At 36.0% G+C, this 72,089-nt stretch overlaps 1 protein-coding gene and 1 long non-coding RNA gene across 2 annotated transcripts in view; both read left to right on the top strand.

Annotated features, from left to right (window-relative positions):
• Positions 1-107, top strand: part of LOC103091932 (uncharacterized) — an 11,278-nt gene extending 11,171 nt beyond the window's left edge. The window contains exon 3 of the long non-coding RNA XR_464698.3: positions 1-107. This exon is cut by the window's left edge and continues 1,622 nt beyond it. This is a non-coding gene — a long non-coding RNA (uncharacterized LOC103091932).
• Positions 108-26,388: 26,281 nt separating this feature from the next.
• LMAN1 (lectin, mannose binding 1) lies at positions 26,389-70,699 on the top strand. Its single transcript, XM_001373865.5, has 13 exons — positions 26,389-26,796; positions 32,491-32,645; positions 32,727-32,834; positions 42,035-42,096; positions 45,883-45,982; positions 54,509-54,632; positions 56,388-56,446; positions 56,678-56,810; positions 62,361-62,554; positions 62,650-62,720; positions 65,176-65,329; positions 66,971-67,092; positions 67,510-70,699. Exons 1-13 carry the CDS (start codon positions 26,541-26,543, stop codon positions 67,544-67,546), a joined length of 1,575 nt encoding a protein of 524 aa, XP_001373902.2. The 5' UTR covers positions 26,389-26,540; the 3' UTR covers positions 67,547-70,699.
• Positions 70,700-72,089: the final 1,390 nt, after the last annotated feature.

Here is a 72,089-nt window from a genome sequence, read left to right as displayed (position 1 = left end):
AATTTAAAGTATATAGTTGTTAGCATACTTTCTCCCCCCCCCCCTTAGAAAATGAGCTCTTAGAAGACAAAGATGGGTTTTGCTTTTCTTTGTATCCACAGTTTTCAGTAATGCCTGGCACAGAAAAAAATTACTAAATAAATACTTGTTGACTGACTCCTGGTCTTACATTTTTGGCATGTAAACTAAACTATCACATTCCAGTTGTGCCAGTCAAGTCATGGTTCTACTTGTAAATCCAGTTCTTTTTTTCTTTTCCTTTTTTTTTAAGTAAATAAATTGACAAGTTTTTATTGAGTTCTTGATACAAGTGTGGGGATGTGGGGGAATAACAGTTTAAAGTACCTGGCTTCTGGATATTTATAATCTAGTGGAGAGGGCCAAGTCTAATACAAATAAAATTATGTGTGGTTTTTATTTTTAATTTTTTCCATGGTTACATGAGTCTTCTTGTCTCCCTCCCCTCTTCTCTCCCCTTTCCCAGAACTGACAAGCAATTTCACTGGGTTATACATGTATTATCACTCAATACCTATTTCCATATTATTCATTTTTGTAACAGCAATCTTTTAAAACCAAAACCCCAAGTCATATAACCACAAAAACAAGTGATAAATCACATATTTTCTTCTGCATTTCTGCTCCCACATTTCTTTTTCTAGATATGGATAGCATGCTTTCTCATAAGTCTCTCAAAATTGTCTTGGATATAATTACGATTAAATACAGCTAGGCAGAGTATGCTTCTATGCTGAATGAGTCACAGACTGCAGGTGCTATAGAGGAGTTCTGGGATCCTGGAAATAATTGAGGTTGCAGAACTAAGAGTGGACTCCTTGGAAGCAGTACTGAAGCTGGGTCTTGGAGGATGAGAAGAAATTGGGGAAGCATGAGGTGGGGAAAGACTGAGATTCATATTTTCCCTCCTCAGAACAATTATACTCCTAGTTAGATTGTTATTTGCATTTCCCACTTATCTTGTATTGTCTTCAAAAAAGACACACGCCCCTGGACCTTGTTACTTGCTTTTATCCAAGCCCATATCAAAGTTTCTTGCAGTACTTCTCTGTGGAACTTTATCACTGCAGGATCCTTGGGGGTAGTGGGGTTTTGTGTGTGTGTGTGTGTGTGTGTGTGTGTGTGTGTGTGTGTGTGTGTGTGTGTTTAAGGACAACGTGGGGTGCTGGAGATTCTGCTACCCACCCCACCTTTGTCTCTTCCAAAGCTCCTTGTAGTTGCTTTCTTAGCCGTGTATGACTCCTGAGATTAAGGATTGGGGAAAACCAGAAGACTAAGGGGCAATTAGGTCATAGGACGAATTGAATCCAAAGTATACAAGGCTGGGGCACAATTCACGAAGGAAGACTGGCCTGACGAGCTCAAATGAAAGGTTAGCTATAGTGACTGGGATTTTGAGTCCTCCACAGTTGCGTCCATTGAACGCTGCCAGGGACAACTCTAACCCTTCTCCGATTGTTGTCCCCACCCCCCACTTGTTTTATGTTGCTGAATCATTAAATAGCAATATGATCATTCTTTCCATTCCCCTGGTTCTAACGCGGGTTTTGGAGCCGGTTCCCGTTCCCAGTTCATTAACTGGCTGACCCTAGCATTAGCACCCCCTCCACTGGGGGTTGCCTTGGAGACAAAGCTTCCTGTGCGTAATCCAAGATTATCTGGCTCTTTATCCTTCATGTGACCCTTAATTACTTGCTAAATTAGAATGGTTTTCTGAAAATCACAAGAGGAGGTTAATATGTTCTTCCAGAGCTGGTCAAGCTGAGATGACACTAAATTCACGGGGAATTCAAATTCCATGATCCCTGAAGGCGTCTCTTTCAGGAAGGAGATGAACTCTCCCGGTGGGAGGCAGTGCCCTTCCATAGAGCTGCTGTCACTCAACTTTCCCCGCCTGCTTTTCTAGCCACTGTCTAATCTGCTCTGGACAATTCGCTATGTCAATATCGGGCGGGTTAATTATGGGGCAGGGTCCTGCATCCATTTGTCTTTGGCAATTAATGTTATCTTTGAAATTAATTAGTTCTTCTGAGAATCAGTGCATGCTTTAATTATATAAATATACTTCCCCCCAGTGCTCTATATGCCAGTTTAGATCAGAGGGCACCCTCAGCAAATCTACCGATTGGGAACAACTAACTGAACATTATAATATTGAGGCTTCCCCACCTAATTTTATAGCCTAAAAGCCAAGGAGACTAGTGAGAGAAGAGGAGCCCCTGTCTCATAACTTTATTTGGAATAACAGAGAATGTGACATAATATTGCTCTTTTGGGGAATCCAGGAGATCATAGGATCATAGATTTAAAGCCAAAAGGGATCCTAGATGGATCTTGGCCATCCTTCTCATTTTTATAGATGAGGGACCTGAGCTCCAGAGTTTGTGATTTAATTATAGAATCAGAATAAATTAAAGGCCCTTTCCACCCAAGAAGTCATCCAACCCACTACCTTCATCATACAGATGAACAGAGCCCTAAAGAGGTTAACTGACTTGCCCAAAGTCCTACAAGATGACCTAGAAGATGCAGGATTCAAATCCAGTTCTAGGAAATGCAACATTCTTTCATTCAACCAAACTAAGAAAACTAGAGTGAAATTATATACTGTAGCTTCAGAAAGGACAAAACTTTCTTAATAAGGTAAATTAAGCAAAACTTTCACTGAAAAGACTGAGGACAGCAATAATATTGTTGGCAGCTTGGTGACACAATGGACAGAGTGCTAGGTCTAGAGTCAGGAAGATTCATCTTCTTGAGTTCAAATCTGACCTCACAAACGCCATATGACCCTGGGCAAGTCATTTCAACCAAGTTTGCCTCAATTTCCTCAGATGTAAGATGAGCTGAAGAAGGAAATGGCAAACTACTCCATATTTCTGACAAGAAAATCCCAAATGAGGTCATGAAGACTTGGAAATGATTGAAAACAACTGAATGACAATCAAAGTGGTAGAATCATAGCTTTAAAAGTCTGGAGGGACCAAAGAGATCATTTAGCCCCACTCCATCATTTTACAAATGAGGAAACCAAACTCCAATTTGATTAACTGACTTGCCCAAGATTGTTTTATATATATATTATATATTTACATATATATGTTTATACAAATATATATGTATATACAATATATATGTATATATGTATATACATATGTATATACAAATATATATACATAAATATATATACATATATGTATATATGTATATACAATATATATGTATATACAAATATATATACATAAATATATATACATATATGTATATATGTATATACAAATATATATATATACAGGTTGTTAAATGACAGGACCAGGAGTTGAACTGAGGCTTTTTCATACCCAAACAAATACCCTATGACACCATGCTGTTGGGACCTAAATTTTACCATTAATTAATTGCCTGAAGTCCTTCATTCAGTTATATTCAAAAGTTTGAAGGTAAGTTTCAAACCTAAAACCTTCATAAAAACCAGAATTCATAATTGAGAAAACTTTGTGTGGACTGAGTGGATTAATAAGGGTATGATCATCAAGAAAAAAAATGTGAGTATCTATAGTGTTTATAGCATTGAATAATTCTAAAAATCTATTAGCATATGAAAGTTTGAGGAGAATTTCTGCAAGTGAGAATTGAGTATATTAGTTTTAGTCACGCTTTATTTATGGTATTAACCAAGAGGAAATGATATTAGATATCAGTATGGATTTCCTCGTAGGGAAATTTGATATATAATATATTACCCAGGAAGTCTATGGAAATCCTTTTTCCGAAGATCTTTAAACATAGTTGTATCTTTTATCTGGCTAGAATGGTACTTACTCATCCTACAAGAAGGAGGAAGAGCAAACCACTGGCCTCCTACGTTTCCTTCAACAAATCTTTTTTACCTATTTGAGTCTCAATTTTCTGATTGGTAAAATGGAGACAATAATCACTTGCTTCAGGGTTGTTGTGAAGATAAAATAATATTGTAAAGCACTTTGCAAACATTAAAATGTAATATAAATGTGGCTGCTATGTCCCCAAATACAGAACTCTGATTGTATAGATTTAAGTATAGCCTATATGGTTTAATGAGAAAAGAGTTTGCAGGGCATGAATGAGATAAATGGATGAAGGAGTACAGTGCTTAGTTTGTGCTCAGCCCTGGGAATGCAAATATAAATACCAGACAGTCTCTGCCCTTAAGAAGCTTATATTCTAATTGTAGGGAGATGACATATGTAGGGGGGCAGATAGCAAAGCCCAGCAGGCAGGGCAATAAGGCAGATGGATCATGCAATCAGTATGTGTCAGAAATGGAATTTGAATTCACCTTCTTAACTCTAAGCTAGCTTTCTAACTGTTATACCATCCTACTAGGTTAGATTTAGACTAGGAATAGAGGAATGGTTGGTGCAATGTTAGGAAAACTATCAGCATAATAAATCATATTAATTTAAAAAACCCTAGGATTATGTTAATATGTACAGAAAAAGGCCTTTATCAAAACATATCAACCATTTATGTTCTTAAGAAAGTACTAAAATGGATCGAATGATAAAAATAATTAAAACAAGGGTTTTTGTTTAATATATAAATCTGTGATAAAGCAAGAGTATTCTGTACTCCACTATTATGTAGTACAATAAATGCTAATTATAAGAGGAAAAAGGAATTAAAGAAGAATAGGTTTAAAAAAGAAAAATTATCTTTATTTGCAGACGAGATGCTGATTTAGAGAATCCTTGAAAATCAATGGGGGGGGGGGGAAGGATTAAAGAAATAGCTTTAGGAAGGTAGCAGGATTCAAAACAAAGCCAGAGAAATGATCAGTCTTTCTGTGTAGTAATGTAAAGAAAATGACAGCAAATTGATACAAAAATAATAATAGTAGCCATTATATATCACTTTGAAGTTTACAAGGCACTTTATATATATTCTTTTAAATTTATCCTTACAATAACCCTGGGAAGTATGTTATTTTTATTCTCATTTTACAGGAGGAAACTGAGGCTGAGAGAGATTAAATGACTTGCCCATGGTCTCACAGCTTCTAAGTTGCTATCTTGAGGCAGTATTGGATCTCAGTCATCCTGATTCCAAAATCAACACTCTTAACTTGATCCCAAAGCCAAGAGATGAAATTTGACTTTCTCTTCTAGATAGAGAGGTCCAAAATGAGATGCAGTCTTTCAGATATGATTAATATATTGACTTACTTTGCTTTAGCTAATTTTTTTTATTATAAGGGAAAGTTGTATTAGAATTGACAATGTAAAAAAGGTATTAATAAAACGTTTTCTTTTTTTAAAAAAAAAGGAAGACATTTTAAGAACACAGGAAAGACTCTTAAAAATCATTATTTGTGCCAGGTAAACCTGTCAATTAACAAGTACCAATTCTGCAGAACCTCTATCAAATATGAAAGCAGCATAGTATCTCAGCAGGTAATGAGAACTGATCCCCCCAAAATAGAAACACTGTCCTCTTGGCCACAACCAAAGAATTTTTGAGAACTGAAAGGTTTTTTTTCCCAGGGTTTGGTGGCTACTCTACTAGTAATTATTTATTATTTTATTATTATTAAAATTTTATATTTTATAATTATCATTGTATTAGCATTTTTCCCCTTGTGTTTGTTGAAAGCTTGAATTTCTTTCTTTGAAAACAGCTCTGTATTACTTGTTTAGTCATGAACTCTTTCTTCAACATAGATCTGAAAAGTAGTTTATTCTTTGCTCCTTTGACTTGCTTATGATGTTATCTTTTATGTTTAACACATGTATCCATTTAAAGTTTATTTTAGCATATGGTATGAAATGTTGATCTAAAACTAATTTTTGCCAGAATGCTGACAAGTTTTCCTAGCAATTTTTATGAGGAGTCTTTACCCTAATAACACAGGTCCTTCAATATATTGAACCCTAGGTTGCCATGTTTATTTGCTTCTGAATGTTATATACCAATTCTGTTCCACTAATAGATCTATCTCGTAAATAGACTATTTTATTTTCTAGCCAAAACCAAACCACTTTGACAATTGCTCCACCACAACGTCTTTTGGTATTGATAGTTGTCCTTCCTTCACACTTTTTTCCCCCATAAGGCAGCTATAGTGCCAGACTTGAATCAGGAACATCTGAAATTGAATCCTGCTTCAGAGACTACTAGCTTTGTGACAAAGCCTTTGGTTATCTCAGTTTCCTCATCTATAAAATGAGGATAATAATAGAACCTATCTCCTAGAGTCATTGTGAGGAACAAACGAGATAACATATGTAAAGTGCTTTTCAAACCTCCGAGTACAATTATATGCCAACTATTATTACTACTATTAATAATAATATTAATGAGACTTTTTTACTTTTTGTTCCTCCATATGATTTTCCCCTAGGTCTATATAATGATCCTTTGGCACCAAATGAATTAATTTAGGTTGCATTGTCATTTTAATTTTTTAGTTCAACATACATATAAACAATGAATATTTCTCCAATTATTTATGTTTGTTTTTATTTCTACAAAGAGTATTATATGGTTGGATCAATGAAGTTCTTGGATGTAACTTGGTAAATACACTCCAAAATTCTTATACCCTTCAAAGTTGCTTTAAATGGAATTTCTCTTTCTAGCCCTTCTTGCTATTATTCATAATACATTAATGTTGACAATTTGTGTAGATTTTATTCTATGCCTTTGCTAAAATTATTAATTATCTCAATTAATTTTTGGTAGATTCATAGAGTTTTCTAAGTAAAGTATCACATATTCTTAAGTAATAACTTTATCTTTAGGCCTTTTTTGTCTCTGCCTCTTCCCTCAATTTCCCTTTGTTATTGCTATAACTAACTTTTCTTTTTAAGATTATTTTTTATTTTTAATCTAGAATAATGTTTATTTTTTAAAAACTTTATTAAATTACTTAATTTAGAATATTTTTCCATGGCTACAAGAATCATCTTCTTTCCTTCTCCTCCCTCTAACACCTCCCATAGCCAATGTGCAATTCCATGGGTTTTACATGTATCATTGATCAAGACCCATTTCCATATTATTGATAATTGCACTAGGATGCTCATTTAGAGTCTACATGCCCATTCATATTACTATCAACCCATACGAGTAAGTAGTTGTTTTTCTTCTGTGTTTCTACTCCCACAGTTCTTCCTTTGAATGTGGATCGTGTTCTTTCTCAAGAGTCCCTCCTAATAGCTTTGGATCCTTGCATTCCTGCTAGTAAAGAAGTCCATTATATTCGATTGTACCACAGTGTATCAGTCTCTGTGTACAATGTTCTCCTGGTTCTGCTCCTCTCACTCTGCATCACTTCCTGGAGGTCGTTCCAATCCCCATGGAATTCCTCCACTTTAGTATTCCTTTTAGCACAATAGTATTTCATCACCAACATATACCACACTTTCTTCAGTCATTCCCCAATAGATGGACACCTTTTCATTTTCCAATTTTTTGTTTTTGCCACCACAAAGAGCGCAGCTATGAATATTCTTGTACAAGTCTTTTTCCTTATTGTCTCTTTGGGGTACAAACCCAGCAGTGCTATGGCTGGATCAAAGGGCAGACAGTCTTTTATCGCCCTTTGGGCATAGTTCCAAATTGCCCTCCAGAATGGTTGGATCAATTCACAACTCCAACCAGCAATATATTAATGTCCCAATTTTGCCACATCCCCTCCAGCATTCATTACTTTCCTTTGCTAGGACTATTTAAATAGTAGTAGTGACAATGGTCAGCTTCTCTTATTCAGTCTCATGTAAGAAAGGCTCTAATGTTTTTCCATTACATATAACATTTTCATTTGGTATTAGAGAGTTATTATTTATGATATAAATGAAAGGTCCCTTATTCAATTTTCTTTAAATGTTTGATAAATTTCACCTATAAATTCACCTAGTCCTGGAGTTTTTTTCTTAAGGAATTAAGTTATGACATTTTCCATTTCTTTTTCTAAAATTGGATTATTTAAATACCCTATTGTTTTGTGCATTTAAATATGTTATATTCTTAGAAGTATTCATCCGTTCCCTCTGAGTGATCAGTTTTGCTAGTAAGTAGTTGGACAAAATAGTTGCTTATAATTTGTTTCATTTAAAAAAAAATTTTTTTTAACCCTTACTTTACATCTTAGAATTAATACTTTGTATTGGTTCCAAGGCAGAAGAGGGGTAAGGGCTAGGCAATGGGGGTTAAGTGACTTGCCCAAGGTCACACAGCTAGGAAGTGTCTGAGGCAAAATTTGAACCCAGGACCTCTCATCTCTAGACCTGTCTCTCAATCCAATGAGCTCATATCGTTTTCAATTACTATGAATTATCCTTTTTTCCGTTTTTAGATATGAACAATTTTGTTTCCCTCTTTCCTTTTAAAATCAAATTGGCTGGAGCTCTTTATGGTGGCAAAAAACAAACAAACCTGGAAAATAAGGGGCTGCCCTTTAATTGGGGAATGGCTGAACAAATTGTTGCATCTGTTGGTGATGGAATACCATTTCACTAAAAGGAAGAATGAACTGGAGGAATTCCATATGAACTGTAATGACCTCCAGGAATTGATGCAGAGTGAAAAGAGCAGAACCAGGGGAACATTATACACAGAGATTGATACACTGTGGTACAATATAATATAATGGACTTCTCTACTAGCAGCAATGCAATGACCCAGGACAATTCTGAGGGACTTGTTAGAAAGAGTGCTATTCACATCTACAGAAAGAACTGTGGGAGCAGAAACCCAGAAGAAAAACAATTGCTTCATCACATGGGTTGATGGGGATATAGACTCTAAACTATTACCTCAGTGCAATATGGAAATAGGTCTTGATCAATGACATATATAAAACCCGGGGGAATTTCAGGTTGGCTATGGGAGTGGGTGGGAGGAGAGGAATCATGTAACCATGGAAAAATATTCTAACTTAATTAATTATATAAAATTTAAATAAACAAATAGAAGAAATCGAATCAATTTGGCTGACTTTATTTTATTAGTGTTTTTAAAACTCCTAGTTTTATTAATCAACTTGTACTATTTTTTATCTTTGCTTTCAGTTTTTATAAATCTTTCCTTGTTGTAATTTATACTTTGTTGCTTAGTTGGAAGTATTTATTGTTCTTTGAGTTTGATTTTAGTTTCATGCTGTATTTGATGTTTCTCTTTTCTTGATGAAAATGTTTAGAGAAATAAATTTTCCCCTAAGAATTACATTAGCTTTATCCTATAAATTTAATTGTTTAATATAATTTCTCTGATAAAATTATGTCAATAATTCAACAAACATTTATTAAGTTTCTACTTCATACAATGCACTGTCATAAGCATTGAGGTTACATAGAAAGACAAAGGGCAATCCATGCTCTCAAAGAGTGCACAGACAACAAGAAAACAATATATAAACAAATATATACAGGATAAATGAGAAACAATCAATGGGGGGAAGGTTTCTTCTTTAATCTAGCAGTTCGTCAAAAGTGTTAATCTCTAATTGCTTTTTAATTCTTTTTTCAATGGTCCTTTATTGATTATAATTTTTATTGAGATCAGTAAATGGTGTGTTTAGTATTTTTGATTTTCTATATTTTTTAGTGCTATAATACATGTTATTTTTTGCAAAGGTGCCACTTACAGATGAATAGTATGTAAATTCCTTTCCATTCCTATACAATAATCACTAAAGAGCTATTATCTCTATTTTTTCAAAAGTTCTATTCAGGCCTTTAACTTTTTTCCTTGTTTCTCTTTTGGTTAGATTTACCTGAATATTAAAAACATACATTGAGGTCTTTTACTTTATAGTTTTACTACCTATTTCTCCTTCCTTTCTTTATAAGTATTTAGATGCTATGCTATTTGGTATGTACATATTGATTAAACATTGATATTAATTTATTATTTATGGTGCCTTTAAACATATGTAATTTCCCAGTGTATCTCTTTTCCTACCATGTTTATATTGTGCAACCTTATATGAAAACATGCCCCATTGGGGCCATTCCCCTTTGGTAAACTCACCTTACAGAGAGAGTAGCATATGGAAAAGGAAGATTTTATGTATTTTCTAGGTATTATAATGATCAAGTGCCTTTGTACACTAGGAGCCCGGTCTCAAAATCAATGGCAGTCTTTGTAAAATAGCTCCTAGTGTGATTCAAGGTCACTTGCAGAGATTCCTAGGTGTTCTTGCTAAAATAACTTACAAAACAAATCTTAATATAATTTAGTAACTAGTTGAGGTGGTGAACTATAACCCACAGCTGAAACATAAGGAATTTAAGTCTTACATCACTCTGGCTGTTTTTCATTCAAACTTTGTATCTTATCTAAATATTGGTCTCAGTCCTAAAAGAAATGCATGAGATCCTGACTTGTAAAATTAGCCCTTCATATGCAAGATTATTTGTATTTGAAAGCCAATGGTGTGCACAAACTATTTTGTTGCACCTGAAAATTGTGTGCTTCATTTAATGTTTTTTAAATGTACATACATCTTTATCTTTATCTAAATCTGATTTCAATTTGTTCCCCCATTAGGAGGATATTATAATCATATTTACATAATGAATGGATGTAGTTATATTGATCTCCTAAAAACTAAATACCCTATCAATTTTAAATGTATAACTCATTATAGAGTAGGTTAAGAAGCCCTCAGAAGACCATGTACTAGGACATAAAAACATTGTAAACAAGTGCAAAAGAGCAGAAATAATAAATGCAACCTTCTCAGATCACAATGCAATAAAAATAATAACTAGTAAGGTTACATGGAAAAGCAAATCAAAAATTAATTGGAAATTAAATAATATGATTCTCCAAAATCGGTTAGTTAAAGAACAAATTCTAGAAACAATTAACAATTTCATTGAAGAAAATGGCAATGATGAGACATCCTCTCAAAACGTATGGGATGCAGCCAAATCAATACTTAGGGAGAAATTTATATCCTTGAACTCATATATTAACAAATTAGGGAGGGCAGAGGTCAATGAATTTTGCATGCAAATTAAAAAAACCAGAAAGGGAACAAATTTAAAATCCTTAGATGTAAACTAAATTAGAGATCCTAAAAATCAAAGGAGAAATTAATAAAATTGAAAGTCAAAGAACTATTGATTTAATAAATAAGACTAGAAGCTGGTACTTTGAAAGAACAAATAAAATAGACAAAGTACTGGTCAATCTAATTAAAAAAAGAAAAGAAGAAAACCAAACTGACAGTATCCAAGATGAAAAGGAAGACGTCACCTCTAATGAAGAGTAAATTAAGGCAAACATTAAAAACTATTATGGCCAATTATGTGGCAATAAATATGGCAATATAGGTGATATGGATGACTATTTACAAAAATATGAATTGCCTAGACTAACAGAGGAAGAAATAGACTACCTAAACAACCCCATATCAAAAAAAGAAATTGAACAAGTCATCAAAGAACTCCCTTAGAAAAAATTCCCAGGACCAGATGGATTCAAAAATGAATTCTATCAAACATTCAAAGAACAACTAATACCAATATTATACAAACTATTTGGTAGAATAAGCAAAGAAGTTCTACCAAATTCCTTTTATGACACAAATATGGTACTGATTCCAAAGCCAGGCAGGTCAAAAACAGAGAAAGAAAACTACAGACCAATCTCCTTAATGAATATAGATGCAAAAATCTAAAATAGGATATTAGTAAAAAGACTCTAGCAAGGGTTATTCACTATGACCAGGTAGGATTCATACCAGGAATGCAAGGATGATTCAATATTAGGAAAACCATCCATATAATTGATCATATTAACAAGCAAACCGACAAAAATCACATGATTATCTCAATAGATGCAGAAAAAGCCTTTGACAAAATACAACACTCATTTCTATAGAAGGGCCTTTCCTAAAAGATAATAAACAGTATATATCTAAAACCATCAGCAAGCATCATCTGCAATGGGGATAAACTAGAAGCCTTCCCAATAATATCAGGAGTGAGACAAGGATGCCCATTATCACCTTTATTATTTAACATTGTACTAGAAACTAGAAGCTGTAGCAATTAGAGAAGAAAAAGAAATTGAGGGTATTAAAATAGGCAATGCGGAGACCAAGCTATCAGTCTTTGCAGATGATATGATGGTCTACTTAAAGCATCCTAGAGAATCAACCAAAAAGCTAGTCAAAATAATCAACAACTTTAGCAAAGTTGCAGGATACAAAATAAACCCGCATAAGTCATCAGCATTCCTACATTATTTCCAACACATCTCAGCAGCAAGAATTAGAAAGAGAAATCCTATTTAAAATCACCCTAGACAATATAAAATACTTGGGAATCTATCTGCTGAGACAAACACAACAACTATAGGAACACAACTACGAACACTCTCTACACAATTAAAACTAGATCCAAACAATTGGAAAAACATTAATTGCTCATGGGTAGGACAAGCTAATATAATAAAAATGACAATCCTACCCAAATTAATTTACTTATTTAGTGCCATACCCATTGGACTACCAAAAAACTTTTTTACTGAATTAGAAAAAACCATAACAAAGTTCATTTGGAAGAACAAAAGATCAAGGATATCCAGGGAAATCATGAAAAAAAATGCAAAGGAAGGAGGACTTGCAGTCCCAGATCTCAAACTATACTATAAAGCAGTGGCTATCAAAACAATGTGGTACTGGCTAAGAGACAGAAAGGAGGATCAGTGGAATAGACTTGGGGTAAATGACCTCAGCAAGACAGTCTATGACAAGCCCAAAGATCCCAGCTTTTGGAACCAAAACCCACTATTTGATAAAAACTGCTGGAAAATTGGAAGACAGTGTGGGAGAGATTAGGTTTGGATCAACACCTCACACCCTACACCAAGATAAACTCAAAATGGGTGAATGACTTAAATATAAAGAAGGAAACTATAAGTAAATCAGGTGAACACAGAATAGTATACTTTTCAGATCTTTGGGAAAGGAAAGATTTTAAAACCAAATAAGAGTTAGAAAAAAATCACAAAATGTAAAATAAATAATTTTGATTACATAACGTTAAAAAGGGTTTTGTACAAACAAAACCAATGCAACCAAAATTAGAAGGGAAGCAACAAATTCAGGGAAAATCTTCATAACAAAAACTTCTGACAAAGGTCTAATTACTCAAGTTTATAAAGAGTTAAATCAATTGTACAAAAAAATCAAGCCATTCTCCAATTGATAAATGGGCAAGGAACATGAATAGGCAATTTTCAGTTAAAGACATCAAAACTATTAATAAGCACATGAACGTGTTCTACATCTCTTATAATCAGAGAGATGCAAATCAAAACAACTCTGAGGTATCACCTCTCACCTAGTAGATTGGCTAATATGACAGCTATGGAAAGTAATGAATGCTGGAGGGGATGTGGCAAAGTTGGGACATTAATGCACTGATGGTGGAGTTGTGAATTGATCCAACCATTCTGGAAGGCAATTTGGAACTAAGCCCAAAGGGCAATAAAAGACTGTCTGCCCTTTGATCCAGCCATAGCACTGCTGGGTTTGTACCCCAAAGAGATAATAAGGAAAAAGACTTGTACAAGAATATTCATAGCTGTGCTCTTTGTGGTGGCAAAAAATTAGAAAATGAGGGGATGCCCTTCAATTGGGGAATGGCTGAACAAATTGTGGTATATGTTGGTAATGGAATACTATTGTGCTCAAAGGAATAATAAAGTAGAGGAATTCTATGAGGACTGGAACAACCTCCAGGAAGTGATGCAGAGTGAAAGGAGAAGAACCAGGAGAACATTGTACACAGAGACTGATACACTGTGGTACAATCGAATGTAATGGACTTCTCCATTAATGGCAATACAGTGATCCTGAACAACTTGGAGGGATCTACGAGAAAGAACACTATCCACATTCAGAGAAAAAAACTGTGGGAGTAAAAACACTGAAGAAAAAGAACTTCTTAATTACATGGGTCGAGGGGATATGGTTGAGGATGTCCTAGTGCAAGCATCAACAACATGGAAATAGGTTCTGATCAAGGACACAAATAAAACCCAGTGGAATTGTGCATCAGCTATGGAAATGGCAGGGGGAGGGGAGAGATGTGATTATTGTAAGCAAGGAATAATGTTCTAAATTGACTAAATAAAAATTTCAAAATAAAAAATAAAAAGAAATAAAAAGAAGCCCTCAGGAAATCAGGGAAGTGTCTTCTCTATTGTTAAAGTTAAACATTGAATGGTTTCCATTATTTATAATTCAAGTGACAATTTAAAATGGATCCTCACTATAGTAGTACTATACTAACATATTATTCAGTCCAAAGTCACCAATGAAATTTATCTTTTATATTTCTTACAATGAAAAAAATGAGGCATTATTATATATTTGTCCTTATCAAAGGAATTTGCTACATGAGAGGAAAGGAGGATATAGCAGTATCCCTATTGTTCCTTATTTATATTTGATTTCAGGTATGAATCATAATCAACAGTCAATCACACAGAAAGGCTTAACACAAGTCACTTGATATGACAGCTAAAATCTAGGTGGAAAATGTCTTGTTTACCAAGATGGGAAACTAAGTCAAAATGATCCTGCCTTCCCCAACACAAGGTTGTTCCTTCTCCTTTCCTAGAAACAGATATCCACCGGTAGCAGTCCTTATGCTCCAGGAACATATAACATTTCTCTTGAATGATAGACTAGGGGCCTTATGAGAGATCAAGTAGTTATACCTGAAATTAAATCTTGAATTGGGAGCAGATTAAAGTCCAAGAGACTTTTCCTCCAATAACAAAATTTCACTAATTTCAATTTAGAACTGGGTTGTTGTTATCATGTTATTGAAACTTGCAGAACTCCATACAAAGTTCCTAAATTGTATATAATGTTCTTCTGGTTTTGCTTGTTTTACTCTTGATAATTTCATGTAGGACTTTCCATTTTTTTATTCAAAGATATTTTATTTATTTTCCTAATTACACGTAATAATAATTTTCAACATACATTTCCCGAAATTAAAAGATCCAAATCTTCTCCCTCTCTCCCTTCCCTCTCCCTCCCAGAGGTGGTAAGCAATCTGATCTGACTGATATATGTATTATCATGCAAAACATATTTCCATATTTGTCACTTTTATAAGAGAATACTCATATAAAATCAAAACCCAAAAATAAAACCATAAATAAACTAATGTAAGAAATAGTATGTTTTGATCTGCATCTGACTGCAATAATTCTTTCTCTGGGGGCAGAGAGCATTCTTTGTCATAAGTCCTTCAGAATTGTCCAGAATCATTGTATTGCTGAGAGTAGCTGGGGCCATTTGCTGGAAAGGCTGATCCTCCTACAATATTGCTGTGATTGCGTATAATGTTATATACAGCAAAACAAATATTGTTTGAAGAATGTTTTGCTTATGTCCACCTCAAGCAAAATAAAAATTACAAATAGAAGTAAGCAAGAGATTGTTTTATATATACATATACCTATTTGTCAAATGGTGCCTTCGCCAATAGAGGGAGAGAAGAGGGAAGAAGGAAGTTACCTGGTATTTTAATGTAACAAATAAATATATACATTTAAAAGAAAATTTCTTTTAAAGAAGTTCCTGAATGGGCAGTTGTTGGTATATTGCATATTAACTCCTAAAGGGAAAAAAAATCTCCCAAATTAAGGCTGCTTGTTACTACATAGGCTTAAAAATGTCACTTCATAACAGATTACTTAAAGTAAGCACAATCAATTTTAGAAGGAATGGGCAAAGAACTTCCGAGATAAAACTTTAAAAAAAATAAGTTTCCCATTTTGGTTTAGTTTCTTAGATTTCAGTTTTACTTTAGCAATAGAGCTAATAAGATCTCAGGTCTGGATCAAAGAAGGGTCTGTACAATTTTGAGGAATTTATGAGAAAGAACACTATCCACATTCAGAGAAAGAACTGTGGGAGCAGAAATACGGAAGAAAAACATGATTGATCACATGGGGATATGATTGGGGATGTTGACTTAAATTAATCACTCTATTGCAAATATTAATAAGATGGAAATAGGTCTTGATCAAATGACACAAGTAAAACCCAGTGGAATCTCTTGTGGGCTGGGGGAGGGGGAGAGAAGAGGGGAAGGAAAGAAAATGATTCATGTAACCATGGAAAAATATTCTAAATTAATTAATTTAATAAATAAATTTTTTTAAAAAACAAAGAAAGGTCTGTACTCCACTTAAAGCAGAATTGTAGAACTACAAAGGCAATTATGACTTTGCAAATCCAGAGCTACTTTCACTCTAAAGATTCTTTTTTTTTTTCCCACTCTAAAGATACTAATGGATCACTTGTGCCTGATCTGTGGTAATACCTTCCAAACTAATATATAGGTCTGATCAGTAATAGAGTATATACAAGGACCTGGAGAATCATTTCCATCAAGTGTAATAGTAAAAATTATTAGCTGTCAAAGCTAATGGCCCAGTAAAATGCATTCATCTTCATCCTTTTGGGAGGAACTGTTTGCTGGAAAGACTTGCATAGGTTTGGTTTGTTTAGAAGTTTTAAGTGTTTTCTCAGGCCCTTTGGGCCTATAGAATTGGCAAAAATCACATAGCTTTTATAAGCAATAAATAAACGCAGATAAAAGTCACTCAGCATAACAGCAAAGTTTGAGATTCTTTCTAGTTCCTCATTGAAGAGTGTCAAAATAGGCAATAAATAGGATGACTTTGGAGAAGTCACCTATTTTTTTTTATGCTAAAGAACCTCTTACACTAAACAAACATTTATCTACTTACTTCACAAAAAGCTTACTTCTCAATGATCTCAGGGAAAACGAGAGCCCAACTATGGCCAAGGAATATTACCGATATTGGTACCTTAAAGGGTCTTTGATACCCCTCTTATAATAATTTAAGTTGTTATTACTGTCTACAGTTTTCTTGGGGAAGCTAAGTGGCACAATGGATGAAGCACTGGACCTGGAGTCAGAACTATTTATGTTCAAACACTGACTGGCTCAGACATTTATTAGCTATGTGCTCCTGGGTAAATCACTTAATCCCTATTTGCCTCAATTTGTCATCTGTAAAATGAGGACCCAATGAAAGGAGAAATGGAAAATACTCATCTCTTTGCCAAGAAAATTGGACTATGTCAATGGGATCACAAAGAACTGGACATGGCTGAATAACATAACCACACAGTTTTCTTAGTTCATTGTATAAAGCAACTTCCATTTTGGTGCTGGTACTTAAATATAAAGAAACTTGTCAGCACTTTTTCTTTAACTATGAAAGATCTGAGTTCCTAATTGCCTCCTGCTCTTCCTTCATTGTGAAGATTAAATTGTAATGCCCTGTCTATTTTTAGATTTTAATTCCCAAAGTGTAAACCCAGTATTTAAAGAAGATCTACCCATCTTAACCACAAAAAAGTATGAATCAACCACAAAAAGGTATGAACTAACCACAAAAGGTGTGAACACCCATTTCATACATTGAGTGGGAGGGAGTGACCCACATATGAAAGAATGAGCAGTTCTGGAGAAAAGTGTCTGCTGTGATTGGTAGATGTAAAATTTAGGGGAGGTAATACAAGAGGAAAAGGTCTTTAAATAGTGGAAACAGAGACATACAAGAATCGATCAGTCACTTGGGCTTGGAGGGATGACAGACACTTGAGGAGAGACTGGAAGACAGACACTCAGACTTGGAGTAAAGACACTTGGCTGTAGAACTGGACCCCCGGAGGAGCTGTTCAGGAGACCTCAGACTGCTTTTTTTTTAGATGGTCACTGTGGTGAGTGTAAAGGCCGACTTCTTTCCTTGACCTTTCTGGAGGTATGAACCTCCGAGAAAGGCCCATTGTCTTGAGACTCCTTTCCCCTGACTGGTGCCTTAGAAATTCTAACTGGTTCAAAGGAAGCCAGAGCTTTCTCTCTCTCTCTCTCTCTCTCTCTCTCTCTCTCTCTCTCTCTCTCTCTCTCTCTCTCTCTCTCTCTCTCTCTCTCTATCTCTCTCTCTCTCTCTCTCTTTCTCTCTCTCTCTTTCTCTCTTCCCTTTTCTCTCTTCCTTAATATCTTCCCTCTATAGTAAAAATAAACTACATAAATTTCATTTATTTGAGTAATTCATTTTGGGATTTAATAATTAAATCCCTGGTGACCACCAATTAAATCTATTCAATGCAACCATATAAAATTTGACAGATGCAAACAGTTTTCAGAAGGAAAAATCAAGACTATCTATCATCATATGAAAAAATTATCTAAATCAGAATTGATTAGAGAAAGACAAATGAAAATAATGAGGTACCATCTCACCCCTATTAGAAATGGCAAATGCTGGAAGGGATAAGGGAAAGTGAGTACATTGATGAACTGTTTGTGGATTAATAAACTGGTCCAACTCTTCTAGGGGAATATTTGAAATTTTGCCCAAAGGATTATAAAGCTGTGCGTACCTTTTCATCCAACAATACCACTAGTAGATCCATATCTCAAAGAGAGCAAAGGAAAAGAACCTTTATTTACAAAAATATTTATAGCAGCTTTTTTTTTTTTGAAGAAGCAAAGAATTGAAAGTTGAGAGGATACCCATCAATAGGGGAATGACTGAACAAGTTGTGGCATATGATTGTAATAGAATATTACTGTGCTATAAGAAATTATGAGGGAAGTAGTTTCAGAAAAAAAAAGGCAAAACCTATATGAATGGATCCAAAGTGAAGTAAGAAGAACTGAGAGATCCTGTGCATAGTAATAACAATGTCGTAATGATGATCATCTGCCAAAGACTTGCTTACTCTCATGGATACACAGATCCAAGACAATTTCAAAGGGCTCATGATGAAAAAAAATGGTATCTACCTCCAGAGAGAGAACTAATTAATGTTTTTTTTAACCCTTACCTTCTGTCTTGGAATCAATACTTTGTATTGCCCAGGGTCACACAGCTAGGAAATAGCTGAGGCTAGATTTGAACTCAGGACCTACCATCTCTGGGTCTGGCTCTCAATCCAATGAGCCACCTAGCTGCCCCCAGAACTAATGAACTTTGAGTGCAAATTGGAGAGTAATTTTCTTGCTTTTGTGTGTGTGTGTGTGTGTGTGTGTGATATGGCTAATATGGAAATATATTTTACATGTGATTTCACATGTATAATTGACATATACTTTTGACTTCTCAATGGGTTGGGGAAAGAGAATCTGGAACTCAAAATTTAAAAAGAAAAAATGCTGAAAGTGAATAAATAAATGATAGGAAAATAAATAAAATGTTAATTAAAAGAATATAGAAATGTGGTCTTGGAACCAAGGTGTTGTTTCTGGCATATGAGCAACATCTTGGGCAATGGTTTATGAGCAAAATTAGACAAACCTGATTTACTGAATGTTCTGATTGGCTGGAACTGAGAAGAGAAATTATGAGGGCAGAGTAGGAGGTGAGGAAAGATAAATTCAAGTTATATTGATTCCTCATTAATTAGCTTTTCCCTCCATTCCTTCTTTTCCACTCCCATATTCACCAGCCTAGTACAGACTCTGATCACCTCATGCCTAGGCTACAAAGATATTCTCCTAACTGGTATCTCTATTCTAGGTATTCTCATATAATCTATATCAAGATTCAGATTCTGAAATTTTTCTTTTATTTATACTCAAAGGTCTTCAATAGCTCTCAGTGCTTTCATCACAAAATCCAAATTTCTTAGCTTGGATTTCAAGGCCCTCCACACTTTGGTTTCTGCATACAATCATTACTATTCTTTCAGTCCTAGAAGGAGGTCTTCCCTAAAGAAGCTACTTTTATTTATTGAAGCAATTTAGACTAGATAATTAATGTGTTGCATTACTGCTCTCAAATCCTATGACTCTGTAATGCTTAACAGAGCATTTGGGCCTTTGCTCACATAATCTGAATATTCAGTTCAATCTGACATTTATTGTGCAATATGTGCAAGGCACTCTACTAGAGAAGAGGCATGGGATGGACCTGGGGTTGTGATATCATTGGCACAGAGAACTTTCTTTCAACAGTACAGATTGGCACCTTCTCTGCAAATTACAGTCTTAGAGGATTCCTAGGAGCACTAAAAGATTATGAAATGTCAAGGGTAGTCTAACCAGTGTATAATTGAATATCTGTTACCCTATACAAGAACTACATTTCCTGGAAGCTCACTGATTTCCTGTCCTTATGTACTTCCTGTCTTCCTGTAGACAGGGGATATTAGGCTGGGACATGGAGGGTCCCGCCCTCTTTTTGGCCCTGTTAGCCAGCTTGGCGGTGGTGAGTGGGAATTTTGAAATGGCTAATAAGTCATGGGCATGTGGTCTTTATTTTGTATCCCTCTTATTCCTTTATTTCTAATGATCATTAATTAAATATTAGATAATAAATCTAAAATATGATATTTTTATTATTGAGATTTAATTTTAACTTTTACACCAGTCAGAGGTAGGCCTTGAACCTAGGTCTTCCTGACTGTGAGATAGGCTTTTTTTTCCTTTCTCTATATACACTACACTGAAAACCTGGGCACTGGAGAAACAATTAAAAAAAAAAAGAAATAATCTTTTTTCTATAAGGAACTTATATTCCATTATATGGAACAGATAGGGCAGGTAGATAACACAGTGGATAGAGTGCTGGGTCTGGAGTCAGAAAGACTCATTTTCCTGAGTTCTAAAAAAATTTTTTTTTTGATAATGCATGTTTTATTTTTTACATATTATATTTTACATTTATAGATACATTCTATTATTTAGTTATATATTGATATATTATATTTTTATATTTCCAGGTTACATTATCATAATATATATCTTTTTAAACCTTTACCTTTGTAATAATTAAAATTTGAGGCTGATAATTGCTTAATAACTTTATTAAATCAAAGTAGTAATAGTATAGGGAGGGAAAGATTGGAGAGAGATAGAGAGATACTTAGATTTCTAATCTATTGGCCACCATGATGGCCTAAACTCTGACAAGATTTCCATCAGCTCTCCGTGCTCTAGCCAGAAGACCTCTGTCAGGCTCCTGGTCTGTCCTTATAAGCGCTTTTCTTCACCCACTAACTCTCACATGTCACATCTTAGGAACCAATCATAGTTTCTTAATTTGCTTGGGCTGCCTGTGGATCAGTTTCCCATCTTGTTAGTTCCTTGGTTCTTTAACTTCCTTTTTCTGAGGGCTTGTCTATACTTGAATTTACTCTTGGTTCTTTAGCTTCCTTTCTCTGAGGGTTTGTCTATTCCTGAATTTACTCAGTGGTCTTTGACCTCCAGGTCACTGAGAGATGACTTTAAAAAAAGGAGACGCAATGGAGAGAGAAATTTGCTTCTGACACCTTCCATCTTAGAATCAATACTGTGTATTGGTTCTAAGGCAGAAGAGTAGTAAGGGCTAGACAATGGGGGTTAAGTGACTGGTCCTGGGTCATATAGCTAGGAAGTATCTGAGGCCAGATTTGAACCCAGGACCTCCCATCTCTAGGTCTGGCTCTCAATCTACTGAGCCACGTAGCTGCCCCTTATTATAAATAATTAATAATCATTTTCTGACATGTTCTCTTCCTTTCTCCCATTCCTCCCTCTTCCCCAATTTACAGATAGTTATTTACTATCTGTATAATCCTGGGCAAGTCACTTAAACTTGTGTACTTCAGTTTCCTCATCTGTCAAATGATCTAGAAAGGGACATGGCAAACTCTCCCAATATCTCTGCCAAGAAAATCCCAAATAGAGTAATGAAGAGTTGGATTCAACTGAAAAATAATTGAACAATGACAATAATTGAACAAGCTCCTTCCATCAATAATATAACCAGTAATAATGTAAATTGTGATGATTTACAGAAAATGCTTGATAAATACTTATGATGAAGATAGTAGTGATAACAGTGGTACTGGTAAGATTGGTGATGCTGACTATGGATAGTGGTGTGGTTGCTTTGACTATGGCGGGCGGTAGTGACCATGAGGCCCCTTGCATATAGAACAGCAACTATAGTAGCATCTCCCAAACAAACACAGTTATATTATCTTGAAGAGACAATGGAATATTGGAGTGATCATTTAATTCTCCTTCTATGAGAAGTCTTAGAGGAGAAAGAAACTTTACTTGTCATTCCGGAAGAATGTTAAATGTAATGAATGAAGAGAGAAAACAAAAAATGATTAACTTATTTCCTGAGACTTTGAATCAACTTGAATTGGAGGCAAGTGTGTGGTGGGTGAGATTACAAAGGGCTTGAATTCAGTATAATGTCGTCTATCCTTCTTTCAAGCTGATGATATTGGGGATGATGTCATGGTTTGGGTGTGATCCAGTGTCATCAAAGTCCAGGGACAAGACAACAGTCGGGAGGACTGGCAATGACCTTGGAGTCTTCAGTGTCTGACCAAGCTGTAAATGCTCCATAGTGCCTGCTTCCGCTTCCTTCCTGGCCATTGGAACAAATTGTTCTTTTCTGTCCCTTCACAAGCTTGGGGGTATTCCCCAGCATCCCCCTCAGTCACCAATGAGTTTGAGGCCTATCGGTTACCTTCAGTTTGGTTTAGCTGAGATGGTTTTTACCAGGTATGGTCACTGCCTATGTTACAACTTCTTAGAGCCACAGGTAAGAGTTGGGTGAAAGGTGAAATCCAAAGGTGGAGGAGAAACCCTGAAAAGGGCTAGGCAGCCCTTATACCAGAGGTACTAGTCCTCCCTGAACATCCGGTACACCCCTATTCTTTATAAGTGGGTAATTGGTAAGGTTACAAAGGTAGACAATACAAGGGTGGAGACCGAATTCACAATAGAATTGAGTTCTGACAAAAGCTTGGCTTTTAGGCAAGTTTCTCCAGGATGTAAATGAAGGGTGAAGTTATAAGGGTAACAAGTTTAGATTTACATAGCATGGGAGAGTATTAACTTGTGTCAGCTTGACTAAATCTTAAAAATAAAATTAAAATCAAGTTTCAATTTTATAGGGGTTGGATTAAATGATTAAACTTTATATATGTACACCTATATACATACATATATGAAAAATGCCCTTTCCTATCTTTTCCCCTTGTAAAAATTCTACCTTTGTTTCCAAGTTCAGCTTTAAGTTCTACCTCCTCCAAGATCTTTTATTCAACAAGGTTCCCATAACCATTCCCTCCTTTCAACTTCTATAGTATTTGTCCCACTCATTTACTATTAGGATCTGCAACATTTAATTTTTAATTTTTGAAATTTACTTGCTTTCCAATCAGAGTCCTTGAAGGACAGGAGCTATGTCTTATATTCTTTGTATGCCTTAAGCCTAAAACATTACTTTAGATATAATAAATCGATGGGATATATACATATATATATATGTATATATATATAATACATATAATACCTGCCTAAGGTATACTCCTTTCACTTTTAAAATTCCTAGTTGAAAGGCTCAGCTCAAGCAACATCTAAATAACACCTGTCCTGATCCACATTTCACTAATAGACATGTTCTTTGCATAGGGCCATGCTAATCTTTTGGTTTGTTTCCATTTTGTTTTTATACTATCTAAACAAGTGCATAGAATTGAGAGAATAAATGTATCTTGATTGGCTGATTCATATTTTGCAAAGCAATTTCATATATACTATTAAAGGTCCTTATTGAAATGCTGTGACAATGGACAAGGCATACAGCATACTGTATACTATTAGACAGAGTTGATGTGTTGGTTGGCATGTTGCTTTTTTTTTTAATCTTAAAATCTGTGTTAGAGGGAAGGGCCAGAGGAGAGAGAAATGGAAATGAAAAAAAAATTGAATGGGAAAAATAAAATCTTTGTTTGAAGGGATGATTCACAGGGTAAGGGAAGAAGAATATATTTGGATGAAGATGCCAAAAAAAAAAAAAGATAAAAAATAAGGAGGCAGCTAGGTGGTTCGGTGAATGGAGAACCAGAATTAGAGATGGAAGGTCCTGGGCTCAGATCTGGCCTCAAATTAGCTATGTGACCCTGGACAAGTCACTTAACTCCCATTGCCTAGCCCTTACCACTCTTCTGTCTTGGAATCAGGATACATTATTGATTCTAAGACTGGAAGGTAAGGTTTGAAAAAAAAATTAACAAGTCAAACTATTTAGCTTGTATTTCAAGGTATAATTTATTGAACCTCCATGATTAATTAACTTTTTAATCAGAATAATCTATACACACCTAACTTTCCTGTTGTTTACTCGGAAAACAATTGCAGCACATGCATTAAGAAAATCTAGATGTTCTATTGCAAAAATGAATAATATAGAAATAGATTATCAAGTGATAACATTTGTACAAACCAGTGGAATTGCTTGTCAGTTGTGGGATGGGGGAGGGAAAAGGGGATGGAAAGAAAATGAATCATGTAAACATGGAAAATTATTTTTTTGAAATTAAAAAATAGAAAATCTAAAAAAAAAAAAGAAATGCTGTGACATAGCTACATTTAGGATTACAGTATTTAAATACAAAAGAGATTTAGAGACTATCTAATCCAAGTCCCACATTTTATAAAGAAGGAAATGGAGGTTCAGAGTTGACTGGACTTGCTCTAGGTCTCACACTGGCCGTAAGTAGCAGGATGTGATTATCAAGAAAGTGGACAACTGTCCCCCACACCATCCTCCAGATTTAGAACTCTTGGCCTTGTTCTAACATACTGTCCCAATCTATTTGATTTGTATAGTGACAGAAGGAAGTTTAAGTACACAGTAGACCACCATATTGAAATAGTGGCTAAGGGAATTAACTATAGCATGCAATAAGTTTGGAGGCCAGAAAAAAACAAGGTAGAAGTTCTAAGTCCATTATTGGTTCCCTTAGCCCAGCTTAATATGGGAAATGGTACAAACTCCTGTGGATAGAAAAACACTGAACCATTTTTGAAATCTTTAGTTAGATTTTTTTTCAAAATAGAACATGTTTCAGAAAAGCAACACTGTGAAATATTTTACAATTTTATAATCCCTGCAACATGGTTGCCTCTGGGAATTTTGAAAGTTTTTCCCAAGGAAATGAACTGAGTTTGCACTATTTTTTAAAACCCACAGTCCTATTTATTCAATAGAATATATTGTCAGAGAAGTCATTCCCAATTCCTTCCCATCTTCCTGTCTCCCCCAAATGCATCATGCCTTTCATATAATAGTAATTCATATAAATAATAATAGTAATCTTTAATAAAAACTAGACTCCTAACAATTTACATCTCTACAAAATAGTGTCATTCTTCCTAGGAATCAATCAGCACACATTCTACCATTAGCAAAAAATTGGAAACCTCTATTGAGGTATGACTAAGCAAATTATGATAAACTATGAACCCTTTTACAGCAGGAACTTTCTTTTAGGTTTCTTTGCACTTCCCTGGGCTTAGCAGTCAGTCAATAAATACATGTCAAAGCCTAGTATGTACCAGGCACTGTGTTAAGCATTGGGGGATCCAAAGAAAGGTAAAAGACAGTCCCTACTCAAAAGGAGCACATAGTCTAGTTGGAGAAACAACATGCAAATACTATGTATTTACAGGATATATACAGGATATACAGTATAAATTAGAAATAATCAACAGAGGGAAGACAATAATAGAATATGGTATCTGGGACATAGTAGGCACTTAATGTTTATTGACTAGTATATGAATGAATGGAATATTATTGTGCCAGAAAAATGATGAAATGAGCATTTCAGTGACAATCCATGATTACTGGAGACAGAAAGATGAAATGTACTACCATAGACTTTGAATTCAGAATAAGGCATATATTTTTGGATCTGGCCAATGTAGGGATATTCTCTGACTTGCCACCCACCCACTCATTACGCATATTTGTTATAAGGGTTTTCTTTTTCTTTTTTTGTTCAAAATGGTAAGGAGGGGGAGAGAAAAATAAATGTTTATAGATCTCAGAAAAAAAAAAGCAAAATGAAATTTAAAAAATCCCCCACCATGCCTCTTTTCTCAAGTTTATATTCTACCACTAATGCTGGGATAGATTTAATTCCCTCAGAAGGTTCTTTTGCCACTTTAAACTGGCAGAAGAGGAAAGAATGAAGGTGAGGAGGTTGCTGTTTCCACGAAGTTTTTTTTCAGTACACTAAGGGTCTCTAAACATGGTTTTTGACTTTAGACTGTATAGGCCAGTGTATTTGTGTGTGCTGCGTGCAGGCGTGTGCATGTGTGTCTCGGAGGGTAGTTGGGGTTTGTGTTTTTAAAAAATTTTTCCCCTCCTCCAGGTCCGTTCTCCTTATCAGGTAAGTAGGGGAAAATTTCAAGTCCATTTGAGGCTGCCACCGAGGGAGGGCAGTGCCCTCTAAGACCCCGCCCCTTCGATCCCGCCCCCATACGTTTGCCCCGCCCCAGGTGCCCCAGCCACGCTGCGGCCAAGGAAGGAGGCAGTGCTGGTGGGCGTGGCTTACACTGGCCGAAGAGGGGGGGCTGGAGGCTTTACCAATCACCGAGCGCCCTGTTGGCCGTTCACTTGGTGTTTCGTTCCCTCCGCTGGTGGGCCGCCTAGTCCCAGAATCCAAGATGGCGGGGTCCAGGCGCGGGGGTCCCCGGGCTGGGACCAGGGCCGGGCCTGGGCCGCTGCTCTGCGTGCTGCTGCTGTCTCTGAGCCGTTTCTCCAGCGCCCAAGGAGCGGGTGGAGACCCCGCAGCCGGTGGAGGGGCTCCCGCCGCCACTCCGGTCCCTCAGCCCCATCGCCGGTTCGAGTACAAGTACAGCTTCAAGGGGCCGCATCTGGTGCAGAGCGACGGGACCGTGCCCTTCTGGGCCCATGCGGGGAGTAAGTGCGGCTGAGAGTAGGGAGTCCTTTCCCCCCTTTCCTAGTTCCTGTTTGGCTGAGAGAGCTGAAGCCCCCTGCGCCGGACGGGGTTATGAGATGGGGGGAGGGGGGTCGTCGTTCCTCACTTTTCAGGAAGGCCCCGAAGGCGCCCCACAATTCCCCCCTCCCCCCTGCTCGGACCACCCCTGGCAGACTGTCAGGGCTGCTTCCCCCACCTCCCTCAAACCTTTGGTTCCTTGCATCAGGTTTCAGTCCTTTGGTCCCGCCACGTATTGCTTGGGGGATCCCGCCCCTTTCTCTGGAGGTGGGAGAGCTTCCTCTGCACTGTGCCGGGCTCCGGCATTCGGGATTCACTTAGAGCGGACCCCACTGAATTTGGGTCCAGTTTTTTTAAATTAAATTATTATATTCCAGCATAATTAGTTTTCCCTGTAAACCTGTTTATTTTACGCATTTAAAAGCATTGTTCTGAGAAGGGGTCCTTAAGCTTCACCAAGCTCTAGAGTGGGGCGGGGAGAAGTTCTAGACACGTCCAGAAAAGATTAGCGCCCTTGACTTAAAGAGCATTCATTCAACAAACGTTTGGTCGGCGGTTGGACACTGTACAGGACTCCAGTTTCTGTGCCTTTGCACAGGCCACCCCGCCTCCCATCCCCCCAAACTGCTATGCTCTATGCCCTCGGGATTCACCTCTGCTCCTAGCCCTTTTTTTTCCACCCAAGTGCCACCTCTTGCATGCTGCTTTCATGATTACCCTTCCCCCCTTCAGCTTTTAATGAGCCACTTCAGAATTAGCTACTTTGTATTTTTTATGTGTTAATTTTTACCTGTTTGGAATATAAGCATTTTGAAGGCACAATATTTTCATTTATGTGTCTTATATCCCTAGTGCTTGGCACATAGTTGGTGCTTGACTAATGCTTTCTAGTATCTAGTGCTTGGCACATGGTAGAGAGCTACTTCACAAATGCTTGTTGATGGATTGTGTGATGAGAATCCATGTTGGGCAGGGTGATTTACAAAATTAAGATAAAAAAGGATCCTTGCCCTCATGGAGCTTTATAATCTATAATGTAGGAAGTTTTGCCTAGGTCCTGACTTGTTTGTGATTAATACCCCCCCTCCCCCATCTGAGATAACCTGTAGTTTTAGTGTCCTTTAACCAATTCCTTTGATGTCAGAAAACAGATTTATTAAAAACGAAAATCCATCTTCAGTTTGTAGCTCCTTTCCGGGGGCAACTTTGCCTAGTCTTTATTTTGTTTTATTTTTAAAATTCTATCCTCTCTTAGAATCTTATTGGTCTAAGCAGTTGGGGTTAGATGTGTTGCCTAGGTCACACAGCTAGGAAGTGTCTGAGGTTAAATTTGAACCCAGAGCCTCCAGTCTCCTACCCTAGCTCTCTATCCATTGAGCCACCAAGCTCTCCCTAACCTAGTCTTTTTCTGATAAGTTCCCATTCTTATATTGTTAAGCATGTAACTTTGTACCTGACTGTTGAGAAAAGGTGAAAAGAAAAAAAAAGGATGTTTTACATTTTTTTAAAGTTTCATGTCTGTATATTTGGGAATTTATAGGATCAAATATTTACATCTGGTTAGGGATCTCAGACCATCTGGGGCTGCCCTCTCATTTTCCAAATGAGGAAACTTTAGGCCACTCCCCTCTCCCAGGTTACTCTACTTCCCCAAGATCTACACAGATCTTTCAGAGGTGGGATTTGAACCCAGTTCCTGACTGCAGAGCCAGTGTTCTTTGCTGTAGTCTCTCCAATTGCCAAATCTTGCTAACATTCTATCTTTAGGTTTCACTTGATCATCTAACCCTGAGCATAACACATTACAAAATATGATAATGTGTTTAGAGTCATTATTTTTAAAGATACCTTTTAAAAGCATTTTCTTATGTGAAAAAACAAGTTCTTCAGATTTTAGTGGTAATGGATTGTTGGTAACTAATGTGTCAGTCCTAAACACTTTAAGCTGTAAACTAGATTTGGTGACTGACCTGCCACTTTAGAAATAAGAATTTTTCACTAAAGTATTTATTGTAGTTTGAACTCTGGCCATCTTAATTGCTTAATTATAAATAATTGAACACTGAATTATGTGAGCTTACATACAAATTGTTTATTTGTAGATCTGAATGCTTCAATCAAAATGCTGCACTTTGATTTTTGAGTTGAGGATAAAGAGTATACGTGCAAGCAAAACCCTCCTGTTATATTTTAAAGACTAACATTATAAACTCTTTAAGGATGGATCTTGTGCTTCAAATGTCTCTTTGGCCAAGTTTAGGGGTACAGTTTGCTTTCATAAATAGAGCAAAGGCCCTCACACAGAATCCATGGCCTTGGTTTCATTGGCTACCCGATAGTCAGCTAAACTAACCAGTCATAGGTTGTTCAGTTAGTGTGACTTTTCTAAATTAGAGTTCCTTCAATAAAACATTAAGATTCAGTTCCACAAACATTTACTAAATGTTTTTAAATGTGTGTGCTGACAGTGGAGCAAATAAAACAGCTAAGTAAAGCAGTTTCCTATCCTTATGGAGATTATGATTTATCAGCCATAATATCATATTTATGAAGAACTAGTACAAAAAAAAGAGAATGTCTTGAGGAGAGAAAGCATGCCATGGTGACCACACTTGAAGTAGGAAAGATCTAGATTCAAATCTTGCCTTTAATGCATACAAACTTTTTATCTCCGTGGTCAAGTCACTTGATAGTACTCTAGGCAGTTACAAGTGAGTGACTTTTGGTAGTGGAAGTTTCGAAACCTTGGGAGTTTCTACACGAGTGAAATCCCAGGTCTAAAGTACTCCTCCCCACCTCCTCCAGTTACATGTATGTGTGTGTCTGTGTGTTATACATACATTTATGAGAAACATATAAACAAAATTCTCTAGGAGGTCTAAGCTATCCAAGGAAGGAAAGGTAATTCTTTTGGGGATGAAAATGGGTAATCGGGGGAGATTTCATGGCATTTGAAGTAGGTCTTGAAAGACAGGAAGGATTTCATTAGGTTGAACTTGGTGGGGGACAAGGGATATGCCATTGGTCCTAGAGAAACTGAGGAAAGACAATGTAAGCATGGAATATTTTGAATTTCATTCCTAATTATTCCAGTTCTGAGAGTTACTTCTCTGAATGTCAGCCACATTTAACTCCTTAATAGATTCATAACCACATCAATTATTAAAGTCAAAAGTTACTTTAGAGATCATCTGGTTTATGTTTTTTGTAGTCTTTCTATATCTAAAACTCTAAACCCCTTCTTTCTCTCTTTTTACATTTAAGTACACTGTGAGAGTTGGGAAATTAGATGAGTAAAATTTGGAGGTGTTTATTATGAATTTTTAAAAACCCATGATATATTGTTCATAAAACTTTCATTAAAAAAAACTTCCATGCACTTATGTTCACCAGTGTTGGAGACAGATCCTGTTTGAATTCCCAGTATAGCGCTGTGTGCCCCAGAGTTGGTGAAGGTGGTGGTGACAGAGAGGAGTGTCTTACCTTGTACAAGTGTCTTAACTTTTCTTTGCCTCAGTATTTCCATCTGTGTTTTACCCCATCATAAGAGTTTTTGGTCTGGACTATTGGTATGTGCCTGGCTAAATCAAATCATGGAACTGAAGTTAGAAATAAGGAAACATATTCAGAGAGATTATGGCTTGTTCAAGGTCATAATAGTCAATAATAGAGTCTTGAACCAGTCCACTGCTCTTTTCCATACAGCATACTTCCCTATTTGAACTTGGAAAAATGAAAGAATAATGCTCCTTTCCTTCTTATAGGAGTATTATTGTAAAGTAATTTTGAGATATTAAAAGGATATTATTAAGTGTAAATAATATTCAAAGAACCTAACTACAAAGTTTTCTTTTTCAGTCATAATTCTTTATTGTTTCTCACTAAGAATTTTAATAATATAATATAACCACAGCTTTCTTTAATTATAGGTCTTCAAACACAAGTCTGACTATGTTATGCCCCTGCTCAAGAACCTTCAGTGGCCCGCTATTACCTCTAGAATGAAATATAATAGTTTGGTATTTAATATCCATCATAGTCTAGTCCTAGGCTTCCTTTCTAGGTTTATTTCACATTATTCACATAGCTAATCTGTTGTCAATCAGGGTTTGTTTGTTTTTTAACCCTTACCTTCTGCCTTATTATAAGACAGAAGAGTGATAAGGGCTAGGCAATTGGAGTTAAGTGACTTATCTAGGGTCACACAGCTAGAAAAGTATCTGAGTCCTCCTGACTCCAGGCCTGGTTCTCTGTCCACTGGGCTTCTGAGCTGCCTCCATGCAGTCAATTCTTGTCATGTCTACCTTTACAGCTCTACTCAGCGTCACCACTTTGGGGCAGTTATTCATCATCTTATGATGCCTGGACTCCCTTCTGGTTACTCTCCCTGCCTCAGACCTCTCCACTCTAGTCTATTCTCCATTTAGTTGCCAAAGTGGTTTTGTCTGACCGTGCTACTCCTTTATTCATTAAACTTCAATTGCTACCTCTAGGATCAAGTATAAAATGCCCTGTTTAGCATTTAAAGCCCTTCACAACCTGAACCCTTCTTGTCTTTCCTATCTTCTTACATTTTATTCCACTTCACATATGATCTAATGACACAGGCCTTGATGTTGTCTTTTGAATACCATGCTCTGTGTCCTGACTGTGCCTTTTCTTTGCCTGCCCCCATTCCTGGAATGCTCTCTCTCCTCATCTCTGCCTGCTGGCTTCTCTGCCTTCCTTCAAGATTCACCTCAAATATCACCTTTGGTAAGAGGCCTTTTTAGGTTCTCACTGCTCTGAGATTACTTTCCAACTACTTGGTATATATAGCAGGTATATACAGTTATTTTAAGCATGTTGTTTCTTCCTTTAGAATGTGAGCTCTTTGATGGAAAAGAACTGTCATTTTGCTTTACTTTCTATATCAAACTTAGTACCTTGTCTGACATTTAATAGGCACTTTATCTATTTGTTGATTTACTTGAATGACTATGCATTCTGCATTCTAGCCAAACTGGCCTGCTTGCTGTTGCCTGAATTCCCTTCTCCATGGCATCTCACAAGTTTTTTAACTGCCCCATATCTCTAGAATACTCTTTCTTGAGTCATTCCTCCCCCCTCCCCAGTCCTTAGCTTCTTTTAAAATTCATCTCATGTTCCTCCTCTTTGAGGGAAGGAATGGAGTCTTTCCTGATCCCAGTCCAGTTGTTAATGTTCTTTCATATCTTAAATTTTCATAAATTTACTTATATGTGTACATGCATTTCTTCCCCCTACCCCTCATCAATAAAATGAATGTAAGTAATTTGAGGGCAGGGATCATTATGAATTTTATTTGTCTAGCTAGCACTTAAAACAATGCTTTGTATAGAGTAGGTAGTTAAATACTTGTTGGATTGGGTTTCATTGAATTGTAAATATATTATTTCATTGTGCAAAAATATTACATTTTGAAATACCTAAGATTAAAAGTTTCTTTTTTTAATATGGTGATTTTTCTAAACTGAACTGTGCTTTTTACTGAATAACGTTGCTAGTTTCATCCCATGTTTTATGGTCCATCTTGAAACATTTCTAGAAATTAGAAGATTATATGTTGCAATATTTATTTGAATATTACTGAAAAGTCACTTGAAACTTTCTTTTTTTTAAAATTATTTTCCCCCCAGATGCGATACCTAGTTCAGACCAGATTCGAATAGCTCCATCTTTGAAAAGCCAGAAAGGATCAGTCTGGACAAAAACAAAAGCTGCATTTGAAAACTGGGAAGTTGAGGTGACATTTCGAGTCACTGGAAGAGGACGAATTGGAGCTGATGGCCTAGTATGAAAATTTGTTTCACTTATAAAATATAAATAAGTACATGCTTCTAGCCTCTTAAATTTTGCTGTGATGTGTTAACAGGCAATTTGGTATACAGAAGGTCAAGGTTTGGAAGGTCCTGTGTTTGGATCGGCTGATAACTGGAATGGTGTTGGAATTTTCTTTGACTCCTTTGACAATGATGGAAAGGTATGTTTCATCGTCCAAATGATAATATATAGAATAAAAACAATAATAGCTAACATTATATTGTATGTTAAGATTTTCAGAGTACTTATATTTTCTCATTTAATCCGCTCAAAAACAATGTTATTTAGATGCTATTATTATCCTCATTTTGCAGATGATGGAACTGAGGTCAAGAGAGGGTCACACAGCCAGTAAGTGTTTAAGAAGGGATTTTAAAATACAAACAAACAGCCTTTACCTTCTGTCTTGGAATCAATACTGTGTATTGGCTTCAAGGCAGAAGAGTGGTAAGGGCTAGGCAATGGGGGTCAAGTGACTTGCCCAGGGTCACACAGCTGGGAAGTGTCTGAGGCCAGATTTGACCCAGGACAGGTCTGGCTCTCAATCCACTAAGCCACCCATCTGCCCCTATAAAAGGATTTTAAACCCAAGACTTTCTTAATTTCAAGTCCACCACTTGATCTATTAGGCTGAAAATGAGTTAGTTTTTCCAAGAGTATCATAAATGGAACATAATTATACACTTTACAAAATGCATTTACTGTATGTAATTGTTTAAACTTTTCATAGATAACTTGTTATATAATATAAGTGTTTTACAAATATATAACTCCAAAGCCATTTCCTATTGGATAATAGGTCAAAGAATATGCAGAAAGAGTTCTCAAAAGAAAATTGCCAAGCATGAGGAAACATAAGATAAACTGTTCCAAATCATTGGTAATAAGAGAAATATAAGTCAAAACCATTCTTCAGTTTTACTTCATGCCCAGAAAATTGTCAGTGATGTCTGTAAATTGGTCCAACCATTTTGGAAACTATTTGTAAAATGACTAAGAGATCCCTCTGTTAGGATCAACAATGAAGGTACCATATACACCAAAATGTCCAATTGTGTAGTAGCTAAGATGTGGAAATAGAATAAATATCCATGATTTGGAAATCCAGTTATAGTACATAAAAAGGAATTGAATAGTACTTTGCGGTAAGAAACAATGGTTATATAGCATGCAAAGAATGAGAAGACTTATATGAATTTATGTGAAAATGAAGTCAATAGAACCAGAAGAACTTTATACTGTAGCTACCATATTGTAAACAGAAAGAACGATGACAAAAAATTAAAACTAAATGCTGTGAAATTATAGTGACCAATCTTGGCCCCAAAGAAGAGACACAGCAATGCACCTCCTCTCCTCTTTGTGGAGGTGTGGAACACTACATATAATGTCAGACCTGAGGTTTGTTGGCTGGTTTTGCTGAACTGTGATTGTGGAACTGTAGTGACCTTTTTTTCCTTTTAAAAATTTCTTTATTGTGAGAATGACTCTGAGATGGGGAGAGACGAGTGAGATATTGGTGATATGAAAACAAAATGTATCAGTGAAATTTTTTTTAATGTTTTATGGTTTACAAGGGACTTTCACCTGCTTTATCTCATTTGATACTTATGACAGCCCTGTACAATCAGCAGAACAGGCGTTACTTTCTGCATTTTATAGGAGAAGAAATTCAGTTTGAGAGAGGTGGGTTCACTTGCCTTTTATTCACACAACCAGTTAGAGGAAAAGCAGGGACTTGTACCCAAGTTTTCTGACACCAGCTCCAATGATCTTTCAGTGTATCCCGCTCTCTCCACAGAATCCTGGAGGGTTTAGTCATTACCAGGAATAAACAACTAGAGGAACACAAAGCCAGGGCTGTGTATTCATTGTGCCCTTGGTAAATGTTAATGACTAATTGTTACGGATATTATCTACATTTTTTTTAGATGCTGACTAGTGCCATGTACCCTGTGGTCTAGCCTTTCTTCTGGTAACAAGCCTACAACTTTGCTTAATGTTTCTACTCTTAAGGATTCTACTTCTGGTCCTTTACCACCAAGATTCTTTGCCATCCAGTTTGGCCTACTAGACTGGATGCCAATTTTTACTTCTCTTGCCCTACTGCTTTCTGCTACTAAAGTTATGGATGACTTGTTTTTTGCAATGTAATCATTTTATAAATTTTCCTCCTCCCCATCCTCATCCCCAAGAATCCTTTATGGTAGACCCATTTTAGAAAGTATTCAGATAAGCAAACTGACAAATATGGTAACAGCAACTGGCAGACAGCTTTAGCTCCTTGGCAAGATACTGAACAAATGGAGGTATATTTTATTATCCATCTTAGGGACCAAAGTTGTGGTTATACCAAATAATGAGTTAGTTTGTCTCTTTGTATTCATTATTACAGTCATTCTGTATATTAGTCTTTTAGTTATACAATCTTCATAATGTTTTATGCCAGCCTTTCTGTATTTCTCTGAATTCCTCAAGATTGTTGTTCCTTATACTATAGTAATATTCCATTATACTTATATCACACAAACTGTTCAGCCATTCCCTTAATAGATATTCACTTTGTTTTTAGTTTTTACTACCATAAAAAGTGCTGTTATAAATATTTTAGTAAATCTGGAACCTTTTAAGTCTTTGATCTCCTTGAGATTTGTTCCAATCAATGTGATCTCTGAGTCAAAGGATAGGAATGATTTAGTCTTTTTTTTCTCCCATAATTTGAAATTATTTTCCAGCACACTTGGTCTAATTCATAATTCCACCAATAGTGCATTACCTCTCTTCCTAGTCTTGGCAACACTGATTTTTCAGTTTTATCATCTTTGGTAATTCAGGACACAGGTGAAAATTTTTTTAAAAATTATTTAGAGCATTTAAAAATTATGATCATTCATCATTTGCATTTCTTTTTGAAAACTCAATGTTGTTTGCCTTATCATTTAGGGAATGACAGTTTTATTTTAGTCAATTTTCTACAAACACATTTTGGATCTCAGATTTTATAAGAGATGTTTGTTATAAAGTATCTTCCCCAACTCCATTCAATAGTTTTCCTCGTGATTATATTAATTTTATTTGGGCAAAAGTTTTTAAATTTTAAGCAACAAAATTGTTTTACCTTTTGAGATCTTCTGACCCATTTTGGTTATGTATTCTCTCCTTAACTTTAGTTCTTTTTTTGTCTTTTATCATATCCTGTGATCTTTTCCATATAGATGAATTATCCATTTAGAGCTTATTGATCCTCTGCTGTTTTTTAAATAAGCACATAGCCTGTCTTTACCTTTTTATGTTCTTTAAGGGTTTTTACAATTGATCTCCACAGGAATTCCTAATGAAATTTTAAATAAAAAAGTCTAAAAGTTATGGATATTTTAAAAGCCATTCCAGCCTTTTCTGCAAATGTAAAGAGAACTAGCCCATTTCTTTTATAGCTCTCTTGTTTCCTGACTACTCTTTCTGATACTCACCTACTCCTTTTCATATTTAATGTTTAAAATCTCCCAGTATAGGACCATTTGGGTATGGCTTGTCTTAGTTCTCGGGTTTCAGTTTGATGAGGCTACTAAGTTTCTTGGCCCAATTAAAACCTGTTTCTCAGCACTGCCTCTTGGTGTGGAGCACTTGGCTTATAGTACCTTCCCCCTGTCATCCACCTGCCAAGAATAGGGAGTGTTTGTATGGTGGAAAAAACATTGACTCTGTAGTCAGATGACCCTAGATTTGAATCTCAGCTTTGCCTCTTAGCACCTGGGTGATCTTGGACAAATTGCTTAGCTTCTGTGGCTTCATTTTCCTCATTGTAAAGGAAAAGATTGGGCTAGATGTCCCCTGAAGGCTCTTCCGTTTCAAATTTCAAAATCTGTGGTCCTATGACTCCATCCCTAGATTTCAGACCACTTTGCAGAGAGCATCTACTCTTTTATCTCAATGGCTTTTTTGGCCTTTTTGAAGCCACTTCTGATGAAATAGGCAAGAAAGACCCTTCCTTACCTGGTCTCTAAAGATTGCTCAGTTCCTGGGCTCCTGGATGTCCTATTGCCTGCCAGACAGTCACTTTCATTACCAGGGCCATTGAGATTCTAATGCATACTTGAACTGTTGTTACATCTTTTTTTAATTGGTTTTCCTGAAGTGAACTTGTCAGCTGATAAATATAGCTAGTTCTGCCTGTCTGTTGTGTTAGCCTGACATCTGCCTTATTTCTTTGTAAAACTACATAGTCATTAGTTAGACCCTGTGTTTCCTATGCTGTCTTCTGCAAGGGTCTTCAAAAAATTCAGTTGCTTTCTTCTTCTAAATCTGTGGATCCCTATTGGATATCCCATCAGATTCCTTTTCTAGTCTTACTCCAGGTTCAACCCCCAGTTCATAGGTAGAAATGAGATCACATACTAGTTTTTTGTTTAATTCATGGGCCTGGTTCAAATAACCTTCTCTATCCACTTCCCTGTGTTCTCAAGTTAATGACCCATTCTTACATGCCCTCAGTCTCCCAGTTTCCCATAGCTGGAGTGTTATTCTAGAATTCAGTTTACCAACAGAAGAAAGATGGCTCTCCCTTCCCCAAGCTTATTTAATACTTGTTGAAATTAAGAACAATTCACTCCACCCTCTTCTTGCTCCCCTTCTTTCCTGCCCAGTAAGAAAATGTTTAAAAAATATATAAATTATGCTAATACTGACTTAAATGAAATAATTTGCTTTTATTATCAACATGTGTGCATGCTTATTGATTACTACACATTAAATTCAAGTTGCTGACGAACAGTAATTATGTTCAGGCTAATATTCTGATAATCTCTTCTTTTAAAGCACTTAAAATACAAATTCAGTTTTGAATTAAATTATTTTAATAATTTTAAGATAGTCAAGAACAAAATATAGAAATCATTAGCTGCATATGGTAATATTATGAAGTTTTAGAACCTACCTTTTCTCACTTGTTTAGTTTGGTGGAAAAAAAAGTTTTAATTAACTTAATCATAAAGCATTTATCCTGCTGTCCAAAGTGAAGATTTTTTTTTTTAAGGATGTAAGAGATGTGAGCATATTTGAAATCATTCAAAAATGAATCAATCAATTGGAGAGGTTGAAGATTATAGAGAGAGATGGGATGATTAAAGGATCAATCTCTTTGTGAAGATGATCAAGGGCAAATGCAAAAAGCCTGACTTTTCCAGGGTCATTTGGCAAGGTAGGGCCACTTCATCAGAGATTGAAGGAAAGGAAGAAAAATTAGGAGGGTTATCATGGGGTTTTAAAATAAAAAGAAGGGACCTCAGTAAACAGCCTCCATTTTTTCAGTAAAGTAAGAAACCGTGAGAGAGTGAGAAAAGGTGGTGTGAGTGTGAGACACTTTGGAGAAAAAGTTTGAAATAACTTATGGGGGATCAATTTCTTTTCAGAAAGTTATTTGTTTAGTCCCTATCATAAATTCTGATAATGTAAATATTACAAAATAAGGTTTTTCACAAAGAGGTATATCTTTTTCAAAATAAAATTCATGTAACCGTACAAATCTAAATTATAATTTGTATAAATATGTATTATATATATATATATATAATTTATATAATATAAATCCTATTCCCTCCCATTTCCTCTTCAACTGTGTTCCATCAGTCATTACTTCTCCATGTTTTTTAGTTTTTTTCCTAGATTTTGGTTCCTTCAGGTCATCCTATAAGCATGCTAAGGTCCTCCCTATTCCTTTAAAAATAAAAACAAAACCTCTCCTTAAGCCTATTCCTCAACCCCTAAATTCACTGTTTTATCTAATGTCTTTTTAACTGGCAAATTTCTAGGAAGAGTTGATTTTTTTATTTTTCTCATTTCTTCCTCACTCCCCATTTTCTCCTCATCCCCTTGCTATCTGGCTTCTATCTTGATCACTGGACTAAATATGCTTTCTCCAAGATCACTGTTAATCTCTTTATCACTAAACCAGTGACCTTTTTTCTTATATTCATACTCTTTCCCTTCTTGCTAGCATTTGACAGTAAACACTATCCCTATCTCAAAACCCTTGATACCTTGGTTATTTCCATTATTATATAATCATTCTCCCTCCTTCACTGCCTCTTTATGCTCATTCTGCTCCTTCTTGGGAGTATCCCTCTAGGTCAGTGATGTCGAACTTTTTAAGAGGAGTGCTGTGCCACCCCCGCCCCCCTTCCTGTTAACTCCACACAGGGGAGGGAAGAAGCACTCCCATTGGACTGCTGGGTAGAGGGACAGGTATGTGAGGAATGTTCTCTGTGAGTGTAGAGAAGGGGAGGGGAGTAGCTGGAAGCCTGTGAGCCACCCACCAATACCCACCAAAAGAGGGGTGGGGGATGTGAAAAACTCAGGCATGGTAGAGGGGGGAGCAGCTCCTCCTGAGTCCCTCTGCCTTTCTAGTAACAAATTCTTGCGGTGAGTGAGAGGAGGGAGGATGACTGTACCCACAGAGAGTGCTTTGAGTGTCATCTTTTGGCACCCGTGACATAGTTTCACCATCACTGCTCTAGATTCTCTCCTTGGCTCTTTTTTTCTTTCTATATTTAATAAGCATTAAAAATTAAAATTAAACAAGCATTAAAAAGATAAAACAAAAATAATCCTTGCCCTTAAGCAATTTATCAAGTAGGGAGATAACATGTGTCATTGTAGATGTATATGAAATAGATGCAAGGTAACATGAGGGTGAAGTACCTCTAGTGCATTTGAGTGAGTCAGGAATGACCTCATACAGAAGGTAGACTTTGAGCTGAAGGACACTAGGGATTCTGTGAGATAAGGAAAGGGTGAATTCTAGGCATGGGAGGCATATTTAGTGCAAAGGGATGAGGTGTCCCTTGATGATCTCCACTTAATCTGGTTTTAGTTGTCAGAAATCCCAAAACTATATCTACCTCCCAACCTCTTCCTCAGAATTCCTGTCCTGTATTTCCAAATTCTTGTTGGTCATCTCTACTTATGTTAACTACTAGTACCTCAAAATTAATCTGTCTAGGGGGCAGCCAGGTGGCTCAGTGGATTGAGAGCCAGACCTAGAGACAGGAGCTCCTGAGTTCAAATTTGGCCTCATGCTTCCTGTTGTGACCCTGGACAATTCAGTTAACCTCCCACTTGGTAGCTCTCACAATTGTTCTGCCTTGGAACCAATACACAGTAACAATTCCAAAACAGAAGGTAAGGGTTTTTAGTTTTTAGTTTTTTAATTAACCTAATAGAGGGCAATTAGGTGGCTTGGTGGATTGACAGCCAGACCTAGAGATGGGAGGTCCTGTGTTCAAATTTGGCCTTCCACACTAACTAGCTGTGTAACCCTGGGAAAGTCACTTAATCCCCATTGCCTAAATCTTTAGTTAAAAAAAAAAAACACCTAATATTAACATGCCCCACAAAACTAATATTGATGGCATCATTCTCTTGGTGAAGTTGGATTAGAATTTTTTTATAGGTAGGGGAAAAAGAGGAGCAGTTATTTACTAAGTCTTTTCGATACTACCTCTGGTATTTCTCTTTTCCTCTTTTCCATTTTCATGGTGGCATGGAAAGTGCATATCTTTGGAGTAAGAGGACCCTGGGTTCACATTCTTCCTCTGGTGTCTTTGAGCAGTTATCTAACCAACTTTCTGGGCTTCATTTGTCTTATCTGTAAAAAAGGGGATTGGAATCCTTGAGGTCTTTTTCAGCTCCTCATCTTTTATATGGTCTAATGACCCTAATTCAGATACTCCTCTTTTCTCACCTAAATTATCATAGCTTCTAACTTGCAGGTACCAAATTGACATTGCTGCCCCAGTGATCTCCCTAATCTACTAGTATTGTGTCGCCTTCAAACACTAAAACTTTCTGTGAAAGCTCTGTGAAATTCTGTGGAAGAATTGCCTACTGAATGAAATACATATACACTCTTCATCTTGGCACTCAAGGCCTTCTTTGGTCTAATCTTTAATGCTTTTTCTCATACTACTACCCTTCACATACTTCCATGTTCTAAATCCCCTCTTTTTGTCTTAATCTCTCCCATCTCTTTGCATATTCTTGGAATTCTCTATTCCCATTTCTCCCTCTCCTGGACGTCACTTTCTTGCTTCAAGGCTCAGGTCAGGTGCTTTCTCTTCTGCGAAACTGCCTGAGCTTACTTCTCTCCCTTCAGGGAAAGAGATTGGTCCTTTAGATTTCTTCCAGCACTTTGCCTGGATCTTTACTTTGCTCATATCTCATTCTTGCAGCATAGTTGTTTGTGCATCTGTCTTCTCTTCTGACTGCCAACTTTATGTCTTCCATGGCTGTGATTATACCTCATATATTCTAGGGACTTTGCAAATGTTTATTGAATTAGCAGTACTTGGATTTCATGTTGCTTATAAAGTAGTATTGACTTTTCTCAAGGACTGTTTTAAATTATTGTAACCTCTTTCCTGTGAATAATTGCCTAATATTTTTGCTCAGTTAAGTTAAATCTGGTTGGGGTAGCTACCTGGCAAAATGGATTGAGAGCCAGACGTAGAGATGGGAGGTCCTGGGTTCAAATCTGGCCTCAGAACACTTTCCAGCTGTGTGACCCTGGGTAAATCACTTCACCCCCATTGCCTAGCCCTTACCACTCTTCTGCATTGAAACCAATACATAATATTGATTCTAAAATGGATGGTAAGGATTTTAAATTAATTAATTAAATCTGATGATTCATCGGTTTCACCTTTATCAAAGCTAAAGGAGCCATAACTTTAAACATTTCAGTCACTCCCTCTAGGTCACCATCAGAATTTTTTGTCATTCTTGTTTAGTTTTCTTCATATGATTGTAATCATAACTATTCCAGTCTTCAAGAACTGCTTTGTTAATCTTTGCATTCTTTTACAAAGGCCTTTACAGACATCTTTGTATTTTCTCATACTTGTCAGTACTAATTACATTATTATATTCTGTCATATTAATATGTCATATTGTTTTATATTTAGGTTGTTTTCCAATTACGTATAAAGTTGCAATGATAATCTTCTGGACAGATAGATTTTTTAGAATTAGAGTATTCTCAATTTATACCCATAGTTTTAGTTGCTAAAAAAGAAAGTCAGAGTTTGTATTGGATGGGACCTGAAACATCTTCTAGACCAGGAGTTTATAACTTTGGCATTTGTGAATTTGGTTTTAAAAAATATTTTGACACCTAAGTAGAATTTTTCTTTTTTAATAATGCTATGAATTTTATGCATTTAAAAGCATTCTAGGAGTTCATAATCTTCACCAGATTTACAAAGGTATCCATGACATACATACACATAAGGTTAAGAAGCCTTGATCTAAATTAATTATTGTTTCTTCTAAGAACTTTAAAATATATTATGTAATTTTTTTTTGTAGAAAAACAATCCAGCTGTGGTTATTATAGGCAACAATGGACAAATACAGTATGATCATCAGAAGTAAGTGTTTATATATTATTTCTGACTTCTGACTCTTTATTTTACAAATGCATCTCTTCAAAGTATTCTCAACATTCTTCCTTAGTCTAGCTGTTCAGTCAATTTACCGATTCTTACCTAATTTATCTCCATAATCTCTAGCATCTGTCTTGTTTCTCCTCATATAAGTACTACCCTAGAACAATCTGTAATTATCTTTGACTTTATCAGTGGCCTCATGAATATCTCAGCCTCCAGCCTTTCTCTCCTGGCTCTCCTTCCCAGAGCTGCCAGAGTACTGTCTAGGGCTCAACTCAAGCCAGTGTCACTTCCCCAGTTGGTAAAGTCAGGGAACTCTCTGTCTTCTCTAGGCTAAAATAACAATGGTACTTTTCATGACCATTTTATTAAAACTACACAGTCTGACTCCAACCATTCCACATTAATTCTCTTCATATCCTTTGATATCCCGCCAAATTAGATTGTTAACTACAACATGATATCCTGTCTCTGAGTCTGAATAGGTCGTCTTTCCTGTATCCTCTCCTCATTTCTACTTCTTAGAATTTCTACCTTCCTTCAAAGCTCAGGTCAAATGCTACTTCCTACATGAGATCTTTCCTTATTATTCCTCCAAACTGTTAGTGCCTCAGCCCAAAATTATCATGTATTGACTCCCCTTATGTGTATACATGTGGCATTCCCCACAGAATGTAAGCTTGAGGGCAAGAAGTATTTCACTTTTGTTTCAGTTTTCCCCAGGGCCTCTCATATAGTAAATGTCTAATAAATGCTTGTTTGCTTTAGTTTTACAAATTTGGACATTTCCTAAAAAATAAATAGTGGGACTTTTGCTCCTTAAAATTTTTTTTTAATAAGAAAGATGCAGTGATTTGGGTTTGAAATCTTTGCTTTTGTTATTCAGTTCTATTTTAAAGTTATATTGATGAATTACTTCAGTTTACAAGCATAATACATTTTATTTAATGTAAAAATGTGGCAGATTTATAGTAATTCCTAGTAATGACATTAGGTTGATAGTCATAAGTCATTGTTGCATTTAATTCTCAAAATGATATTGGCAAAAGCAGGGTTATGGCTATAAATCTAGAGCTTAAATCAAATTGATTACTAAAATAAGTATAGTACTATATTGGGTCTTTTAAAAATGCTTCCTAAAAATTCTCATCTTAAATTCCAAAAAATTGTCATTTTCATATCCCAATTAGAAATTTTAAGAAAGATTATATATGAAAATTTGAGTATTATCTCTACTGCCTGCTTTTTTAAAAATGTGTATAGTGAATTCTACATAATATTTTCAAAGTTGCCCTGTTTGTTGGTGTTTCCTTTTGAACTTTGTATTCTTTGTACTTTAAATGATCTTCTTTTTGTTATTTTTGGGATGTGACTTTACCATCAATAATCTCCCTTAGGGGGTCCCTGATCAGTTAAATTAAAACAGGAGAAAAACTTCTTGTAAAATGTAACTGTCTTCAAGCAAAGCAGAAAAACAGATTCCCACAAGTTGCCATATCCAAAAATTTATGTCTCATTCCTTACTTTGAGTCTAGCTCACCTCTATCAAGAGATAGGTAATATGCTCTATCATAGATCTTCAGGAGATATTATTGGTTATTGTTTTTTAATCAGAATTCTTAATTCTTTCAAAGTTGTTTTTCTTACAAAGTTATTGTGTAAGTTGTTCTCTTGGACCAGTTCATTTCACTTTGTAGAAGTCCATTCTTGCCAGAATTGCCCAGAAGCATTACTTTTTTCATTATTTCTTATACTACAATAATATTCCATCATCTTCCTGTAACAGTTTCATCAGCCATTTGGTGAATACATGGTTAGATTCCAGGTCTTTTAGCTTTCTTGGTTCCTCTTAAGCCTTGTATTTGCATTTCATAGCAGTCTTTTCATTGGGAATGCTATGTCTTTTATTGCAGCAAAGGTCTGTTTTTTTCCTCTGTCGAATTATACTTGGGTTTTATGGGTAAATTATTCATGGTGGTAGGTTTACTTTTTTAGCCTTCTTGGAATATGGTATTCCAAGATCTCTGGTTTTTAGTAGAAGCTGATGGGTCTTCTATTACCTGTAGTTTGGTACTTGAACTCCTTTTTCAATGCTTGCAATATTTTTTTCTTTAGTGTGGAAGGTTGTCTATGACTTTTCTGGAGGTGTTTTCAATTTGGGTTTCTTTTCAGAAAATGATGATGGATTCTTTTCACTTTTACTTTGCCCTATCTTTTTTTTTTTAAACTCTTACCTAACCAATACTATGTTTTGATTCTAAGGCAGAAGAGTGGTATGGGCTAGGTATAGGGGTTAAGAGACTTGCCCAGGGCCACAGCTTCCTATGGTTCTAATAGTTTTGGATATCTTTCATGATTTAAGTAAATATTGTTTCCAGGCCCCTTTTTTAAAAACAACAACAATATGGTTTATAGGAAGTTTGATGATTCTTATATTGTCTCTCTTTGCTTTATTTTCCAGGTCAATTATTTTTGATGGCAGATAGCTTACATTTCTTTAAAATTCTTTTTAAAAAAATGTTTATTCTAATATTTCTTGCTGACTCATAGAGTCATTTGTTTCTGAGAGATATGGTTAAATTTTCAGAGTCTATTACTTGGGTTAGGTTTATTACTTTCTGATCTAAGCTATTTATTCTCCTTTCAATTCTTTCTTAAGAACTTTTATTTCACTTTGTTCCTTGCTTCATTTCTTATAAGTGTTCATATAAATTCTTGTGGAAGAGCCATTTTTTCCCTGAGTCTGCAGATTTTGTGGAATTACTCTCTACTAGGTTGGATTATTTTGCTATCTCTAGACCTATTTCTTCAGTTATTCATCTCTCTAATCTTAGTTCTTGAATTAGACTTTATGCCAGGGCCAGGCTTTACCCTGTGCTGCACTTTGGGTGTAGTTAGCCCTACTTAGCCTTGTTCTGTATCACCTGGCTTCTTAGATGATCTGCTCCCACTCTCAGCCAGCCCTCAGCCCCAGAAGCTTTGAGTTTCAGAGTACTTGGTCTTCAGGCCCTTCTGTGACATCTCAGGGAAATGTAGTGGGGAACTTGGAGCCTTTGAGCTCAAGCTCTTTCTATCTGAGTGGTGCAGCACATGGAGTAGCCTCTCCCAACCTGGTAACTTGGCTGCTTCCACAGTGACTCTGTTTGGTTTCAGTGACGTCCCTCTCCTTCCCCCCAGGCCTCCAGGCACTGCCTTAGCTATAGACTCCTAGAGGCCTTTGGTGTCTGGGCCAGTTCTGGTCACACGGGCTTCCAACTTCTTGTCCTGTGCAAAGTACCAACTTATCTGGGACAGGAGGCCCCTTTTTCTTTTGCCTTTGGGCTTCTCGGTGACTATTCATTTAAGTTTCTCTTTTGGCTTCTTGAATATTATTTAGTTTGGTGTGATTTTTATAATTTTGCTGAAGTGGATGTATGGAAACTAGGCAGTCTGTATTCAGGCATTTATTATCTGGATGTTTGAATTTTTTATGCTTCTGATGATTTCTTACTAATCATTTAACTGTAAAGACAAGAGTTGTCCTATTTGTAGTCAGTATGCTTTAACTCTTACCTACTAGTGTTGCACAGAGTTTTTCTGATAAGGTGAAAATTTATACTTTGGTTTAGAAAATTTAATTTTACTTCTTAAAGGATCTAATATCTAGTGTCTTAATTTGGTTTTAACTTTAATATTTTCTTTACTTTCACACAAATCATTTTTGCTAATGATTTTCAAAGATGGAATTTCTAAAGTTTTTTGTTTTACCTGTCTTTCTCCATATTACAGTGATGGTGCCAATCAAGCTTTGTCAAGTTGCCAGAGGGACTTTCGTAATAAGCCATATCCTGTCCGGGCAAAGATTACTTATTACCAGAAAACATTGACAGTAAGTAGTGGCATTTAACAATGACAATATTTGTAACTGACTTTTATATTGTGATTTAATAATTGTATATGGCTTTCTATACAGTCTCATTTTAACTTCATAATAACCCTGAAATAGCTACTTCAGGTGGTATTATTCCCGTTGTACAGATGAGGAAACTGAAGCCAAGTGATTTTCCTGTAGTCATCTAGCCAGTAAATATTAAGAGGCCAGATTCTTGACTCCCAAGTCTAGCGTTCTTTTCACAAATATCATGTTACTTTTCCAGGGATGACAGGTGAACATATGCTTAGCAGGTGACTTTTATATATATATCATGTCTTTGATAAGATTGAAAAGATCTGCATTGGTAGCCATTTATATAATATCTCAGGGTTAGTGTCAATAATAATTGCCTTAAAAACTTTGTGTCATGAGAACATCAAATGTGTAACCTTATTAATATCTCTATAGATGTATGATATAATTGTGCTTTTAATTCTGGATCCTGTCTTTGAAAGGCACAATACTTGATGGTTCTGTATTTGGAAATAACAAAATCAATTCAAAATTGTATACTTGGACTTTTTTCTCTTCATGATACCAAGAGTCACTTTGCCTACTCCTTGACTTTTAACACAAAAACAGCATGAAATGATGGCTAATTATATGGCTTAAACCTTAAACTCAGTTAAACTGCCAAGGGTTGACACTAGGAAGCTGGGTTTACTTTATAGCTAAGAAATGTGGGAAGCCAGTCTACCTTAATCATTCCCCTTTTTCCTGTCTTCGCCCTAAAGACTAAAGAACTGACGGTGTTTTAGCCTGAAGAAGACAGGGTAAGAGAAACATGACAAGGGAGATAAAATTTGTTCTGCTTGGCCTCAGAAAACAGAATTAGGGTAGAAATTGCAGAAGCAGATTTGGAACACTCCATAATAAAAAAGGTCTTTACATTGAACCTAAAAATTCTGTTCTTTAAGGATGGAGTAGTTTCCCCTCAGATTCTTTAAACAAGTTAAATTGACAACTTACTTTTCCAGGATGTTAAATTATATGATCCAATAGACTTTTGAGATCCCATCTAATGCTGAGATTCTATACATCAAAAATCTTTTTGAGGAATAATTAATTACTTTCTATTACCCCATCATCCCATCCCTTGGTTCAGATAAACATGTACTAATCTACTCAGATATAAATCTGTAATTAAAAAACAATTAAATCAGTCTTTTGGCTGCTAGTTGGAAGATAACAACAATAGTACTTTGATTCCAAAATCATGCCTAGGGGGCTTTGAATCTAGTTTATTATATATCTGAAACATTTGGCTGTGGGAACAGCCTGATGGGATGCAAAGAGCCATAAGGCAGCTGAAGTTTAGCACATATCTCACCTTTTCACCTTATTCAGTATTTTTTCTTCTCCCCCTTCTCCGAAGGGTCCCTGAGGAAGGGAAGGAGAAAAGATCAGAACAGAAATGGGAGATTTGATTCCACAATTTGATGTGAGGTTCAGTTAGATTTAATACTAAAGACTGATATATAACTTTGGAAATTTACTAATGATTCGGATATATACTGATGGTACAATGTAATCTAGTTTACCTTATCGAATGTACATAGTGATTTCTATAGATCATAAATCAACCTAGCTTCAATTCCCAAGGAAAAAGGCATACATCAGTGATTTTGTAGGTACATTGGGTACAGAGAGGGGAGGTGGAGCTTGAGGCTACATGCCTCAGGCTGAAAAGGTGAGATATGCGCTAAACTTCAGCTACCTTATGGCTCATTAGGGCTTCAGGCTTTTGCCTTCCATATCTCTAGAGCTTTGCTTCAATGGAGTCTTAGGCTTTTTGCCTCCCATTAGGCTGTTCCCACACTTAGCCTTTACCTAAAAGTTACAACTTGCTTCAGTTTTACAATCACTGGACATCTTGTATGGCTTCATTCATTATTCATCTGTATGCTACACTTCATATCAGATGTAAAGGAGATAGTCATCAGCAAAATCAAGCCATGATCACTGACAATGAAATGTTAGATTATATACTGATCACTGATATTGAAACAAATTAGACCAGTGATTTCCAAAATGGGTTATATACACAAAATCCAATAGGAGTTGAAAAAGATAATTTTATTTTTTTATCTGCTAGAATAAGTAAATGTTAAGTTTTATTGATATTTGTTAACTGACACTGGCACCTATAATCTGTATGTCAGTTGTTCTGGCATCATATATAATATGTAATTGTGTTATCTAATGGATATATTCCATATTGGAGTTTGGGAGATCTGAATTCAAATCTTGCCTCCCGTGGTTATGTCTATATACTACATCTAAAAGTTTTGTTAATGGTATTTGGCTGGAACTGTTTGTTGTGAGTGTCCTTTTCAGCTGCAAGAGCCATTAAAATAAGCATCAAAATAAATTAGACTTAGAACCAGACTTTTGAATCTTTGTATCATAGAGTATCAAACAATTTTTAAAAATAATGAAGCAGGGGGCAGCTGGGTTGCTCAGTGGATTGAGAGCCAGGCCTAGAGATGGGAGGTTGTAGGTTCAAATCTGGCCTCAGACACTTCCCAGCTGTGTGACCCTGGGCAAGTCACTTCACCCCCATTGCCTAGCCCTTACCACTCTTTTGCCTTGGAGCCAATACACAGTATTGACTCCAAGATGGAAGTTAAGGGTTTAAAAAAAAATAATGAAGCATTTTCAATTAAGTTGCTCTCCAAAACATGACTAATTATTATGATTATGAATAATTACTAATATTTTAGTGAGAACAGTTTTATACCATTAGTAAAAATTATTTTAATATTTAGCTTGTCTTTAATTCCTTTTTGTGTGTTTTATAATGTTTATATTTGTATAATAGTATGTGTATCTAATTTACAAGCATATTAGAAAAAGTGCTCAGAGATGTTTTACCAGTGGAATGCAGAGTCAAAAAAGTGTGGAGACCACAAATATGGACATAAAGTTCCGACCAACTTGGCATTTAGTAATTTTTAAGTTATTTGATAACATTTGATAAAATGTCTCATGCTATTCTTGTGAAATGATGGAGAGGTGTGGACTGGGCAATAATATAATTAGATCAATTGGGAATATCTGAATTCTAAGATTAATGTTCAGTGCCAACTTGAAGGGAAGTCTTCAGGATAGTACCTCAGAGTTGTGCTTGGCCTTGTGCTTTTTCAGCTTTTTTTATTAATGACCTGGGGGCTTGTGAGGGGAAATTGTCTATAATAATACTATCGTTCTAAATTTAATACAATATTGATAGCTGTAACTCAGATAAATAAAAGCTCTTTAAGGTCCTCAGTAATTTTTAAGAATGTAATGGGGTCCCAAGAAAAAGCTTGAGGTATAGAGGGATTGTTAAAATTTTCTATAAAATTCCCTTTCCTCCCACTCTTAGCAGAAGCCTGGCTCATATGAGTTTTCTCTTATTTCCTGGACCATGTCCCCAAACAGTGACATCCTTCTCCATCATTTCCTTCTTTAGTCTGATTTTTGTAGGAGAGAGGATCCTTCTCCTTGGTAAGGTGACTAGCCTTTCTGCTCATGCCCTTGATTCTAGCCCCTTCTTTCTCTTCTAGCAGATTACATCCCCCTCTCCATCCTCTTTTTCATCTTCAATCTCTTCCTGATTACTAGCTCCTTTCTTGCTGCCTATAAACACCCTTGATCATCTTCATTCTTTTAGAACCTTCACTTGGGAACAGCTAGGTGACTTAGTGGATTGGGAGCCAAGACCTGGAATTGGGAGGGCCTGGGTTCAAATCTGGTTTCAGATACTTCCTCATTGTGTTATCCTAGACAAGTCACTTAACTCTATTTGCCTAACCTGTGCCCTTTTGTCTTAGAGTGGTAACCAAGAGAAAGAATAAGGGTTTAAGAAACAAAAACAACAGCAAAAATATCTTTATTAGATCTTTTGTCATGAGAGAATTGTTTGACCTTCAACCTATTGACCTATACCCTCTCTCCCTTGATTTTACAAACTTGTAGAAAAACTCATCTGTACTTGTTGCCTCCTCTTCTCAACCCCTTGCGATCTAGTTTCCAGCTTCATCCCACAGTGAAACTGCTCTGGTTAAGTGACAGTGACTCTCAGTTGCCAAGTCGACAGACCTCCCGTAGTCCTTATTCTCCTGGACTCAGCAGCATTTGACACCTGTGACTATTTTCTTCACACTGGACTTATGTGTCTCTGCTTTCTGTTGATGTTGCTACCTCTGGTTGCTCTTCAGTGCCCTTTGAGAGATCATAATCCATGTCGTTCCTCCTACCTGGAGCTGGGCCCCCAGCCTCTGTCCTGAGTCCTTGCTGTTTCTCACCCTGTTCTGCTTCTTCCAGTGATTTCATCCTGGGCCTATATAACTTTACATAGACAAGTTCTGGATTTATATAGCCTGATCTTGAGCTCAAGCACTGCATTGCCAGCTGCCTCTTGAATGTTTCAACATAGCCAAATAGAACTTGTGCTTTCTTTAAATACACTTTCTGAATTTACCATCAATCAAATCAGTTACTAAGTTCAGTTTATTCTACTGCTATGACATCTCTGTATTTATACAACCACTAGTTTTAATATCCATTGCCTGAATTCTTACAGTAATTCCTTAATTGTTCTTCCTCAGTGTCTTTCCTTTCCATTCCATTCTCCAAATTGAAGCATGGATCTTATTATTCTCTTCCCTGCTTATTTTTTAAAACCCTTATATCTGTCTTAGAATTGATAATAAATGTCAATATTTGTTCCTTTCTTGCTGTCTATAAACATCCCAGATCTATTCCATCCTTTAAAAACCTCTAATTGGGTACAGCTAGGTGGCACAGTGGATGGAGTGCCAGGCCTAGAGTCAGGAGGACCTGAGTTCAATTCTACCCTCAGACTCTTCCTAGCTTTGTGACTTGGGCAAGTCACTTAATTCTATTTGCTGACTTCTAAGACAGAAGAGAAGTAAGGAATAGGAATTTGACGAAAGCAGAAAATGGTTCCTTCTGCATCTTAAAAATGCTATTGTAACTCCTTGCTATAATAGTTTATTAGAAATAATTTGAATACTGATTTCAAAATTGAATTTGAAGTTAGAATTAATTAAATTTGGTAAAATCAAAGTTGACTCCCTGCCTATTCAACATTTAATATTTCTTCAAAAAATATTTTCAAATATTTCAAATATCCTTTCAAAACCTATGGGATGCAGCCAAAGCAGTACTCAGGGGGAAATTACATCCTTGAGTTCATATATTAACAAACTAGAGAGGACAGAGGTCAGTGAATTGGGCATGCAAATTAAAAATCTACAAAGTGAACAAATTAAAAATCCTCAGATGAAGACTAAATTAGAGATCTTAAAAATCAAAGGAGAAATTAATAAAATTGAAAGTCAAAGAACTATTGATAATAAAACTAGAATCTGGTACTTTGAAAAAACAAAATAGACAGAGTACTGGTAAATCTAATTAAAAAAAGGAAAGAAGAAAACCAAATTGACAGTATCCAAGATGAAAAGGGAGACGTCACCTCTAATGAAGAGGAAATTAAGACAATCATTAAAAATTATTTGCCCAGTTATATGCCAACAAATATGGCATTCTAGGTGAATGGATGAATACTTACAAAAATATAAATTGCCTAGATTAAGAGGAAGAAATAGACTACCTAAACAACCTCATATCAGAAAAAGAAATTGAACAAGCCATCAAAGAACTCCCTAAGAAAAAATCCCCAGGACCAGATGGATTCACAAATGAATTCTATCAAACATTTGGAGAACAACTAATCCCAACATTATACAAACTATTTGACAGAATAAGCAAAGAAGGAGTTCTATCAAATTCCTTTTACAACACAAATATGGTACTGATTCCAAAGCCAGGCAGGTCAAAAACAGAGAAAGAAAACTATAGACCAATCTCCTTAATGTGAATATAGATGCAAAAATCTTAAATAGGATACTAGCAAAAAGACTAGCTAATGATCACGAGGATTATTCACTATGAGCAGGTAGGATTCATACCAGGAATGCAAAGATGGTTCAATATTAGGAAAACCATCCACATAATTGACCATATTAACAAGCAAACTGACAAAAATCAAATGATTATTTCAATAGATGCAGAAAAAGCCTTTGACAAAATACAACACTAATTTCTATTGAAAACATTAGAGAGCATAGGAATAGAAGGGCCTTTCCTAAAAATAATAAACAGTATCTATCTAAAACCATCAGCAAACGTCATTTGCAATGGGGATAAACTAGAAGCCTTCCCAATAAGAACAGGAGTGAAACAAGGATGCTCATTATCACCTCTATTATTTAACATTGTACTAGAGACACAAGATTTAGCGATTAGAGAAGAAAAAGAAATTGAAAGAATTAAAATAGGCAATGAAGAGACCACTCCTTGCGGATGATATGATGGTCTACTTAAAGAATCCTAGAGATTCAACCAAAAAGCTAGTCAAAATAATCAACAACTTTAGCAAAGTTGCAGGATACAAAATAAACCCGCATAAGTCATCAGCATTCCTACATTATTTCCAACACAGCTCAGCAGCAAGAATTAGAAAGAGAAATCCTATTTAAAATCACCCTAGACAATATAAAATACTTGGGAATCTATCTGCTGAGACAAACACAGTAACTATAGGAACACAACTACGAACACTCTCTATACAATTAAAACTAGATCTAAACAATTGGAAAAACATTAATTGCTCATGGGTAGGACGAGCTAATATAATAAAAATGACAATCCTACCCAAATTAATTTACTTATTTAGTGCCATACCCATTGGACTACCAAAAAACTTTTTTACTGAATTAGAAAAAACCATAACAAAGTTCATTTGGAAGAACAAAAGATCAAGGATATCCAGGGAAATCATGAAAAAAAATGCAAAGGAAGGAGGACTTGCAGTCCCAGATCTCAAACTATACTATAAAGCAGTGGTTATCAAAACAATGTGGTACTGGCTAAGAGACAGAAAGGAGGATCAGTGGAATAGACTTGGGGTAAATGACCTCAGCAAGACAGTCTATGACAAGCCCAAAGATCCCAGCTTTTGGAACCAAAACCCACTATTTGATAAAAACTGCTGGAAAATTGGAAGACAGTGTGGGAGAGATTATGTTTGGATCAACACCTCACACCCTACACCAAGATAAACTCAAAATGGGTGAATGACTTAAATATAAAGAAGGAAACTATAAGTAAATCAGGTGAACTCAGAATAGTATACTTGTCAGATCTTTGGGAGAGGAAAAATCTTAAAACCAAGCAAGAACTAGAAAAAAAATCACAAAATGTAAAGTCAATAATCTGGATTACATCAAATTAAAAAGGTTTTGTACAAACAAAACTAATGCATCCAAAATTAGAAGGGAAGCAACCAATTGGGAAACAATCTTCATTACAAAAACCTCTGACAAAGGTCTAATTACTCAAATTTATAAAGAGCTAAACCAATTGTCCAAAAAAAATCAAGCTATTCTCCAATTGATATATGGACAAGGGACATGAATAGGCAATTTTCAGTTAAAGACATCAAAACTATTAATAAGCACATGAAAGTGTTCTAAATCTCTTATAATCAGAGAAATGCAAATCAAAACAACTCTGAGGTATCACCTCACACCTAGCAGATTGTTTAACATGACAGCAAAGGAAAGTAATGAATGCTGGAGGGGATGTGGCAAAGTTAGGACATTAATGCATTGCTGGTGGAGTTGTGAATTGATCCAACCATTCTGGAGGGCAATTCAGAACTATGCCTAAAGGGTGCTAAAAGACTGTCTACCTTTGATCCAGCCAATTAGCACTGCTGGGTTTGTACCCCAAAGAGATAATAAGGAAAAAGACTTGTACAAGAATATTCATAGCTGCGCTCTTTGTGGTGGCAAAAACAAAAAATTGGAAAATGAAAAGGTGTTCATCGATTGGGGAATGGCTGAACAAATTGTGGTATATGTTGGTGATGGAATACTATTGTGCTCAAAGGAATAATAAAGTGGAGGAATTCCATGGGGACTGGAACAACCTCCAGGAAGTGATGCAGAGTGAAAGGAGCAGAACCAGGAAAACATTATACACAGCAACTGATACACTGTGGTACAATCGAATGTAATGGACTTCTCCATTAGTGGCAATGTAGTGACCATGAAAACCCAGAAGGATCTATGAGAAAGAACACTATCCACATTCAGAGGAAAAACTGTGGGAGTAGAAACACAGAAGAAAAACAACTGCTTGAATACATGGGTTGAGGGGATATGGTTGGGGATATAGACTCTAAATGAACATCCTAATGCAAACACCAACAACATGGAAATAGGTTCTGATCAAAGACAAAAGTAATACCCAATGGAATTGCCTGTCAGCTGTGGGAAGGGTGGGGGAAGGGGAGAGAGGGAAATAATATAATTCTTGTAACCAAGGAATAATGTTTTAAATTGACTAAATAAATTAACTTAAAAAAATAAATATAAAAAATTTTGTAAACATTGTGTATATTTCTAGGTGATGATCAATAATGGCTTTACACCAGATAAAGAAGATTATGAGCTTTGTGCTAAAGTGGAAAACATGGTAATCCCTGCACAAGGGCATTTTGGAATATCTGCAGCAACAGGTGGTCTAGCAGGTAAATTGTTATAACCTTTAAATTTTGAACAATTTCTAGTTAAATTTTACTGGGAATATTGTGTTAGTTTAGATATGTTAGAAGTTATTTATTTTCTTAAGTGAAAAGCACTTTGGGATCTCAGCAATTGCTTTAAATGAATGATGGTAGCTTCTCATGACAAGTTTGAAAACCTGCTGTTAGAGACTAGAGATTTTTATCTTCTTTTAATTTGGTCTTAGAATATAGTTGATTTCATCTTATGCCTTTCCACTTTTTGATTGTTTTTTTATTGTATTTTTCTTTCCAGTTTCAAATTCTTTCCCCTCTACTCCTTCCCTATCCATTGAGAAGGAAAAAAATATGATACTCATTATACAACTTAAATCATAGAAATCAGATTTTTCCCTATTAGCCATGTTCTGGGGAGAAAAAGCAAGACAACTACAGGAAAAAAATGTACTTCTGTCTGTGTTCTAGAGTCCATCAGTTCTCTCTCTGGAGGTAGACAGTATTTTTCATCATAACTGTGGTAGATTGTTGTAATTGATCAGAATTCAGTCCTTTACAATATTCTTACAGTGTTGCTGGTACTATAGGCATTTTTCTCTTGGTTCTGCTCATTTCCCTTCATATGAGACATTCTGGTTTTTGTGAAATCTGTTCACCATTTCTCATAGCACAATGGTATTCCATCCAAGTCATGTGACACAACTCATTCAGCCATTCCCCAAATGATGGGCAGCTCCTCCACTCCCAGTTTTTTTCCACCCTAAAAAGAGCTGCTTTTGTACATGTGTGTGTTACCTCCCTACCTTCCACTCATGATGTACACTTTCCTGTTTAATGTGATCACATCATTGACATGCCACAGTTGGTTCTTTGGGAAAGAAAATGATTCAGGATTGAGTGTGGAGAATCGAGTCCTCTTTGCCGCCTTATGACTATGACCTGCTAGAGATCAGCAGTTTGCTTAGACAGCCTGGAGTTTATTCTGTCCTATTTTCAGCTTCAGTGACAGGAAATTAATTTTTCTCTGAGTTTTAGATCTAAAATACAAAAACATCAGCGTGGTGTCTGTTTAGCACTGCTCAAGGGCAGAGTTTAGCTGAGATTGCAAACCTAAAGCTGTGCCCCTATATAGAATCTTGACTATCTGAACACATAAGCGTAACTTAATGTAGAATGTGTACTTTTTCAAGGGCGTCTAAGTCTGTCCTTTATATTCCTGTTTCTTTTGAGAACACCAACATTCTTCCCATTGCTGAGGTTTGAAATCTCAGTTTGTCCTTAGATTCCTCATGGCCCCCACCCTCTGTTTGGCCCTTAGCCCCTGCCCATCATGAATGTCTTTCTGCATTCTCTCCTGCCTCTTGTGCTTTCTCTTTCCCCAAAACACTTTGTATTTATGTCTCTGTAAAACTGAAGCTCCTGAAGCCAGTGACTGCTTTATTTTCTACTTTACCAGATCACAGTGTCTTATACATTATTGGGCCTTTAGCAAAAGTCTATTTGAATTGGGTTTTGAGATGAATGTCTCTTAAGACAGCTCAATAAGTAGATTTTTAATCTTGTTTTTTTATTTCTGTTTTGATTTCCTTGGTCACACATAGTCATCCTCCAGGATTAATTGTTGAAAAAAAACAACAGGTTTTAGAGACAACAGAAATGGTTAAGTAAATGAATGAATGTAAAGAAAAATTTAAATATAATCATTTAGTTTAGAAACTGGTGTAGGACGGTACATAATGCTCAGATTTTTTTTTTAATTTGTAGATGATCATGACGTCCTTTCTTTTCTGACTTTCCAACTGATTGAACCTGGAAAAGAAACAGTAAGTACACGATAAATTAAAAAGCTCTTTTTTGTTTAACAGTTATGAAAATGCTACCGCTTGAATTAGAATTTAATAGCCTTTTATATAGTTTCCTTAGCAAGTATTGCAGCTTGTCTTTATTATTATAATACTCCAGTTTTTTACCATAGTTCAAAATAAGTAAAGTTAATTATAGTATCTTAACAAATGTGCTTCCTTTTTCTCTTGTTCATTCTTAAAATATAAAAGCCTGCCCCTGATAAAGAAATTCCTCAAAAGGACAAAGAAAAGTACCAAGAAGAGTTTGAGCATTTTCAACAAGAACTGGATAAAAAAAAGGAAGCTTTTCAGAAGGACCACCCTGATATTCAAGGGCAACCAGGTAAGTTTAAATGGACTTAACTTGAGCCTCATAGAAGTTGTGTGTTAGTAGGCTCCCTCCCAGCTGGTTGCCTAGTAACTGCTGCATGGATCCTATTTCTGCTGTGTGGTAAACTAGAGCAGTTCAGAATAAGTAATCTCTCTTGGTGACCAGGACTAAAGCAATTTTACATTATTAGTTAGACTGTTAAGTGTTTGAGTGGTTTAAGGATCATTCCCAGCATCTAGTGCAGAGCTGGTTCTTGGTGCCCCTAGAGCAGTGATAGGCAGCCTTTTGGTACTTTTTAGGGACCCGGTGCTATGTCCCACCCCCATGATTTCCCCCCCACCCCATTCCCAGTGCCAGTGCCCACCCCACCCCTGCGTGCCCTGTCTCCTGACCACAGGGGCATGACTACTGAGGGTACCAACATATACAGTTAGAGGACTACATCATCATTCTCTTCCTGAAAGTGACAGGGTTCCCAGTGCAATTTCTATACAATGTAGGAGTCATATTAAAAGGAAAAGGGTCAGTGACCCAACCATAGCAAAGCACTTCTACAGATGGGCCTGGGGATATTTAGTAAAAGTGAAATGAAAGGCTTCAGCTAGAACTTCAGGGGATTGAATTTTCTGGAAGCCTCAGGCATTTGGTAGGCCTTTGAGGCACCAATCAGGGGCCTGGATTTTCTTCCCAAACCCAGGAGAAGACTGCTGTCACCTGTTTCTGGGGTGAGGTGGGGTTTAATGCAAGAGACCTGAGTCATGAATCCATGTATTTACTGTGCAGGGGATGAATAGGATGGCTCTATAGGGACCCTCCCATGGAGGGGTTAGTAGTTGATTCCCTCCAATTTGGGCTGGGTGTATGATTTCTCCATCCTTCTTTGAAGGATTAGGAAAGATCTGATTAGCACATTCCCATAGGGCTTGGTGAATGGGACAGAGCCCCAGATTTGCTCAAGGGGTTATTTTAATTAGGATCTGTGCAATTAGGAGGGCCTAGACTCAATTGATTCTTTGCTTACAAAAGCAGGACTGTTTTTATCTGTTCTATTCACCTAGTAAGGGTGTCCACAAAGACTAAAAGGACTCTCTATCTTTTGCAGGGTGATTGGTGCCTAGAATCTATAGCCCATAGCCCTATGCTGTGCTGTTTGGCTCTTGGGGCCATAGGTCCTTCTTTGCCTCTGCCCAGCTCCCTGAGCCTGGGGATGGGGTGGAGGGGAGCCATACTCAGCTCCTTACAACTGTGGAAAGAGGCTAGAATGCCCCATCCCCTGCATTTGGAGGTGGGGCCAGCTGGCCAAGCCAGGGGTTTGCATATGCCCATGGAGAAGCCTCTGTGTGCCCTCTTTGGCATGTGTTCTATAGGTTAACCATTGCTGCCCTAGAAGAAGACTCTGGCTTCAAGGGTTTAGAGGCCAAGGAGTGAGCGCCACCTACTCCAGAATGTCTCAGGCCTCTCTGCACACTTTCAGGAATCATTATAAGATCCCAGGAACTAATAGGCCCTAAAAGCACATTTGTTCCCAGGCCATAGAGAATCTTCTTGAATATATTCCTGGAATTGAGATGGTGGGCAGGGGAGGTCACTGAATGGTTCTTTTAGGCAGAAAAAAAGCTGACAGTGGATTCATTGAGCCCTCTGATGATAATATCAATTGGAGGAGCCAGAATTTGGAAAGTAGTCAAGTAGTATTCAGTAATTTTTCTCTTCAATAATACTGACAAACTTCTTGTTATATCAATGTAGTCGGTATATATCAACTTTTGGGAAGCCTTAGTAGATCCCCCAAAGGTTCCATTTGTGTTGATAACTGTGATAGATTAAATTATTATTCTATTAGAAATTCCTTGAGAGTTGAAATTCTTTTCTTTGCATTTGTGTTCCCAGCATCTAGAAATACAGATGTGCCTGACTTATTGAGTGATTGGTTGAACCTACATTTCAAACTATTCATTTACAGCTTTTTGTTTTTGAAAGGACTTTTGCCAAATGACTTTTTTTAACCAAATACATTAACAAATATACTTATTTAACTAGTGAAAAAGTATAAGGGGTTGTGGATTGGACCAAAATTAAGTAGTATTAATTTTAACGTAGCAAACAAATAATTTTTATAAGTGTAGCACTAAGTTCATTCCTAGTATTTTCATAGTTTTGTACAATCTTTCTCAGGGCTTGGTTACCCCGTGTCAGAGAAAGATAATAATTTAGGTCTACCAGATCTATTATGAGAGTAATACATTTGCTATCTTTGATAGATTATACTACAAAGTGTTTGGAGTACTTAATAAATATGAAAAAAAATTAATTTTCTTCCAGCTGTCCCAGGCTGTCCTCATGTCTTAAATTCTGGACTCCTACTTCACTTCCTTCAGCAGGTGTATTCTTAGGGAATACAAATAAATTTCAATATTAAGCCAAACCCAATGTAAAGTCATAACATGTATTCCTAAACCAGAGAGTATTTTGGATTAACTTGTTTTTGAGACCTTTTCATTACCAAATCCATTAGCAAGTATTTATTAAGCATCAGTGATAAAAAGACAAAATTATCTAGCCCTTGCACTCAAGAAGCTTAAATTCTAATGAGGAAGACAAAGTATAAATGTAAACTATACAAAACAGACATAATTAGTTTGCAGAAGGAGTTGTACTTTTAGCCAGGGGACCAGAAAAGTCTTCATGAAGAAGGCAGTGTTTCCCAAGGGAAGGTGCCAGCCAGAGAGCATTCCAGGCCTAGGGAATGGCTATGGCAAAGGCCTAGAGACCAGAGGTAGAATATTTTGAGCTTGGAACAACTGGGTGGTCAGTGCAGCTGGATCCCAGGCTAGGAGGGGGAGGGGGGGCCAGGAAGGAGCCTCACTGGGTTTGGGGCAGCCTGTGAACAACTGGAAATGTCCCACAGAAGAGTCTGTGCTTAATGATCCCCTGGAGTTTATGGAGTTGTGGAGAGCACAGGCCCAACCAGGCCTGCATGTTAGGAAATGCCTTCTGCATATTACTGGAGGGCAAGTTGGAGTTGGGAGAGGTTGAGGCACAGAGAGCTCAGGAGCTGACTAAAAGGTCAAGAGGTGTGTGTGTGTATGAGAAATGGAGGCATAGAAGCAGCAGTGTTCAGTGACTGGTTGTGAGGAGAGACTGAGGAGCCAAGGATGACACTGAGGGGATGCATGAGAGTCATGTTAGGGGAGGGGGTGTGTGGTTCCTCCAGAGGAGTTGAAGAGTTCAGAAGAGAAATATGGGCTGGGGGGAGAAGACAACGGGGTCTGTTTTGGATGTGCGGAGTTAAACTTCCTGTGGGACATCCAGTTTGAACTGTCCAATAAGCGACTGGAAATCAGAGGAATCTTTTGCATTGAGATGATCATTGAATCCATAGGAATTGATGAGATAACTGAGTAAGAGGAAGTATAGACAGACAAGAGAAGGGAGCCCAGGATAGAGCCTTGGGGTGTCCCCACAGTTAATGAGGGTAACATGCCTGACAACATCAATAAGAGACTGAGGAGTGGCCGCAGAAGGAGGAGAACCAGAAGAGAACAGGATCTCAAAAGCCCAAAGCAGAGAGCGTCAAGTGGAAGTCAAGAAACCCACCTTAATAGAAGTGGTTATTAATGCTGTAATTCAGTGAGGGATAGCTAAATCTCTTGGTGATATAAACATTTCATAGTTCCTTGTGGGCAGAGAGTGAAGGTTTAAGTAAGACCTTGTTTTGTAAAGCACATAAACAAACTTTGGACCATCACTATTCTGTTATTCTGAAAATGGAAAATCATCCCTCCCTTTCTCAAATTTCTGTCTTTCTTTGCTGTATTATTGCTTCATTCCTGCCTTTGGATCCTGCAGAGGGCAGTTGTTCCTTGCAGACATCTGTAGATTCTTCTGTCTCTTCACCTATTTAATAATGCTTTTCTGCATTTGCATGGGGAACTGAGTCTTCTATTTTTCATGAGACCTATCATCAGTACTTTACCTTCTGGCCTCATGCTAGCCACTTACGGGAAAGAGAAAAATGTGATATGGGAAGGAAGAAATTATGGAAAAGAATGCATTATAAGAAATTTTATTTGGGTGAATAATTAAAAAAATAAAATAATATAGGAAAAGGAAGGTGAAGAAAAACAACAATAATATTAACAATAATTTTACAAGACTTATTTTGTGACTTTAAAAATAGAGGACCCTTTTAATCTACCTTTCAGAACTATTGCTAGAGGAAAAGGTGTTTCTTTTTTTAATTTAATTTTTTTTTTTTAGAGAGAGAGAAACCTTAGCCAAAGAAGAGATAATGGCAATCTTGAAAGATAAAATAGATCATTTCTTTTACATGAAATTAAAAAACTTTTGTACCAACAAAGTCATTTCCCCTAAGATAAAAAGGGTATTGGTCAATTGGAGAAAAGAACTTTGCATTAAATATCTCTAATGAAGGTCTGATATCCAAGGTAGATTAAAAACAAAAACAAAAAACTGAAGCATATTTATAGTTCAAAAGCCATTCCAGTGGATAAGTAGTTAAAGCATATAAACAACCAGTTTTTCAAAAAAGGAATTGTAAACTTATTAATTGCTGTATGAAAAATTGTTCCAAATCACTGATAATTAAGAGGAAATTAAAATCAAAACAACTCCAAGATTTCACTTAATCCCCAACAAATTGGCAGAGATGACAAAGAATTAGTTAATTTTGGAAAGAACTATGAAAAGACAGGCATACTAATACAGTGTGGTGGAACTGTGAAGTTGTTGAACCATTCAAGAAAAGAATTTGTAATCTTGCTTTAAAAAAAGAAAAGGTAACTAAAGTACCCATACCTTTTGTCCAGAGATCCTGTAGCCAAGCATATATTCATTCCAAGGAAGTTAAAAAACATTAATACATATACCAATTTTTTTGTACTAGCAAAGAACATCAAAGTATAGATGCTCATCATTTTGGGGTATAGTAAAACATAGTGATGCATGGAAGTAATGTTATATTAATATACCTAAATGTTTTTTAAGATAAATTTTAAAATGGAATTTGAAAAATACAGAGAAGTATAAGAAAACTTCTCTGAAGTAAACAGGATCAGGAAAATAATATACAATACCTACAATAGTATAGATGAAAAGAACTCTAAATTAAATGCTCAAGTTTGGATCCAAAGTAGAGATGAGAAAATGCCTCTTCCATGCAAATTTGCAGAGGTAGGAACTGTGGTTATTGAATATTTCATAAACTATCACAGTCTTTTTGTATGTTGGTTCATTTTAGTGAACTGTTTTTGTTTTTTGTTTTTAACTTTGTTGTAAGGAATAGCTGCTATGGGAAAGGGGAAATATATTTGGAAACTAGGATGATAAAAAAGATTTAAATAAAAATGAAAAATTAGTCATTGGAAGTAGCACAAGTGAATAACATTTTACATTATCTAACTGGGTGTTCATTAGCAGTGTATTTGCTGTACTTGGTAGATTATGGGGTTCTTAGTGTCAATTTTAAGATATATGAGAACCATGCTTCTTTGCCAGCCACATACATGTGTGATTCTGATATTGCAAACTAACTTTTTGTAGCTGAAGAAATCTTTGAGAGTGTAAGTGATCGGGAGCTAAGACAAATTTTTGAAGGGCAAAATCGCATCCATCTTGAAATCAAGCAACTCAACCGACAATTAGATATGATTCTCGATGAGCAAAGAAGGTATGTCTCTGCCTTGACAGAAGAACTCTCTAAAAGAGGACCTGGTAGCCCAGCACAGCTTGGACAGGTAAGCTCAGCACATGTATGAGAAGAAGCTGATGAACTAAACTAGCTGGTATAATTGTTGAAGATTACCAAAATGGTTTGTACATCTTATTTCAGACCCCTCCGCAAGAGCTTGATACTGTGGTGAAAACCCAGCAAGAGGTTCTAAGACAAGTGAATGAAATGAAGTAAGTATGTATAAAGATAGTATAAAATAGATGCCAATAATTGTTTTAAAATATACTCATTTGCTTTTATGTGAGAAAGTTTTTTTCCTATTATGAAGGTGGTGATGAGACCCTGAATTCATATATAACTTTAAAAAAAATAATTCAGGTATTATCTTATCCATCATATATAGATCTCATGTTTGATATTTTAGAGAAATTTTAAACTACTACAAAATATGCAAAATAACTTTTTTTTTTCCAATTACATGTAGTAACAAATTTCCACACAGGTTTTCTCAGGTTATATGATCAAACTTATCTTTCTCCCTTCCCTTCCCTGACTCCGTGCTGTCAGGAGATTCAATTTGGATTACACATTAGTATTATCATGCAAAATGTCTTTCTATATTGTTCATTTTTGTAAGTGAATAATCTTATAAAGCCCAAACCCCAAAACATAAACCCACATAAACAATTGAAAAATCATATGCTTCCATCTGCAATCTGATTCCAACAGTTTTTTCTCTGGACGTAGGTAGCAGTCTTTGGCATAAGTCCCTCAGAATATCCTGGATCATTGTATTGCTGATAACAGCCAAGTCTATCACATTTGATCATTCCACAGTATTGATGCTACTGTATCCAATATTTTCCTGGTTCTGCTTATTTCACTCTGCATCAATTCATGTTAGGTCTTCCCAGCTCTTTCTGAAATCATCTTGTTCATCATTCCTTATAGCACAATAGTATTCCATCACCACAATTTGTTCAATCATTCCCTAATTCGCGGACATCCCCATAATTTTCAGTTTTTGCCACCAAAAAAGAGAGCAGCTTTTGTACAACTAGGTTCTTCCCCTGCTTTTTTTTTCCTCTCTGAGATACAGACTTAGTAGTGGTTTATGCATTGTTTTACAGCTCACTGGGCATAGTTCCAAATTGCCCTCTCAAATGGTTAGATCAGCTCATAACTCCACCAGCAATGCATCAGTGTCCCAATTTTGCCACATCCCCTCCAACATTTATCAGCAAAATAACTTAAAAACCAGGAGCTTCAAAGAAGAGGGCATAGAGGAAGGCACCAGAAGAGGTGAAATACTAGTCATAGGAATCTCTTCTTGCTTGGAATTATATTATTATGAGGCAGCATTTTTTTTTAAACCCTTACCTTCCATCTTGGAGTCAATACTGTGTATTGGCTCCAAGGCAGAAGAGTGGTAAGGGCTAGGCAATGGGGGTCAAGTGACTTGCCCAGGGTCACCCAGCTGGGAAGTGGCTGAGGTCAGATTTGAACCTAGGATCTCCCGTCTCTAGGCCTGGTTCTCAATCCACTGAGCTACCCAGCTGCCCGCTTATGAGACAACATATAACTTGTTGGATTCTCCATTTTTTTTCTGCTGTTTTCTACTGATCATTGAAAGAAGTTAAGTGTATACCAGAAAGAGGTTAGGTGGAGAGATGGTTACAAAGGGAATTTTATATTTGTTTACCCTGCTTCATATTTTTATTTAGATGTTAAAATTTATATTTATGTTGCTAAAGTAAAAACTCCAGGAAGTTAAGAACGATGTTTTGCCTTTGTTTCACTAGGTCCATGATAAATAATAAAATGTTGATTGAATGAATATTCTTTTAAGACTATACTCCTGAAAACAATGTTTTTTTTTTTGAAATTTTTATTTAATTAATTAATTTAGAATAAATCTCCTTGGTTACAAGATTCATGTTCTTTCTCTCCCTTCCCCCTAACCCCCTCTGGTAGCCAACACACAATTCCACTGGGTTGAAAACAGCATTCTTAAATGCAGCTCTTTGATGACAGATTCTTTAAAGCATGAATAGAATTTCAGTTATGAGCAATACTAACTATGTATTTACTTATTATTAATTAACCTATTTATTTAGAATATTTTTCCATGGTTACATGATTCATGTTCTTTCCCTCCTCTCTTCCCTTCCCCCTCCCCAAGCTAATGAGCAGTTCCTCTGGGTTATACATGAATGACAACTACTTATTTTGTAATTAAAATTGTATAACACCTATTCCTCACAACAGCCCTATGAGGTAGGTAATGGAAATATTTTTAAAATGCAGTGATTAGAGCCCAGAGAGTTGAAGTGACTGCCACTGTCACACATCTGGGCCTTGATGGAGGTGGAATTAAAATCCAGATCTCTGATACCTGTTCTAGTACCCTTCAGTACACCACATCTCCTGCTTCCTAGTTGTATAATATGGAAACTTTTTTTTTTTTAGTTTATCAGATTTTTCATGATCAGCTTGTTAAGACTTGGCAAGTGAATTTTCTCAGTCTTCAGTCAAGTCAGACTTTTTGTAGTGTTTGACCAGCTGGCCCCAGGGCTGTGTAATGCCAACATCTGGATATCATCTCTGTGACCTTGGCAGTGCTTTGACCTCAGACCTTTTCTCTTAACTTGTTTTTATTAAGAATCAGAAATTTTTCTTTTTCAGGAATTCCATGGGTGAAACCCTCAGGCTGGTCAGTGGATCCCAGCACACTGGCACAGCAGGCAGCGTATATGAAACAACCCAGCATTTCAATGATATCAAAGAGCACCTTCATGTAGTAAAGAGGGATATTGAACACTTAATACAGCGAAATGTGGTATGTTTTCTTTTCCTTGAAATTTTAATGAACTTTAATCCTTGTCTAGTTAACAGTGTTTTAATTGCCTTTTTTTTAAAAAAGGAGTCACTGTTTTAACTTTTGATTATTCCTCTGAAAACTTCAGATTTTTACTTTTTTCCTTAACCAACGATTTTAAACTCCTAAAATGAATTAGAGTACTTTATATTTTTTCAGTAGCCAGCTGATCTAACCCCTCTATTTTTTTTAAGCAGAGCATCAAGACATTAACTGCCTTAGTAAAGTTGTCCAATCCCATATTTTATTTATCCATCATCATTCCTGTTTCCTGTGATTCTTATATTCAGGACTTCTTTGAATAGGAGAAAAATGTTAACTATAAATATAAATAAAATAAGTAAAATAGCACCACACCCTGAGAAAATGTTGCCAGTCTCAGTGATCTGTTCCATTTACTAAAAGGAGGAGTAATTGCTGAGAATTAACAGTGTTAAAACTTAGACAAAAACATGAAATGCATATATTTTTATTAGAGAATTTTATAGAAGGCAAGGAATAATGGCCAGTGCTAAGTGGGAGAAGCTAAGAGAAGAAAATAAAATAATAAATAATTTAAATGAATTTTAACTGTTTTTCTTTTAAGGGCTTATTTAAGTTTAGGTAGCTGAGATATTTATGGTTCTGTTCTATAAGAAAGACTTTGAAGGATTCTTCTACCTATAGTTTCTCTTTTGTTATTTGTTTTATTTCAGAAGCACTGCTCCTTTACTCATTAAGAGGTAGCTAGGACTATAGATAGAGTGCTGGATCCAGAATCTAGAACACTTGTGTTCAAAATCCAGCCTCAGATACCGACTGAATATATGTCTCTGGGCAAGTTATTTAACCTCTGTGCCTCAGTTTCCTCAGCTAAAAAGTAAAGTTAATAGCACCTGTATCTCAGGTTGGTTGTAAAAGAAACATGAGAATATAAATGAAATAGTATTTAAGATATAAATGGGGTTAAAATTTGTAATTATTAACTGCCCTGAGTCTTATCTTATTTTAGCTGTTAGAACTAACTAACTCAGACTTTAAATCATTCTACAATATTTTTAGTATAATGGTTCTAAATACATGCTCTGACATAGATTTTATCCAACAAGGTCTTTCAGGTAGTCCTTGGGCTGATTTTTTTGACATATAATATTTTTAATGAACAACCTGCATCTTCCATTCATACAGCTCTTGATAATCTATAGTCGTTATATCTCAAATCCTACATTCACGTAGTCTCCAGAGTGCTTTCATGTACATTATCTCATTTGTTTCAATCCTGCAAGGTAAGTAGACTAGGTATTCTCCCTATTTAACTGATGGGGGAAATGAGTAAATAAAAAAGTGGTAAGAATAGGTCTAAGCCTTCTGGTTATTGATCTCTCAAGATGTTGCAGGTCACTCTCATAAGGACTTTTTTTTTAAATACAAAAGTAGAGTGAACTAATTACAATGACACATGGAAGTAGCAAGTAGGCTAGTTGATGAACTTAGCAAAAAATATGCTTGAGAATCATTGATTTAGCAGCCACTAAGATCTGACTTCTGAAATGCTAAATATATTTGGTGTGGCAAGCAATTATTTGGGTATTGTCTTCTACATGTGTTTTTTTTATCTTACAGCCATCAAACGAAAGACCAAAATGCCCAGAACTACCACCATTTCCATCTTGTTTATCTACAACTCACTTTTTAATATTCGTAGCAGTACAAACGATGTTGTTCATTGGTTATATCATGTATAGGTAAGTTCCTTTTATAACCTGACTAGATTCTCCTCTTTCTCCATACCCATACAGATTAATGGTAGTTGCCAAAATTTAAAAAAAAATTTGCTTTAGCACTAGTTTCCAGGTTCTATAATGAAATAGATTCTGGTAAGACAGATTTTTGAAAATAACACTGAGATACATACCAAAAAAAAAAATCACCTCAGCATTCTATAGAAGATTTTTTTTCCTGATTGATGTTGTTATCTTTAGGTAGAGGAGCATGTAAAGGTCTGGAAGTCAAGATAACTTTTCCAACTTGAAACTTTTTGATTATACAATCTAATATGTAGTAGTAAAATAGGTTACAATGAATTGTGTTTTCACTTAATTCATAATGCTAATTCATTGTATTTTAACTTATCTCAATATATGTTTATGTTTTTTATTTAGGACTCAGCAAGAAGCAGCAGCCAAAAAATTCTTTTGATCACCATTTTTGTACATGTATGTATGCACAGAACTTTGACTGTAAATGAGGGAATTTTTATGTGTTTAAATTTCTTCAATATTCTAAATTATTAAATTTTTTTTTGTTAAAATTACTTGTTTAAATGTTAAATTGTGGTAAGAATAAACCTTACAGAAGTGAGAACTACCAGAAAAACTGTGCACAGTATATAACTTTATTTAAAATTTATTGAATTTATGGTTGATGGTAAAACAGCCAAGAAATAGTACATTTATTTCCAGTGTGATTAGGGTAAGAAAAATTAGGGGCATGCCTCTCAAATAATGCTTAGCATATTTGATTTCTGAGGCAGAAAGTTACTCATAAGAATATGACATTTTAAGGATGATATTTAAAAGAAAACATTTCCAAAATTAAGAAGTTGACCTAAAGTACAAAGTATATAGTTCCCCTATCATGGTGGTTAGAGTAACCAAAGTCTTTATAATGTATGAATCAGAAAGTCCTAATCAAAGACCTGCTCCTGTAATCCTTTTATGTTATTGTAACTCTGAAACCAAGATCATTTTGCCCAAGGAGACCTTTTTTTTACGATCAAGATGTTAGCCTGTGTGGAACTCTTGTTTTTTTCCCCTTCAAATGTAGACAGTATATTTTATTTCAATAGGAAGCTGTGGGGGAAAAAAAAGTTAAGCTGCTTTTTGCCTAATTTTTTCATTTTGATGACAACATTCTTCTGATTAACGGTTCTTACGGGTATTTTGTCTGCTGATAGATTCATTTCATGCTTTTGAATGCCTTTACCTCAAGAAAGTCACTTAAATTTGCTTTTAAGATAGTTTTTTTTTTTCCAATTTGTAGTTTAAATCAGTTTTATCATATTTTAAAGTACAGCATGTAAATTCAGCTCTGGGGTGCATGGGATTTGAACATTGTAAATAACACAAAAGTAACCACTGCATTCAAGTTATAATGCCATTTCACTACACAACCCTAAACACATGAATTTGTTCTATACCCTAAAAGTATGGTGGGAGATTGTTCCTCATTGTAGTTTTTAAGAAGTATAAAAAGGAGGGTAGATATTTGTGAATTTTTTAAGAGCTTCAAGTTAATAATGCATTTGTCAGTGGGGTTTGTCTTTTAATGTCTGAGTATAAAGGGTCTTCATAAACTCCTCGCAGTTATTACATTTCTAACTTCTGAGCTTTAATGATTGAGGATTTAAGTATGATTTAAAAATAATATGTTTGTTGCATTTAAAAGTCTATCAAAGATTTTCGGTTTTTTCTTATAACTGAACCAGACCTAAATGTTTCATGGCTAACAGAACATGCCTTCTTATCTACTCCAGCCATTTTTTGTTTGTCACAAGTTCTGGAATAAGAGTCCATGGCATGTGACTCCAGCAGGTCCCAAGCTAGTGACTTTTTAATCAAACTTACAGATCATTTCTCTCATGCCTATAACCTATACAAGGACTCTATGAAGACTCTGGTTTTGCAATACTCTATTAGTGCTATTATGTGAACTAACAGTCGTAGTATTATAGCCTCTGTGAACATTTGTTCTGGGGTGATAAATGAGAATATTACAGTATGTGATGTTTCATTCCATCATATTTACTTCTCGATAATAGGAATGGATTTATTTTTTCCTTTATAACATTAACATTTTAAAATCCATTTGGACACATGGATCATTTCAAGAACATTATCATAAAATTTCTTCTTTTTTAGCAGACCATGAGAAATTTTTAATATCTTCAAAAGAGTGGTTAGTTTGTAAAGTATGAAATTCATGCTGATCATCCCTAAGTAAAAAGCTGCCAAATCCAGTATTAAAAACTCCACAGTCACACTGTGCCTGAAACATTGAAGGAATACCAAATCTATGCAGTACATTTTTGTCAGGCTAGAATTCAAGTGGTCTCATTCTGATTACAGCCTAGACGAGTCAGTACCTCTACTATATCAAGAGGGCATAATCATGCATTTTAAATTTCCTATTCTCTTGGATATTGAATTGCTTTGAAAACATTGAGTAGTTGGGATGGGGCAGTTAAATCCCATTAATTGGGTCTGGTTTATCTTCCTCAAAATAATTGAAGAAAAATGTTCAAACTTGGTGGGGGAAAAAAGTCACTGCCAGGATTCTTTTACTTCTTTGTTATTTTGGGTAATTGAATTTATTTACTCTCACACCAGCAAATATTTTACAGGGTGCCTTGGATTAAAACAGATTTTATTTAGAATATATCAGTGTTTTTTGTGCTCATAAAACCACTTTTTAAAGAATGCAATAACATGATGATTGTTAACTCCTCATTTAATGTACCTTTTTCATGTTCCAATTTTCCAGCTATGTTTTATTTCATTCAAAACTTTAAAATAGTAAAACCATACAAGTACACTGTATATTATCTGTTGAAAGAGCCTAATAACACCTTCTCTGTTTTAGAACTAGTGATATAACATAACTTTCATCATCATTGATCCCTTAAGCTTTTGTGCACTGATTCTTTTGTACACATTACTTCCTTAATGCCCTTTTTTTAATAAGGAACAATTGGTATATATTGTTAGCCACCCAGAATGTTGTCTGACTTCTAAGTCAGCTTGATAATGACTTTTAAACTCACTGACATTCAATCCACTATGTTAAATACCATCTAAAACCTGCCTACCAAAAAGCTTCTTGCATTTAATGGTAGTCATGGTTGTGTTGTCTTGTATAAAGTTAAAGATTACTTTTTAATAACAAAAGCAAAATAGGGACAGGAGAAACTACTTGAATAGGGATTGCCTGGCATAATACATTACAAAGATACAATCTTTGGGAAAAAATGTAATGTTGACTATTAAAATCTGGTGATTGGATCTCCCTGACCAAATGTTCATTTCAGGGACATAGTTTTTAAAAAAATTGTATTGGTGTTTAAAAACAAGATTTGATGTAAAATCTATACTTGCAACTTTTTAGATCTGTCTGTTGCCTATTTAGGAGATAATTTTATTGATGTTGCTGTAAAATTGAAAAAATTTTCTAGCCACTGTCACTTGGATACTATTTCTCAACTTATTTTTGTTTTCTGACTAATGTTACTTGATGCTAGCTGGAATTCAAGAAAAGACATTAACCTTATACAAATAAAGAAATATTTTATTAAAACTTCTTCCTCTTTCATTGAACTCTGAGAAAATCTGAGCCATGAATTTCTCAAGGCAGTGTTTCTCTTTAAAGATTAGTATTTATTCAGGTCACTGTACCTGAACGTAGTACCAGTGTGTAGATGTCCCTGCCCTAAAGGATTAAAATCGAGAGAGAGAGAGAGAGAGAGAGTTATATAAAGGGAGCACTCCTTGCACAGTTTTGTACAAGGAACATTTCATGAAGATAGTGGGACTTGATTTAATTAAAGGAGAAGTAGGATTCCAATAGAGGGGCATAGGTAGAGCATGAAAGGATGTGCAAGATATATTTAGGGGGCAAGGATAGTTTGCTGGGAGCCAAGAAAGCATTCCTTCAGGAGAATGATTAGAAATGCAAGGTGAGGCAGGATTGTGGAGAATCTTCAATACCTTCAAGCATAGATTACTTTATATTTTTATTTTAAGGGACTGCAAAGGTCAATATCCTGTCTGATATATGAATCCCTTTCACAACATCTGCAGTGAGTGATTGTCCACCTTCAACTTGAACTTTCCATTGACAAAAGTGTTTAAAAGGAAAAGAGAAGGCCCCTGGGGTGATGATAAACTGATTAGTCAGAATGTCTAGTGAGCTAACCCCCAAGAGTATTTCTTCCCTGCCTGTACAGAGAGCTGATGACTACTCTCTGTCCTTGATTTGATAAGATGGAGACACAGGTAAATGCAGAGGTATATACCAGATTAAGGAATACCACAGGAGTGGAGAATGATGACTGGTTAGGGAATTTTATGAAACCTAACACGCTAGATGACCTTCTGGTAAAACCCCTTGCTGGAGCAAGATCGTTTGAACCAGGACTTGGCTTTACCTGGATCTAATAGAGATCTCCCTCCTGGAACAAAACCCTCCAAACACCAACCTTCCTTCTTCCTTTAAAGATCTGACTGCTAATTGTGAACAACAGCTATTTATTGGGGATAGGATAACAAGGGTGAGATTAGGGAAGAGGTAAACGGGGGTTTCCTAAGCTAAAAGCACAGACTGATGGTGGGCCCTTTGGCTTTAGCCAACAATTGGGACTGGCCTGCAAACCTCTGTCTTCTTGTTTTCCTATGCTGGTTAACCTAATCTAGTACTAAAGAAACATCAAATATCTTTAGGTGTAGCTGGCACAGAGAGGCGTTTCAGGCTTCAGGACGGATTCAGCCAGCCCTTCAGGGTAAAACCCTCTCAGGCAGCTGAATGTCCAGTCAGTCCACACAGGTCTTGTATGAACAGAGATAGGATCAGTTCACAGTCATTGTGGGCATCGGATACAATCGGGAAATCCTCAGGAAATGGTGGGTTTCCAATCCCACGGTGGGAATGGGAGCTGTTTCACTCCAGGGTTCAGAACTCAACTGACCTC

The sequence above is a fragment of the Monodelphis domestica genome, chromosome 3, assembly GCF_027887165.1.
Source record: "Monodelphis domestica isolate mMonDom1 chromosome 3, mMonDom1.pri, whole genome shotgun sequence".
In the NCBI taxonomy this organism is placed as follows: Eukaryota; Metazoa; Chordata; class Mammalia; order Didelphimorphia; family Didelphidae; genus Monodelphis; species Monodelphis domestica.
The sequence above is the reverse complement of the archived record's forward strand: the minus strand, read 5'-3'. Positions and strand labels throughout refer to the sequence as shown.

What these genes read in the sequence shown, in the direction of transcription:
- LMAN1 (XM_001373865.5), top strand. Translation starts at nt 26,541, where the DNA reads ATGGCGGGGTCCAGGCGCGGGGGTCCCCGGGCTGGGACCAGGGCCGGG. An exon ending in TGATATTCAAGGGCAACCAG is followed by an intron (nt 56,811 to 62,360) that starts GTAAGTTTAAAT and finishes AACTTTTTGTAG; the next exon opens with CTGAAGAAATCTTTGAGAGT. An exon ending in AGACAAGTGAATGAAATGAA is followed by an intron (nt 62,721 to 65,175) that starts GTAAGTATGTAT and finishes TTTCTTTTTCAG; the next exon opens with GAATTCCATGGGTGAAACCC.